This window comes from Chiloscyllium punctatum, chromosome 50 (assembly GCF_047496795.1).
Source record: "Chiloscyllium punctatum isolate Juve2018m chromosome 50, sChiPun1.3, whole genome shotgun sequence".
Lineage (NCBI taxonomy): Eukaryota > Metazoa > Chordata > Chondrichthyes > Orectolobiformes > Hemiscylliidae > Chiloscyllium > Chiloscyllium punctatum.
In genome coordinates this window covers 49,056,520-49,128,608 of record NC_092788.1, presented here as the reverse complement: position 1 = coordinate 49,128,608, position 72,089 = coordinate 49,056,520, and the positions used below count along the sequence as shown (strand labels likewise).

Here is a 72,089-nt window from a genome sequence, read left to right as displayed (position 1 = left end):
ATCACTTTTCCTTAAGATGTCAAGAACAAAACTTCATAGCCCCCAACAATTTTTAATTAAAGGAGATGGATGCTGATTCGGTTTTGGGAAGGCAGTATGGAAACATGTGAAATGTTGTGAACTGCAATCTCTTCAAGATCGCATGTTCCATACCTCCCCAGCTGAAATCTGCAGCGTCGTGTTGGGTTCAATCTCAACTCTAGCTGTGTGATGAGGCTGGCCTCCTGAGCTTTCAATCGTTCCTTTTAACGTTTCTTCTGTTATTTCTTCAGCTTGTTCACAACGGTCTAGTGCTTTTTAAGCTCGTCCCTCAGTGCACAGATACTGATCTCAATATCATTCTGGACTGTCGTAGTTTCTGTAGAAGATCCACCCAATGGATGTTAACAGGTCTCGTTACAAAACAAACTCAATTTGGGCAATAACATTCGTGGATAAGAGATATATGCAAACCTGCATGACACTTGGTCACACTTCTCACACCCTGTTCAGCAACTTTAATCAAACCTGCGATGCTACTCATAAAACCCTCGCACAATGAACACACTGACCTCTTGGCAGCCACAGTGTCACCATACACATCAACGAATCAGACCTGCAGTATCACCGTACACACCAGCCGATCACACAGCAGAAGTTTATGGGCAGTCAGCATCGGTAAGCATGGTGCTTACGGTCAGAAACATATTGAGGAAAAAAAGCCAAAATAAGAAGCTAGAGACTAAAATCTTGCAAAAGATATGCATTTGAAGGACAGGAGAGGAATGAAATTTAGAAAGGAATTCTGCAATGAGGCTACTATACATGGTCAGGATTTAGGCTAACTCTGGAAGAGGTGCACCAGTCAGAGAACTTAAAACCACAAGAGGTTGGAGGACGATGTTACACTAAAAGTCATAAAGTACGGCATGGATTTATGAAGAAAGACTTCCAAAAATGTGTAAATTAGATTGGAGAAGTTAGAAGTTTAGGAGGCAAAAGTCATTAAGTACAGGCTAATAGTTTTCACAAAAAGAGCTCTTTCCAGACTACAGCCAGCATACTTTTGGAAATGCTCACATTTATGGAATATAAGGAGAAACACCTGACCAAAAATCTGTTGATGAGAGTTATGGATGATCTGGCATGATACATGTACCTTTACAGAGACAGATTTATGGTCAGTAAATGCTGGGTTCACTCGAGGCTGGAATATGCTGCTGAGATATAAAAGGGTTTGGAGCAGCTGAGGATAGCAAATGGGAGGCTGGAGTGGCAAAGAGATGCAGCTGGGGAGACAAAAATAGTATGAATTGATCTTTCTTTGTTGAATACTTCAATTGCATTTATTTTTTCTGAAAATCTGGTCCCATTCTTTCTTCAATTTAGACAGTTGCAACATGACCGAAGTTACAGACCAATGAAATCAAACTAGCATCAGTATTAAGCTCTTACTGTTTCAACTCAAGAGCTTCCAAAAGAAACTGACATAACTAGATGTTCACAGACAATCTAGCACACGTATGCTGACTTACTCTGGGCTGTCGGCCTCAATGATGGTGACAACACAGTAATTAGCAAAACGAGAGGGAAAACCTTCTGTGACAGAACTCATGTCATCATCCCACCACGAATTCAATAAAATAAAACATCTGGAATTAAGAGTCTAATGAAAACAACGAATTCATTCTCGATTGTGAGAAAACGAACCCCATCTGCTTCACTAATGTTTTCCAGGAAAGGAAACTGACATCCTGACCGGATCTGCTCTCCACGTGACTCCAGTCCCACAGCATTGCGGTTGACTGATACTTAACTGCTCTGTGGACAATTCTGGAAAGGTAATAAATACTGGCCACCCAGCAATGCCCACATGCCACAATAAATTATAACAAAACATCCTTACTGAATCCGACAGCAAGCCTGAATCAGGAGCGATTATCACTTTCACACAAAGCAAAAGACTTGAGAATCACCATTCCTCAGTGTTGGGATATACTCTAGGCCATGCTACATTTTAAAAACAAATGCACGTTGCGTTTGAATTTCGAAGCACACCAAATTACTTGAGGAAACTTCTGTGAATCTTGGTTATAGTCCAACAGGTTTAACTGGAAGCACACTAGCTTTCGGAAGGACGCTTCTTCATCAGGTGATAGTGGAGGGCTCGATCGTAACACAGAGGTTATAGCACAAGTTTGCAGTGTTATGTAACTGAATTTATACATTGAGAAATTGATTGTCTTTTAAGACTTTCATCTGTTAGAATAGAATGATAGTTTCACTTCTTTCATGTGTAAATCACAAAACCTTTTTTTTAAGTTGCATTCTCGAGTTAGGCTGTTAACAATAGTGATAGCTAGACAATATGTTGAAGGTGTTGGTCCCCTGTGTTCTCTGTCTATGCCGTGGTGTTTAGATTGATTCTAATCTAAAAAGTGAGATAACAGAGTTTTACATAAATTCTTGCAATTTTTGAGCAAGATACAATGTAACTCTGCCAGTACAAATTCACCCCACAAAATATGTGTGCATGTCTGTCTGTGTGTGTGTCTGTCTGGGGTGGGGGTTGTGAGTGTGAGAAAGTCTGTGTGTGTGCGTGTGTGTAGTGAGTGCAGAGTGTCTTATGTCTGTGAGGGGGTGCAGCGTGAGTGTGGGAGTGTGTGTGTTTATAACGGTGTGTGTGGGTGTCTGTGTGCGCGTCTGTGTGTACTGTGTTCATGTGTATGTGAGAGTGTGTGTGTGTAGCAATATCTGTATGTGTGTGTGTAGTGCAATGATGATCACCTGTAATGTGACATGAACCCAAGGTCCCGGTTGAGGCCCTCCCTATGGGTACCGAACTGATCTATCAGCCTCTGCTCCACCACTTTTCGCTGCTGCCTGTGCCGAAGTCAACCTTGGAGGATGGTCACCCGAAGGTCCGAGGCTGAATGTCCTGGACCACTGAAGTGTTCCCCACTGATCAGAACTTTGGATCCAGACCTTCAAACTTCCCTAAGCGCCCTCATCCCACGAACTACTCATGTAGGTGACTTCTACTGCCTTCCAAAGGTACAGAAAACCAACACACCGGCACGTCCCATCGTGTAGGGCAATGGGACCCTATGTGAAAATCTCTCTGTCTATGTGGAAGGCATCTTGAAAACTATTGTACAGGAGATCTCCAGCTTCTGTTGTGACACTACGGATTTCTAACAGAAGCTCAGTACCCACGGACTAGTCGAACCGGGAACATTCCTCGTCACAATGGACATTTCCACACTCTACACCAGCAAACCCAACAATGATGGCATCGCGGCAACGGCCTCAGTTCTCAACACCTACAACTGCCAGTCTCCCAACACCATCCTACAACTCATTCGCTTTATCCTTAATCACAACGTATTCACCTTTGACAACCAGTTCTTCATCCAGACACATGGAACAGCCATGGGGACCAAATGTGCACCCCAATATGCCAACATTTTTATGCACAGGTTCGAACCAGACTTTTTCTCTATGCAGGATCTCCAACCAACATTCTACACTAGGTACATTGATGACATTTTCTTCCTCTGGACGCATGGCGAGGAGTCACTGATAAAACTACACATTGACATCAACAAGTTTCATCCCACCATCAGACTCATCATGGACTACTCTCGACTATCTGTCTCATTCTTGGACATATGCATCTCCATCAAGGATGGACACCTCAGCACCGCACTCTACCGCAAACCCACAGACAACCTCACAATGCTACACTACTCCAGCTTCCACCCAAAACATATTAAAACAGCCATTCCCTATGGACAAGCCCCACGCATACACCGGAACTTCTCAGACGAGGAGGAATGTGACGGACACCTGGAAGTACGCAAGGATGCCCTCACAAGAATGGGGTACGATGCTCAACTCATCGACCACCAGTTCAGACAAGGAACTGTAATGACCTCCTCAGGAGACAGACACGTGCTGCAACTGACAGGGTACCCTTCGTTGTTCAGTACTTCCAAGGAGCTGAAAAATTACGCCATGTTCTTCGTGATCTTCAACACATTATCAATAAGGATGAGCACCTCACCAAGACCTTCCCCATACCTCCTCTACTTGCCTTTAAACAACCGTCAAACCTCAAACAGATCATTATTCGTAGCAAACTGCCCGGCCCTCAGGACAACTCAATACAACCCTGTCATGGTGGACGCTGCAAGATGTATCAGATTGTGGACATTGATACCACTATTACACGTGGGAACACCTCCCACCTTGTACATGTCAGGTACTCATGTGACTCAACCAACATTTTCTATCTTATACGTTGCAGGCAAGGATGCCCGGTGACATGGTACATTGGGGAAACCGAGCAAAGGCTACGACAACGGATGAATGGGCACCGCACAACAATTAACAGACAGAAGGGTTCCATCCCAGTTGGGGAACACTTCAGTGTTCCAGGACATTCAGCCTCGGACCTTCGGGTGACTATCCTCCAAGGTGGACATCGGGACAGGCAGCAGAGGAAAGTGGCGGAACAGAGGCTGATATTTCAGTTCGGTACCCAAAGGGAGGGCCTCTACCAGGACCTTGGGTTCATGTCACATTACAGGTGATCACCATTGCACTACACACACACACACACACACACACACACAGATATTCCTACACACACACACTCTCACATACACATGGACACAGTACACACAGATGTGCACACAGACACCCACACACACCCTTGTAGACTCACACACTCCCACACTCACGCATGCACCCCCTCACAGATTTAAGACACTCTGCCCTCACTACACACTTGCACACACACACAGACTTTCTCACACTCACAACCCCTACCCCAGACAGACACACACATAGACAGATAAAGACCCACATGCACACATATTTTGTGGGGTGAATTTGTACTGGCAGAGCTATATTGTATCTTGCTCAAAAATTGCATGAATTTATGTAAAACTCTGTTATCTCACTTTTTAGATTAGAATCAATCTAAACACCATGGCATAGACAGAGAACACAGGTGACCAACACCTTCAACATACTGTCTAGCTATCACCATTGTTAACAGCTAACCAGAGAATGCAACTTATAAAAAAGGTTTTGTGATTTACAACTGAAAGAAATGAAACTATCACTGTATTCTAACAGATGAAAGGCTTAACAGACAATCAATTTCTCAAAGTATAATTTCAGTTACATCACACTGCAAACCTTTGCTATACATCGAGCCCTCCACTATCACCTGATGAAGGAGCGTCGCTCCGAGAGCTAGTGTGCTTCCAATTAAACCTGTTGGAGTATACCCTGGTGTTGTGTGATTTATAACTTTGTACACCTCAGTCCAACACCGGCATCTCCAAAACTGCAAATCTTCGTCATGTTTGAAACGTCCTTCTGACTGTGTCACAGAAACAGGCTGATCAGACCAGCTGCAGATGCTTGGTGGGATTTTAGAATAGTTCTGCCATGCGCACAGACTTTGGAGCAGATTAACTGTCCACCTGGCTTTGATGTACACTCAGGAACCTTTGAGGAAGGAGACTGAAAAACCAGAGAAGAGAGCAAACATTAATTCCAGTCTGACATTATTTTCCAAGTTTATGAAAAAGGAATTAGGAAGGATAAGAAAGGAGATTGATTTTAAACTTCCCCTGGGTGTCATGGTGGCTCAGTGGTTAGCACTGATACCTCACAGCTCTACGTATCTGGGTTCGGTTCCTCTCTTGAGCAATTGTGTGTGGAATTTGCACATTTCCCCTGTACCCATGTGTGTTTCCTATGGGTTCTCCAGTTTCCTCCTACAGTCCAAAGAAACCGGTTAGGTGGATGAGTGACACCACCTCTAGGCCATCCACAATTATGGGGGGCACGGGGTTTGAACAATCTCACTTCCTAAGTTCTTGAATTGTATTCGCTCCATAATAAAAAGCACAGCTTTTGATATAAAGCTTTTATTGCCCTATGAACCTGCTGTTACAAAGCAGCAGGACTGCTCCCACTCAAATTACATTTGCTGCTAGTACTTTAATTTAAAATGTAAACAAATACAATGACACACACATAAGATTATTAAAAGATTGGACACTCTGTAGGAAAGAAACATGTTTCCTCTAATGGGTGAGTGCCGAACCAGAGTACACAAGTTAAAAATACGGGGTAGACCATTTAGGACAATGATGAGGAGAAACGTCTCCACCCACAGAATGGTGGCTGTGTGGAATGCTGTGCCCAAGAGGGCAGTGGAGGCCCAGTCTCTGGATTCATTTAAGAAAGAGTTGGATAGAGCTCCCAAGGAGAGTGGAATCAAGGGTTAGGGAGATAAGACAGGGACAGGATACTGATTAAGAATGATCAGCCATGGTCATATTGAATGGTGATGCAGGCTCAAAGGGCAGAATGGCCAACTCCTGCACCTATTGTCTATTGTCACACACGCACCCGCCAACACAATTATATCTGTCACCTTTACACTATTTCTGCTTCTTCTCAAACCTCCTTACAGCTTGCTTAACTATTCCAAAACACTAATCATCTTTTTTATTTTACAATATTCTGATTTCAACGCCACATGCTTGGCACAGAACAAAATTATGAAATTAACACCGAAAAGAAAAGTGTCTGAGAATCAAGCCCTACCAGACACCACTACCTACGTGTACACTACTTACTCTGTAACTTCCACAGGTCCTCTTTCAAATTTCCACCCTTCCGTTTAAATCCAGTTTTCTATCCCTGCCTTAATCCCGTGCCAATTAATCTTATGGTTGATACCTTTTCACATAGTGTTTTTAAAAGAAGTGCATGTACACACCCATCATATCTGCACTCTTAAATTTGCGATTTTTCAAGCATAGTCATCACTGTTGAAATTTACTGTGACCATTTTATTTCGCAATCACCTGTTTCTTCCTGTTCTATCTTTAAAAACGTGCATTTCCAACAAATCTTTCATGTGATAAAACAAGCCAAATAGCTCCACAGAAATAGAATAAAACTTATTACTGAGCCTCATAGAGATCCAAGGGTAGATGTGAAATATTTCATACAGTTTGAGTGTATTGAAGGTGGAAAGCGACATAGACAGAAGCAAAGTTCGGGGAAGAAATTAAAGAGGTCACTGTCTTAGTAACAGAAGGCACTTCCACTAATGGAGCCATTAAAATTGAAATTCTCAAAGACTGTAATTAATGGAATACAAATCCCTGGCCTGCAATGTATAATCATGTACATTAACTTTACTAGTGCAGTGATTGGTTCTATCCTTCACAAACCGGCTTTCTGGAATAGAACAGGTAGTATAACAGAATCGTCAAGTCTCGAAGTAAGCAAGGCATTGACGAGGTTTCTGCAGTGAAAGAACGGAGCTGGGGCAGAGATCGACAATAAGAGATTTGGGAAAGTGTTGAAGCAGGCCTTTTGGCCTTTAGAGTCCACATCAACCCTCCGAAGAACAGCCAACACGGGGCCCCCTCCCCCAGCTATACACCTGCCTTTCCCATTGCTCATCGACCAAGCCCAGACATATTTCCCATGTCTTCACAAAATTCCTATACTTTCCCATATTTTATTTCCAATTCCTTTTCAGAACTCCCATTCTCTACCACTCCCGTTTTCAATTGCCTCTCAGAATTTCTATTTCATCCCACTCCCTTGTATCCCATTCCCACTCAGAATTCCCATTCCCTCTCACACCTATATTTTCCATTCAGCCTCAGATCTCCCATCCTGCCAACAGTTTTTTTTTTCCAATTCTCTCCGCCTCCTGTTTCACATTTTCTGTCAGAACATCCATTCTCGGCCACTCCTTTTTCAATTTCCGTCTCAGAAGCCTTATTCTTTCCCCTTCCCATGTTTTATTACCTCGAAAGAGTTCTTGTTCCCAAACAATTCCTAATATTCCTTGCTTGCCATCGATCGCTGTGGCGCAATAGTTTAGTCTGTTCGACTGCTCACGGGAAATGTAGTATTGTGAAACTCTGTAGAACCGAAAAACTTCCTTACTTTTGCCCCGACTGACTATACTCAATGAAATATTTCCAGATCATCAGTTGAGGATGTTTGCTGCAGGAAGTTACCTCAGAAACCCTATCAACTCGTAATGTATTGAGCGAATCGCAAAACAGAAAGCATTTAACACGAACACAAACAAAACTGGCAAACCAAATGCATTTTCAGACACAGCGAAGCATGAATGCCAGATGTGAGACAGTCCGGGGGCATGAGCAATAAACTAATCTCACAACTAACTGCAGGGCAATCCCAAACTACTCTTTCAAACATATTGGAGCCTTAGTGCACCACCAATTCCCAGAAAATGCTGAAAAGAAGAGAAAGAAATGACATAATAAGAATGGGCCATAAAAAGTTAATTTCACCAATCACAGTCTCGATTAGATTACCTTTCCCTTCCGATGTCTCCAGGACGGAAATGAAGGAAATGAGAGAAATGCAATAACATATGACGTCGCAATTCATTGGAATTATTTTCTCATTCGCCAGAAAACCAAATAACGACGAGTAGAGGCACTGTCGGACTTTGTTTCATAACAGCGATGAAATAACAGTCTCCATTCGGTTCCAGTAAAAACTCAACTTGCATGGAACGTAAAGCAGCAGTAGAGCTGTCTAAGTCTGTGATTTACCATGTGGGAGGTGAACACGTCATGACAACACGGGCACTGCTTCATTTGAGAGAGTCTGCACTCACCCACACTGTAGTTAAATCTCCGAGAAGCTGACCTGCAGTTTTGCTTTGACGACGGCATTTCAACACGCTGCAGCTGATGCGCAGAAATTGCAAAGGTGTTATTTATACCGACCCTACCTACCAACCATGGACTTGAATTCAGCTTCTTAGGCTGCTTGGCCACTCTACAACAGTGAAGCGTGAGGTTTCTGATCCGCAGGACACTAGTGCCATCTTCCCTGTGACATGTACCTGCTGGCTAAGATTCTGTTGTGTAGACGTGTCCCGCCTTTGCCAATATCACCGTTGTTTAACTCCCTACATTAAGATTATGAAAGGATTGGACACTCTGGAGGCAGGAAACATGTTTCCGCTGATGGGTGAGTGCCGAACCAGAGGAAACAGCTTAGAAATACGGGGTAGACCATTTAGGACAGAGATGAGTAGAAACTTCTTCATCCAGAGAGTGGTGGCTGTGTGGAATGCTCTGCCCCACAGGGCAGTGGAGGCCCAGTCTCTGGATTCATTTAAGAAAGAGTTGGATAGAGCTCTCAAGGATAGTGGAATCAAGGGTTATGGAGATAAGGCAGGAAAGGATACTGATTAAGAATGATCAGCCATGATCATAATGAATGGTGGTGCAGGCTAGAAGGGCTGAATGGCCTACTCCTGCACCTATTGTCTATTGTCTATTCTGTTGGTCGAACTGTGATTCCAGTCAGAATCACAAATGTGTCACAAACCACCTTAGGTGTGCTGGCTCTCCACAGAGGTAAATGTGTTTCTCTTTTGGTACCATTCTCCTGCTTTCTCCCTGTAACACTGCACACTTTTACTTTCAACATAAACATCGAATTAGTTTTTTAATAACTAGATTGAAACTGCATCTTTGTCAATGCCAGGCATTGGTTTACAGACCCTAACCACTCCGATATGAAACCATTTCTCCTCATGGACATTTTTCTTATTTTATTAATGACTTTAAATTTCTGCCGATTCGTTCTCGATCCTTTCAGGCGTAGGGAGCATTCCCCCTTCCTTATTCCCTCTGTCCAAAACACTCATCTCTTGGAAAGGTTTAACAAGGCCAGCGTTCGTCCTTCCGTTCTCCAAGGAGACCTGTCCCAACTTTCTAAATGACCTTTATTGTTGACATTCCTCATATACCACATCATTCCCATCTACCTCTTCAACGCTGTTTCCAATCATTTCACGTCCCCACTTCCTAAAGTTTCACACCAAGAACTTTGCAAACATCCAGATATTGGTTGTATTCAGAGTGGGATTGTGTTGGTGAGCATCCTGAAACACTTGTTTCACTTTCACCACATGTGGTACTGTGCCATGCCCACTACAATGACACTTCTGACCCCAAAACTCAACGGTATTTCAAGGGGTGCAACTTAATGATTTACAGCTTTTTATCAAATAGTTGATAGGACGAACGAGCAAAAGTGAAATTAAATAACCAAGGCTCGATGGTGACTTGAAGTCAGGTATTCTCACATGCCAGCATTAACATAAGCTACTAAGCGACGATCATGCCCGAGACATTTCCAACACCAAACCAGCTGAGAGTCGTTCAGGTCCAACTACATCACACTGTGCTCTCGAATTTCTACGCACCAAAGTGTCTCAAGAATATCGCCTTCTCATTCGGTGCTCTTGTTCAGTGGACAGTGCTGTTTATTCCTTACTGGAAATGTGCTGTTGGAAACGCGCAGCAGGTCAGGCAGCATCCAAGGACCAGGAGAATCGACGTTCCGGCATTATTCCTTCTGCTTGGACTAAGTTGTCTCCATCGGCAGAGTATTCGGCTATTTCCCTCCACCTGCAAGCATTGTGAGGAGAGGTAAGCGCAGATACACTCTAAAGCTCGCTCTCATCGGCAGAGCCAGTTACATGAAGTACTGGAAATCAGCCAGTTTGATTAGGAACTTCCTCCAAACATCATTTATCTTGACAGCAATAAAGATGTTGAGCTGGTGGGAAAGACAGAAGTGTACTGCGGATTCTCTGACCTGAGGTAAATTTTTGTGAGGGCATCTTTGTGCAGTCTGTTGGGTGTTCAGAATCCATCTTCACACAATATTCCTGCAGAAAGGTTTTTGTAACAGTGACATCGGTTTCTTTGCTCAATCGGGCAGCAGTGAATACTTGAGCCCCAACTGTCCCACATGAAGACAATCCGAGTGAAATCCTCACTCACTGAGTCATCCCCACGGCCGTGAGATGCGGGGCTGCAGACTGTCTAAGGCAGACGATAATGTTAACAATGAAACATTGTTTAACCATCAGCCACTTTGTCCCAGAGACAGGAAGAGTGGCAGCATCAACGTGTGGCGTTACTCACGGGTCGACAGAAGGTGTTCAGCCCATCGAGTCCATGGCGACTCTCTGTCGCTTGTGGTTATTCATAGTTCGTGATGTATGTCATAATAATGCGAGCTGTGTCTGTATCGTAATGCAGTCTCCAATAAGTTGACCAATTGTCACTCACGGCTTTTCATTTCACGGGGACGACACTGCTGTGTGAAACAATGTGGTGAATAACTGCAAGGCGTCATGCGCAGAGAGCACTCTGCAACTGATATATCTCACATTCTCCAGTTTCTTCCCAGCTCTGGCAAGTTATTTTGCGAATCAGGCCAGAGCAGACCGACAGTGAACAGGAGAAGAGCTTCCAGAACTTCACAAGTGTGTTTTCTCACTTGTGTAAATTTTCCGGGTGTATCAGTACGAAATATTCATTTCAGATACATTAAGTGAAAGGAAGCAGAAAGCGACACACCATGCAATACGTGTAATGGAGCTCTGTTGGAGAGAAACACTGGCGGGGCAGTACACACACTGAAAGTGGGAATGATCAACGAGCAGAAGATGTTTTCAATCCATTAATTTTAGGGCTATCAGCCGAATACTCTCTCCCCTACACCGCAACCCCCCCCCCCCCCCCCCCCCCGGGCCGCTCTGTTATCGCTGACCATAGAGGTTTCACATAGGCTTCAGCTTTTCGTCTGGCGTGTGGCATCAACCTCAGAGGATGATTTCAAAAGGTCTTCACTATTACTGCGTGATACTCTCTGGCGCAGATGTATTTTGGCTGTGTCAATATAACCTGTGAGTAACTTCTCACATTCTGTTGGTTTAACTGTGATTTTACTCAGAATCCCAAAACTTGCCACAGTGCAAAGTGAGGCCATGCAGCCCGCCTTCGCTGTGCTGGCATCAAACAATAAGGAAATGTAGCGTGTAGGTTTGCTCGCTGAGCTGTAGGTCTGATATCCAGACCTTTCATTACCTGGCTAGGTAACATCATCAGTGGATACCTCCAAGTGAAGCGAAGCTGTTGTCTCCTGCTTTCTTTTTATATGTTTGCCCTGGATTGCGTTCCTGGGGTTTGTGGTGATTTAATTTCCTGTTCCTTTTCTGAGTGGTTGATACATAGTATCTCGATCTATGCATTTGTTTATGGCGTTGCGGTTGGAGTGCCAGGCCTCGAGGAACTCTCTGCCATGTCTTTGCTTAGCCTGTCCCAGGATAGATGTGCTGTCCCTGTCGAAATTGTGTTTTTCTTTTCATTCGTGTGTAGGGCTGGAAGGGAGAGAGGGTCGTGTCTTTTTGTGGCCAGCTGGTGTTCATGTATCCTGGTGTTTAACTTTCTTCCTGTTTGTCCTACGTAGTGTTTGTGGTAGTCATTGTATTGAATTTTGTAGCTGACGTCAGTTTTGTCCATGGGTTGTACTGAGTCTTTTAACTTTGTTAGTTTTTGTTTGAGAGTGTTGGTGGGTTTCTGTGCGAGTAGGAAATGTCTGTGTGGTTCGACTGATTGACGTTATTTGATTGATTGATTGTCACATGAACCCGAGTACAGTAAAAACCTTTGCTTGCGATTGGTAAAGGCAGATCATAGGAATCAAAGGCATGCAGATCGCACCATGAGAAAAACAAAACTTTGAACAGATTAAGGCTTTCAGTTACTCCGCACAGGACGTGCACTCGGCAAAGTCCACGTTAACAGGATCATCATCATTTGAAGTTAGAGAATCCATTTCTCCGCCGAGTAACGGCCTACAAGAAACTGCTGCTGTGTATCTTTAAGCTTCGGTACCTTGATCTGACCTCGATCTCATCAAAATTATACTTTCTGAATCAAACATGGAACTGGATGCAAAACTCCAGGGCTGAAGTGTAACTTCTCGCACTTACATCACCCACCCGAGGCGATATCACACCCAAGTTCAACAAGCCAGAACCGCAACAGAAGCATGATCCATAAACAAGGTGAATTTGCTTGTTTAAAAAAAACAATTCTGTTGCTTCGGAGTGAAGGTAGCACTTGAGTTTTAATAACAGTTCCTTACCATTCTGAATTCCGATTCCCCGGAGGCAGTGCGAGCCACTTTACCCGCGAGTGGGCCCCCACCAGTGGCAACTGGATGAACTAATCTCTTCTTGGCAATCAGTGTCGTGGGAGAGCAATGTGAGTCCGCTCTTCAGCTTCCTATCAAACACGGGCTTGTGGAGCGCGGGAGGGGGCGAGTGGGAGTGAGAGTTATGGAAATTCTGGAAAGTGGAACAAAATGGAGATCACGCATTCACAGGACCTCGTATCCTTTTGGGAACCTTGAGCAAATAACGCCATCGGAGATAAATAGGAATGTGTAGAACTGCAGGGAAAGAGAGAATCTCTCTCAGTCATCGGGAAGAGTTTATGTGTCCTTCTCGAATTCACAGGAGGACTATGCTGTCTGAATCAGCATGGAATGTTACTGCAGAGAGTCCTGTCGCTCAGGCACATTGCACCTGATGTGTATAAGGTTTATCACGTTGCCCCCAGCTCAGAGAGTAGATTTCACAACTCACATCATCCCAGAGTGACAGGAAACAGAACAAGGCGATGCAGACCATCATCTTACCACCTGCTGGGGAGAAAATGGATGTAGTAGAGCAAACTGTCCCGACCAGTGCATGTTCCCAGCATTTACAATCTTGGTCTGTGTGACAACAAAAGGAGGAACCAGGAACTGATTGTCTTGCTTCTGAAAATAGGGGTGAAAATTTGCAGAGCATAGATACATCTACCTGCTGTTAGTGAAATGATGAACAGGAGCGTACAGTTCACAGAGTATGGTCAGCCCTCTGGGTTATGGGCTCAGCACGCTCCAACTGTGACCCTCTGCTCACAGGATTTGAGCACAAACAAAGAAATGACTAAGTGACAAAACCTGTTGAAACGGAGTCTGTGAGGAATTGAAAGAGATGGAATGAAAAGCCCCTTGATACAACATTATCTGTGTAGCGATTGTTTTCCAGACTGGAGGAGAGTGCGCAGTGCTGTTTCCAAGGATCAATATCAGGATAGATAGACTGAATCAGCGTCGAATGTTATTTTAGGGAGCCCTGTCGCCGAGACCCACTCTTCCGTTTGTACAAGGGTGCAAAAGCACGGACGTTTTGTGTAGAGGGGACAACTTCAAAATCGTTACTGAAGCAAAATGCACAAATGAGCGAAACAATAAAGCAACCACAGGAACTGGTGTGACGTGACGGGGTAAACCTCCTCTGCTAATGTAAACCAACAAGACAGAAATGATTCGCCCCGTGCTGTCTTCTGTTAAAATTCAACAGGCAAAGAACGAACACAATATTCACTACTTAAAGTTAAAAAAATAACAACTTGATTGTTTTTTATTGACAGAGAACAATCAACGTACAACTCATTTCTCTAAACCATATGCTCTATAATACCTTCCCCAACCACGACCCCAATAACGTTTACAAAAACATTCAAATTTAAAAACTTGCTAGCTGTCGAATCTTGTCTTTGTATCGTCCTCTGTATATTTTTTTCTCCAGGTCGGTGTTGATGCTTTTTTTCTATGCAATCTATTCCTCCAGATAGGCACCTCTTGGAGATGTTACTAACATCCTACATCTGTTGGTCTTTTAGCTGCTCTCTTTGCTATTCTTTGCCGATCTTGGGTAATTGTTCAAAATGTCCGATATTTGTCCCACACAACGTTGGATCGTTTCATTGGTTTTAACATTGTAAAAATAAGAAATTCAAACTTGATTGGGGCATAATTTAAACTGATTGTCCAAATTCGAATTTGTTTTTTGTATCCATGTAACACAGCTCTTAGTTGTTTCGAGCAAATGTTATGTTGTTGCCTTGTTCTGGACTCCTTGTGCTAGCCAGACCTTTCAGCACCATTAAACGTACGTTACACCCACAAGTTCGTAACACTGGCATTTGCCAAGACAGTCTATTTCTCTCAACATCACTCTCTAACAGTCTGATGTGCCTGAGATTTGAACAATCTCTGGTGTATGTTAATCAAAACTGCCCTATTCTCATAACCTCAGATTTAACATGCCCCCTTACTTATGTCTAACAATATTAATTGATGTCTCACTGTGTTACCTCAGCACACACTGAGAAGGAATAAAAATGAGAACAGCAGTCACCTGTGTGACTGTGATTTGACCCAATGTTGCTACAGACAACAATTCAGCTGTAAGTGAAATAACCCTCATCTTTCCTGTACCGTTAATGAGATTGCATTGCAAAGTGGTAAGTTTTAATGAGTTGAATTAGACCCAACATCATTTCTCAGAACGACATTTACCGGGATATAAAGACATGATGAAATACACGGGGTTTGGGGGGTTCAATTTGGTTAAGAAGGATATGGTCAGAGTTCCCTTGATACAATATCGTTAGAGACGACGGAAATATGATTTACTGGGAGATAAAGACACGAGAAAAGAAAAGAAAGGGGTTTAATGGGATAGTGGAATAGATGAAGATTCATGCAACATAAATCAGGAATGACTGAGTTGTGACCTAATGGAGGTTTTCTTGCGGATGTGAGGTTGGTAAGGGCAAATAAGAGGGAAATTACCTCGTTCAGGTGAGTGTATAACTAGAGGTTAGAGCTTCAAAACCAGCGAGGAACGACAAAGACGTTTGCAGCAGGTACTTTTTGTCCTGAGTTTTTGAAATCGGTGATGATTTTTCAGAAAGAAAAAAATGCATTTTAGAAGATGATTCCAGCATATTTGAAAGGCCACATGCAGACACACAAGGGGCGAATTTAACCGGGGCAGGGATTCTGGGCTGCCTGGATGGGGAGGCAAAAGTGACACACTCAGGAATTGTTTAGCGTTCATCGGAAAGAAATTGTATAATATCTGCAACTGAACATGTTAAGTATAAGAAGAGCTGGTGGTGTTGAAAGGTGCAGCAGCTGGTTCGACGTGAACTACTACAAATTGTTAATGTACTGAGCTGTTTGTTTTAGCTTTGCATTAAATGGAAGCCGGTTAGCTCAGTCCGCTGGCTAACTGGTTTATGGGATAGAGTGAGACTAACAACATGGGATTAAATGCCACACTGTCTCAGGTTGCCATAAGCATCATCATCTCCACCACTCATGTGATCTGTAAAACAATTGTGACTCTAGTGAGTAGGAATGGACCTGTCGATGTCAAGCAACATTATCTTTGCCATCTGTTGCCTTGAACATTTGGTCACAATGACCAGGAACGGGACTGAGTCCATTTAATATCCACTGATCTCCTGATGAAAAATCCAGCGACAAGACACGTTCTTATTCCTGTTGCAACCCTCTGTTCTGCACAGCAGCAAAAATATTTGTCATGTCTTTACCAGATTCACTGACAACATTCAGTCTACCCAAAGAGATGAATCTACTTCCTTTCGAACGGTTGAATGAGCTGTGTGAGTTTGCAGCAAACAGGATTATAGGAAACGAGTTTAAGACCTTTTCAAGAATGTAATCCAGTCAGAGATTTGAAAAAGGTCATCAAGCTAAAATGTCACCTCGGTTTCTTGATCCACAGATGGACAATCACCTGGGGAATATGTGCAGTTTTACAGTTAATAATTGATATCTTTCCCAAAGACAGAACAATCCCACAAATCAGAAACTGGAGTTTTAGAATAGATGCTAATTTATTCGACATTATTCTTCAACTACCCTTCAGTCTGATGTTCCAATAATTCCTGATCAACGTCAGTAAAACCAGCGTTAGATAAGGATTGAAATTACAACTGTGGCATTTTAACACACTGTTAAGGACCAAGCGCTGATCAGTTGCTCCACTGGAGCCCACCGGCGGCAAGCCGATAACGTGCCCTACTTGTACCTCTGGGACCTTCGACCCGCCTGTTCTAATTTTGCTGTGGTTCTGAAGTTAAAGTTTAGGCAGAGGTGGAGGAACTGACATGGACCTGTGACTTTTCGAGCATCAGGTTCAGAAATGGGACACAGAAAAATGACGCGCAAAATAGACTCGATTGAAAACTGGGTTTCTGTCTATCGCTGCGTTGTTTACAGACAATGTTATATTGTCGCTGTCACAGGGATTCTCATTCGGTCGGCTTCAATTTAGCACAGGATTCGATTCATCAACACTTCCCGAACTTCCTTCTGCAAGTCCTACGGACAACATGAAACATACTGCACTCATCATCAATCTTCATCATGGCTACATCCAAGGACATGATGCACAGTTTTCATCAATACTGAAGATATAAGAATGTCATGCAAGAGTAAATTGTATTTCAGTTTAAATTGTAAAATGATAAGAATCCAGAGTAAGATATTGAATTTCCCAAATTCATGATTATTACCGTGGCCAGAACTGTAGCCAGGCAAAGGGGAAATCTGTCCCTGAATCCCCAATATCCACACGGCCGTTTGCTCCATGTGCCCATTTGGAAACCTGTGTGAAGGAGCATGCAGTCTAACAGAGCGCCTGGGAGAATCCTCCACTGTCTGATCTAAAGCTACAACAGGAGCTGTGTATTCCAGCTGTGAGAACAGTGGGATAAAGGGGAAGACCTTGGTATTCCATGGTGTAGATTCACAGGGTCCTCATCATGTTATTGTTTAAAACCCTCTGTCAGAAACAGCACAGACACAGAGGAATAGGAGTGGGCCACTTCGCTCGCCAGTGCTACCCTGCCATTTCTTATCATCATGGCTGACCGAACACGTCAATGTCTTTTCCAAGCCCATCTACATCAACCTGTCGCCCAAAGGGAAAAAGACACTGAATAAACCGAAAAACTCTGCAGCTGTGGGAGGGAAATGTGTTTAGAAACAGTGAGCTTCTGCAGTGTGTATTGTGAATGTGAAGCCGATTCTGGGCTGATCATGTTTCAAGTGATATGATTCCCTCAAAACTCACCATCCAGAAAGTGAGGAATCTTCTCTGGTCATGGCAGGGAGGAGAAGTCCAGACGATGGGAACTGATGATGAATCAGCAGATCAATCATTCATTCAGCTTACATCTGAACTAAACTCCGATTCTGGTGGGACTCAAACCCACAAACTTTGAATCACAATCTTAACAATGCAGTCGAAGTCCAACACGTCTTTCATTGTGCCACAGAGCTGTACTAGCCTCCATTTTACTGCACCCAAAGTTACTGTGTTCAAGTCTTTCATCAAACATCTGTTTATCCTCGCCCCACTTTCCAGCACATGGTCCTTATCCGTGCATGCTCTAGCTACTCAAGTGTTCGGCTAAATACTCCTGAAGTGTTTTGGTGACCCTTAGCTTTACCACACGTTCAAACAGTGAGTTACAGACAAACAATACCCTCAGGATGTAAACATTCTTCCTAAATCTTCCCTGAACATCCTCTCTCTAGCTTTCTATCTATATCCCTGTTCATTAACCCTTTCCACAAGAAGTTTATTACTGTCGCACATATCTATCCCTTTATGTGCACGTTAATCAATTTCTCTCTCAGCTTTCTCCGCTCTCAGATGAAGAGCCCAAGTCTAGCTCATCTATCTTTGCATTGGCAAGAGTATAGTGCTTTCTAAGCACAACAAGTCAGGCAGCATCCGAGGCGCAAGAAAATCGATGTTTCGGGCATAACCCCTTCATCAGGAATGAGACTTTTGAGTCGGGGTTGAGGGAGGGGAATAGGGTTGGTTGTCAGGTAGCTGGGAAAGCGACAGGTGGATGAAGGTGAGGGAGAATGTGATAGTTCGGTGGGGGGAGATTGATGGCCGGCTCCAGAGAGCATCGCCTAGTTGGAGGCTTTGGACTGGGACAATGTAGGGGTAGGTGAAATGACGAAGCTGTTGAAATACACATTTACCCCCTGTAGTTGGAGAGTCCTAAGGTGGAATATGAGACGTTCTTCCTCCAGGCATCGGCAGATAATGGAATGGCAGTGGCTTGCGCTCAAAGCATCGATTTTCCTGCTCCTCAGATACTATCTGACGTGCTGTGCTTTTCCAGCACTACTGTCTCGACTCTGAGCTCCAGCACCTGCAGCTATCACTTTCGCTTCTCGAATGGTCGAGCTCAGATACCACCTTGGTAAATCTCCTCTGACCACCATCCTGTGCAAACACACTGTCCTGAAGGCTGGCGATCAGAACTGAATAAAGTTATCCAAAGGAAAGCAGAAATAACTGAACAAAACCAGCAGGTCTAGTGCATCTGGGGAGAAGTTTTCGAGCCAAACGATCCGCCTTTGCAATGACTGGTATGGGTAGGTGGGGACGGAACGTGAAAGAAGGTGGACATGGTCTAAAATGATTGAAGTCGATACTGGGTATTGAAGATTGCACGGGGTCTCAGCAGGAAATGACTTACCGCTCTTCCCACTTGCTCTGTGCTCTGCGGGAGCTCTGCAGCAGACCAAACTGAAATGGAGGCATGGGAACACAGTGGGATGTTGCAGTGACAGGAACCTGGAAGTTCAGGGTATTTTTTTGCTTGCAGACAGAATGTAGGTGTACCCACGTTTGTCACCAGTTCTGTTTTTCTCTCCCCAGTCTAGATGAGATCAGATTGTGAGCTGGAAATGCAGTTTACTACATTGAGTGATTAGCAGATAAATCATTGGAACCTTACACAATGAAGAGAGGCATCGTAAGCGAGCAGCATTACACATTCTGGGATTTCGTGGAATGGTGCCAGATTGGGAAATACTGGGGGGGGGGGGGGGGGATTCTGGATTAGTAGTGCTGGAAGAGCAGATCAGTTCAGGCAATATCCGAGGAGCAGGAAAATCGACGTTTCGGGCAAAAGCCCTTCATCAGGAATACAGGCACAGAGCCTGAAGGGTGGAGAGATAAGTGAGAGGAGGGTGGGGGTGAGGAGAGAGTAGCATAGAGTACAATGGGTGAGTGGGGGGGGGGGCGGGGATGAAGGTGATAGGTCGGGGGGTGGAGTGGATAGGTGGAAAAGAAAATAGGCAATTAGGACAAGACATGGGGACAGTGCTGAGCTGGAAGTTTGGAACTAGGGTGAGGTGGGGGAAGGGGAAATGAGGAAACTGTTGATGTCCACATTGATGCCCTGGGGTTCAAGTGTTCCGAGGCGGTAGATGAGGCATTCTTCCTCCAGGCGTCGGGTGGTGAGGGAGCAGTGGTGAAGGAGGCCCAGGACCTCCATGTCCTCGGCAGAGTGGGAGGGGGAGTTGAAATGTTGGGCCACGGGGCGGTGTGGTTGATTGGTGCGGGTGTCCTGGAGATGTTCCCTAAAGCGCTCTGCTCGGAGGCGCCCAGTCTCCCCAATGTAGAGGAGACCGCATCGGGAGCAACGGATAGAATAAATGATATTGGTGGATGTGCAGGTAAAACTTTGATGGATGTAGAAGGTTCCTTTAGGGCCTTGGATGGAGGTGAGGGAGAAGGTGTGGGCGCAGGTTTTGCAATTCCTGCGGTGGCAAGGGAAAGTGCCAGAATGGGAGGGCGGGTTTTAGGGGGGCGTGGACCTGACCAGGTAGTCACGGAGGGAACGGTCTTTGCTGAAGGGTGGGGAGGGAAATATATCCCTGGTGATGGGGTCTGTTTGGATGTGGCAGAAATGTCGGCAGATGATTTGGTTAATGTGAAGGTCAGTAGGGTAGAACTTGAGCACCGGGGGGCGGGGGGGCGGGGGTTATGTCCTTGGTACGGTTGGAGGGGTGGGGTCTGAGGGCAAAGGTGCGGGATGTGGACGAAATGGGTTGGAGGGCATCTTTAACCATGTAGGAAGGGAAATTGTGTTCTCTAAAGAAGGAATCCATCTGGTGTATTCTGTGGTGGAACTTGTCCTCCTGGGAGCAGATATGGGGGAGGAATTGGGAATACGGGATGGCATTTTTGCAGGAGGTAGTGTGGGAAGAGTTGTAATCCCGGTAGCTGTGGGAGTCGATGGGTTTGTAAAAAATGTCAGTGCCAAGTCGATCATCATTAATGGAGATGTAGTGGTCCAGGAAGGGGAGGGAGGTGTCAGAGATGGTCCAGGTAAATTTAAGGTCAGGTTGGAATGTGTTGGTGAAGTTGATGAATTGCTCAACCTCCTCACGGCAGCATGTGGTGGTGCCAATGCAGTTATCAATGTAGCGGAGGAAGAGGGGGGGAGTGGTGCCGGTGTAATTATGGAAGATTGACTGTTCTACGTAGCCAACGAGGAGACAGGCATAACTGGGGCTCATGCAGGTGCCCATGGCTACTCCTTTGGTCTAGAGGAAGTGGGAGGATTTGAATGAGAAATTGTTAAGGGTGAGGACCAGTTCGGCCAAACGAATGAGAGTGTCAGTGGAAGGGTACTGTTGGGGACGTCGGGACAGGAAGAAATGGAGGGCTTGGAAGCCCTCGTCATGGCAGATGGAGGTGTAGAGGGATTGGATATCCATGGTGAAGATGAGGCGTTGGGGGCCAGGGAAACAGAAGTCTTGGAGGAGGTGGAGGGCGTGGGTGGTGTCTTGAACATATGTGGCGAGATCCTGGACAGGGGGGATAGGACATTGTCAAGGTAGGTTGAGATGAGACAATGGGTCGGCTGGGGTGGTCAGGCTTGTTGATCTTGGGAAGGAGTTAGAATCGGGCAGTGCAGGGTTCCCGGACTATGAGGCTGGAAGCTGTGGTCGGCAGAGCTCCTGAGGTGATGAGGCTCTGTATGGTCTGGGAGATGATGGTTTGGTGATAGGGGTGGGGTCATGGTCGAGGGAGCGGAAGGGGGAGTTGCCTTCAAGTTGGCATCTGACTTCAGCATTGTAGCGGCCAGTGTGCCAAACTACCACTGCATCCCCTTTATCTGCTGGTTTGATGGTGAGGCTTGAATTGGAGCAGAGGGAGTGGAGCGCTGTGCGTCACGATGGTGAGAGTTTGGAGTGGGGGAGGGGTAGACAGGTTCAGGTAGTTAATGTCTCAGCGGCAGTTGGAAATGTAGACATCTAGGCCAGGGAATAGGCCAGCACGGGATATCCAGGTGGATGGAGTGTGTTGGAGGCTGGCAAAGGGGTCCTGGGAAGGTGGGCGGGAGTCCTGATTGTAAAAGTGAGCACAGAGGTGGTGGAAGAAGTGTTTGACATCACAGCCTGTATTAAATTCATTGATGTGGAGGGGGATAGACGTGAGGTGCTATTGTCTTGGAGATAATCCTGATAGACAGCCTCCATTCAAAACCATAAACCACAGAGTACTTTTTCCAGTGACACCGACATTTGTAATAATCATTCACAGACGGAATGCACACCTTTCCTTCCACAAGAAAAGGTCAATGATATTCAGCTGGCACAAGACTGAAGATTAGATGTAAGGTTTTGAGACAGCGGGAGATTAGCAAGTATGCCTGCTGACTGCATTGGCTGGAAATATGCAGAACATGCTGCCTGTTATGGTGATGTAAGTAGAGAAGATCAATGATTGATAAAAACAATGAAAACAGGTCTGAGGGAAATGAACTTGCTGAGTGTAGGGGACAGATGGGGCATGAGAATTTGGGATTCTGCTACAGAGAGCCAGCTTGGATTTGATGGGCCTCTTTTTGTGGTATAATGCATTTTATTTGGACTTGCTTGACTTGCTCTGGTCACTTGCCTTCATGGGGTTAAATTATCATTGAGGTAAATCTGCTCAGTGTTCCTTCTCAGACTAATGCAGGCTGTCCTTCCACAGCAGGAGATAATGTTTACTGCTTTATGCTAGCTTGTTGTTTTTTTTGGGGGGGGGGAGCGGTTAGGATACACCGAACTGAACACCTGCTCCAGGATGGTCTACCCAGGATTGTAAATATCTCAGAACATCTACAGCCACACCAATACCTGAAATGCTTTCTTACAGATTGTGGAAATGAATATTGGTTCCTTCCACCGTCATCAGGGCGATGATATCTATATCCTGGTGCAAGGAATTACTACGTAATGCCTGTTTGGAATCTGCAAATCCATCCCATTTCATAGAGGCGTGCCTTGAATGTCCCAATCCTGTGAAGGGCTGGGTCAAAGGATTCAGGCAAAACCACATCCAGCTCTGACAGTCATTCTGTTTATCAGTGTCATAAATTGTAGTGCTGGAAAAGCACAGCCACTCAGGCAGCATGTGAGGTGCAGGAGAATCGATGTTTCAGGCGTAAACCTTTCATCAGGAATGGGGGGGTGGGGGGGGGGGGGGGTTCACGGCCGCTAACAGATCATTGGAACCAAATTATCAAAAGGTTTTCAACAGGAAACAGCAGTATTCAGACTGGGCAGTAACACACCTACATGGTGTGTGTAACTGTCTGCCAGCATTTATCTGAAATGGCAAAACACCAGTGCAGCCACACCAGGGAGAGACTGTGGAAATGTGGGGAATGCCAGAAAGGAAATATTTACCTATCCCACCTGGAAACTGGACAAACCAGTCAGACTGGGGAGAAGCTATTCACCTGCTCTGTGTGTGGGGTAGAGGGATTCCCTCAGGCATCCATCCGGCTGAAACATCAGGGAATTTACTCATAACCACAGGAGACGGATATTCTTTCTCTTCCTCACACCAAGGAGTGAACAATAATTTTGGCAGTTTTAATGATAATAATGTTTTGTATATAGAGAACTAAGTTTTGGAAATGTTCACAACATTGTTGAACATGTACAGATTCACACTGGGTAGAGACTTTTATTTTCCTTTATTCATTCACAGGATGAGGATGTCACTGGCCCGGCAGCATTTACTGCCCATCCCTAATTGCCCAGAGGGTAGGTAAGAGTCAACCACATTACTGTGGGTCTGAGGTCACAATGTTGGCCAGACCAGGTAAGGATGGCAGCTTTCTTCCTGAAAGGGCATTGGTGAACCAAATGGGTTTTTCTGATAACCGATTAATGGTCACCATAAGATTCTGAAATTCCTGAGGTTATTCATTGAATTCAAATTCCCCCACCTGCTGCAGCAGGCTTTGGACCCAGTTCTCCAGAACTTTACCTGGGGCTTTCGATGAACTGTCTAGTGACAATACCACTCGGCCAATCCTTCCCTACATCGCTGTCTATCTGCACAGAGTGAACAGTGATTTTCTGGTTCATCAGGACTGATTAATCATGCATAAGTTTGCTGAATGATTACAGGAGTTTGAATGTTGATGGGCTATTAACATCCATCTCGGAACCGTGTATTCTCGGGTTTGTTTCTGATGATGATTGGAAACACTGTCAGTTTTGTTATCTTTTGTGAATAAAAACAGTTTGAATTAGCTTTCTATTAAATGCATGGCAATCAACTCGATCCCATAACTCTCAGGCAGATGAGTTTCTTTTGAAGGGCTCTTGACCTCCTCCATCCTCACCTCCAACAGTACAATAATCTCACAGACTCCCTTTGTGACTATGAATGAGACAATCTGATCAGCTGCTTCTTTCCCAACTCCTATGTCAAGTTGGCTCTTAATCTCCCCTTACTGCAGTTGTGATCCTGCATCATTGTACAGTGATGCTCTTTCATTTCATTTCTTGGCCTATCAGTGTTCATGATATTGCATGTAGCTTCTTGTATATAGGGCCTACGGTGTAAGGGTTTCATTCTTTACTTCCATCAATAGCAGTAGAATTGTACGCCAACAAAACTTACAGAATCACGGCCCAGCATATTCCCCCAATTTACCTCTTACCATCAAACCAGAGGATCAATCCTCAATCAACTGTGAGAATTCAGGAGGGCATGTCAGTTACAGCAGCATGAAAACCTAAAAATGAGCTGTTAACCTGATGAAGTTACCAAAGAGGACTACTTGTGTTCCAAACAGCATAAGCAGCAAGTGATAGACAGAGCAAAGTAATTCGGGAAACAACAGAATAGATCTAAGATCTCTATCCATCCACATCCAGTTGTGATTGAAGTCAAAGCACAGCTGGAGTTCTGAGGACAGTTCTCTCCAGGATATTAATCAACAAGAATGTCAGACTGGATTAGTTATCATAAAGCTCAAGTCCATTTGATATTCATACAATTACAATCAGTGTTCAATTCACCAGATGTAGCTGAAGGTAAAGATAATCTTAAAGTGATTGCAACATTGAATACACCTGAATAATTGTTCATCAAATTCAACCCTGTTGTGTTTAGATAGCAATAATTTTAAAGAGATTTTAAGAAGTAAGGTGACTTGAGTATAATGAAAGAAGTTGATTGGTGGGTAGCTGATAATTATGTTTAAATCTGAAGTTAATTTAGGATTAGTTAACAATAAACACATGGTAGGGAATCCCAGTCCCATGGAGTGCACATCCAGTTCCATGCGGGAAAACCAGGATACTTCTTGTGTCAGCGACAACCACAAGAACACGGAGGTGACACTGGAAATGTCAGGAACACTAGTCTGACCACGGCTAAAGTCCTGCACTCACTTCTAGTCCCCACATTCCAGGATTGTTGTGTTCTGACCAGAGAGGGTACAGACGAGATTGATCAGATTGTTACTCAGAATGGACAAATTCTGCTCTGACGAAAGATTGGATAGGCTGGGGGTGGGGAGTGTATCCAAGGAAGATGTGCTGAGATTTAATTGAAGTTATAAAATGCTGAGGAATCCAGGAAAAGTGGAGAGGAAGCAGCCATTCATTAACAGAGCTGTCAGGAACTGAAGGTTTTAGATTGAAGGTAATTCTCAGAAAAAAAGGGGAATGGAGAACTCATTTCCCTCAGAGATGGTGGGGAGCAGGAACTCACTGATGGGCTGATAGAGGCAGTAACATGCATCACATTAGAATAAAAGGATATGGATGTAACTGAAATGCTGGAACATGCAGGGCTATGGACTAAAGTCTGCAGAATGGGATCGATGCGATTTATTTGACATTTCTCCAGAATATTAAACTCCAGTCCAATTTGAGAAGTTAAAGCTCATCTGACCTGAATTCCAAATGTCACAATACAATTATCAGAAAGTTATAGCACAAATCGAGGCCACTTGGCCTATCCTGTATGCGTTGGCTATCAGAGAACTACCCCGGATTTACGGTGTTCTGTACTCACCAATGAGAGCAACAATTTCAGACTGTGAACTCTGCCCTCTATGTTGTTATAATCTATTTTCTCAATGCATTTCTTTGGCAGCTCCACACCTTGTTTCCTTGTTTCTTTCCCAGCTCTAACTCCATTCCCCGTGGCCTTGAGGGACTACCATTTCTGCTGTTCAATCTCTCCTGCCTTCCCCCATGTGACAGACTGTCTTTTTGTCCTTGTCTCACCCTCACTTTACTCACAACCTGTTACATTTCTGATGGTTCCCAGACCTCTGTAACTTACACTGCACCCCCTGGGTCAGTGGCTCGAGTTTTGAATTCTCTTCCTCTAGAGATAATTGGAAATCTTTCTGGTTGCAGTTCCCCCCCGATTGTATTTTGAAAAATACAGCAATTGCATCAGCCAAAAGTATTTGTGCGCCTTCATCCACAATTCCGAGCATTTGGATGTAATCTGTGACCCTCCCACAGATGTGCAGGTTTGCTCTATTAGCCATGCTAACATGGTCTGTAGTGTACAATTTAGGTGGGTTGGGTAAGCCATGGTTAATGTGGAGTTATGGGGGTATGGTTGGACAGTTGGTCGTTGCCGACTCGATGAACCGAATAGCCTGTTTTTGTGCCTAAGGGATTGTGTGACTCGAACTAGCATTGATTGTCGTCACGTTTTCCTCAAGCCAGGTTCATTCAGCTCAGGTACACACGCTGCCTTTGTGTTTCTGTGGGTTTGCACTCATTCCACTCATTCTGTTTTACAGCAATTTCACACTGTACATGAGGGTGAGAATGAATTTGTAAATACAAATACTCCAACCAAAACTCCTAACAGATCAGGACCTGTTTCTGCTGATGGCATCACTCACAAGGATCAGGAAAATAAAGTTTCAGTCACAAATTCTACAGGAACACAGAGGTTATAATCACAAGGAAAGGCTAAACAACGTAAAACAATTTTCCCAAGAAAAGAGAAGGTTGAGAGACAGCCTGGTACAAATAGGAAGCTTTGTGCCTGTGTTTTCAGAGATTTGAGGTTGAAATCATTGACTGGAAACATGTTATATCTTACCCCAGGTCATCAAAGGTGCTATCTAAATGTGTATTCTGCTTTATGTCTATCTAACCGAGTTAACAATCAGATGGATAGGTCAGTCTCTGAGTGGTTTCCCAAATCCCTGATTGAATCTGCCTCCCCCACAATCTCCGGTGCCTCACCACTCACTGGGTCACGGAGAAACTCTGCCGTTACTTTGCTGTCACAGCTTCTCGTACCTGCGTAATCCCCACTTCCCTTCATTAAATCCCAGCTGCCTCTAGTCCACCCACATGGGCATGTTAAAGAGCATGACAGGAGAATGGATTGCAACCAAGAGGTCAATAGCCAGAATAAGAGAGGAAGAAGGAAATAAACGGGCTTTGTGGATCCCAGGGAATACAGACTCCAGCATTAGTCCTTGTGGGCATTCCCGCAGTAATACGAGACAGCATTCCATGATGAGAGTTAAACCCGGGTGGCAGGAGAGGGAGCCACTGAACATTAACAGGTTTAGTTCAAACACAGGAGGTTTGTTCAGTCAGTAACAGTGTGTTAGACATGGAGGGGAAGGGAGCAGTGAGGGGAAATGGTACCACAAGCTGCCGATGGATAACTTTCATCAAAACAGGAAGAGGCCATTTAGCCCCTTAACCCTGCTCTGCCATTCATGATCATCACAGCTGATGTGTGTCCTGACGTACGATTTTCTAAACCCTCCAAATTCATCAATAAACTCCACTGCAACAGACAAGATGAGTACAGGAAAACTAAACATCTGAAAATGCTGGAAAATCAGAAACAAAAACAGAAATTGCTGGAAAGATTCAGCAGGCCTGACAGCATCTGTGGAGAGTGAACCTTTCGGGTCTGGTGACTGGTCAGGTGACCAGCTGCAGCTGAGCATTCTGCCTTTCCTGCAACACTCTCTGGAACAGGTTCTGGTCCGAGCAGAATGAGATTGGGCTCAATTATAATTAGGAATTCACTTACCGCTCCCAGTGGGACATTCACCGACACAGTCACACTGGGGAGAGGCCGTTCACCTGCCCCACGTATGGGAAAGGATTTACTCGATCTTGCAATCTGCTGAGGTACCAGAGAGGGCACAGTGGATTTAGATTCTTCACCTGCTCCATGTGTGACAAAGGATTCATTCAAATCTCTTACTAGCGGAGACATCAGAGCATTCCCACCGGGGAGAGTCCATTCACCTGCTCCGTGTGTAAGAAAGGATTCACTCAGTGACCTGCTGAAACGCCAGCAATTTCACTCTGGGGAAAGGTCATTCACTTGCTGCCAATGTGGGGAGAGATTCACTCAAATGCAGCACCTGCTGAGACCCCAGTGAGCCCACACAGGGCAGAGGCCAATCAGATGGTTAGTGTGTGAGAGGGGATTCAGTGATTCATCCTGACTCCCTGAGACCCCAGTGAGCCCACACAGGGGAGAGGCCATTCAGATGGTCAGGGTGTGAGAGGGGATTCAGTGATTCATCCTGACTCCCTGAGACCCCAGTGAGCCCACACAGGGGAGAGGCCATTCAGATGCTCAGTGTGTGAGAGGGGAATCAGTGATTCATCCTGACCCCCTGAGACCCCAGTGAGCCCCCACAGGGGAGAGGCCATTCAGATGGTCAGTGTGGGAGAGGGGATTCAGTGATTCATCGTGCTTCCCTGAGACCCCAGTGAGCCCACACAGGGGAGAGGCCATTCAGATGTTGTGTGTGTGAGAATGGAGTCAGTCACTCATCCTGCACCCTAACACTGGGTAGGAATTGTTTACCTCTCTGTGTGACAAGGGATTTGCACAGTCTTCAACACGACTGAGAGACTAGTAAGTGCACAAAGGGAAGTGGTCATCCACCTGCTGTGGGATAAAGTTCACACATCACTGCAGGGCTCTGATTCTGGAGTTACTGTTCATCAGAGTCAGGACTGGACCTTGTACATGATGACACTGTTGGAGTATTGATGTTGTTGTTAATCACATTAACTGGGCTGGAGGTGACTGAACTTACATTGCCGCTTTATGAACTTCAGGGTGTTTCTCTGGGCAGTAAGTCTCCAACAACAGCAATGTGACAATGAGCAATGATCATCTGTTTTTATTTAAATTATGATCGCTTCACAGCACCAGGTACAAGGTTGGAGTCCAGCTTTGGTCAACACACTGTGTGGAGTTCCCACATTCTCCCCAGGACAGTGTGGGTCCCCTCCAGGTGCTCTGGTTTCCTCCCACAGTCCAAAGTTGTGCAGGTTAGGTGGATCAGTCATGCTGAATTGTCCACAGTGTCCAGGATTGTGCAGACTAGGTGGATCAGCCATGGGAAATGCAGTGTTACAGGGATGGAGTGCTGTGGGCGTGATGTTCTTCGGATGATCGGTGGAGTCTGATGGGCCAATGCTCTCCTACCGCACTGTAGGGATTCTATTCTACGATTGAGGATAAAGGCGACGCAGCAGGGTGTCCTTGGAGAAGGAGCATGTGGTGTATATCAATGCTCTCGATTCCTTGAGATAGAGGTGGGCACAGCAGGGGATACAGTGCTTTATCTCCACCGCTGCCCCCTCACCTCCAACTCGACTTTGATTTAGTCGGTTCCCACTCTGTCACTTGTAATGGTTTGCTTTGCCCATAATGGGCTTTATTTCTAAATATTCAACTGATGACACTGGTGTGCTACTGCTGGTGATTATATGTTAACAAAAAGCAAAATAATGCAATAGTGATGTTGATGCTGGGAAGGTTGCTCAGCTGTGTGAGATAACATTTCTGGGTAAGAGAAATGGGGAATAAGAACGCTTCACAGCTCACAGAACGAGGACTGAAAAGCAGTTAAATCAAACCAAAGGCTCAGACAGGGAGGGAATACTTCACTGGAGTTTGAGTAACTGGAAAGTGGTGGTGTCCAGGAGTAGACAGGATTTTGTTCTCAAGTGAATTTGAAATTTTAAAAGCTGTTATATGCAGATAGTTTCGATTCTTTTCGATGTATTTATTGTGGAATAAACTTGTACATTTGCTTTAAAAAAACAAATTCAAAAACCTTGCTTTAAAGATAAATGTTAAATAAAATCCATCAAATCATCCCTCACTGAAAACTGTTGTGGAAGTGTTATCGCCTGGAGAATCCCTGCCCTGCCTACTTCTTCCTACCCAGGCTCCATGGCTATATACATACCTGGAAGATAGCAGCAGGAGAAGGCCATTCGGCCTTTCGATCCTGCTTCACCATTCAATGGGAAACAGCTGACCATCCCGCTCAGTTTCCTGTTCCTGTTGTATTCCAATCCCCTTTGATGACTTTACCTCGAAGAACTATATCTCAGTCCTCCTTGGACTTCACTGCCTTTTGTTCCAGTGACGTTGCTAAGTTACTGTGTGGGTGTAGGCAGGGGTAATGTGAGGGTGCTGCCTCCTGGAGAATGCACTCAGCGCCCCTCATCATCCTGCAGGAACATCAATTGGGTTTCAGCAACGAGAGATAGAAACCATTTCCAGGATATGGGCATCACTGGCTCAGCCAGCATTTATTCCCCATCTCTAGTTACCCTTGAGAAGATGGTCGTGAACTGTCATCTTGAACCATTCACAGTCCATTTGGCGCAGATAGACCGACAATGCTGTGAGGGGGAGTGTTGCAGGATTTTGGCCGAGTGATTCTCCATCTTTGGTTCTTCAAATGTTGTGTAACTTAATCACTATCTGCACGTGATTTTGAGATTTCAGTCTGCAAATCTTCACCATCTAGCACCCTGGATAAAAGGAATATGTACAGATTAGAAATTCAGAACAGACAATTCTAGTTTCTCTGGAATATCTTTTTACCATTTCTCCCCCCAAAGCTGTAACCCTCCAGCCCACTTACTCTCTCCCAACATTCTGACTCTGCTAACCCCTAATGTACACCCTCCCCATTCTCATGGAGTAACTGATAAACAGATCCATGCCACCACTTCCCGTCCCTGGTTAGACTCTGCACCCTTTCTGGGTTCACTTCCTTTCCCTTCAGTTGCTGCAAGTCAATAATGTAACAGCAGAATGAAACAAAAGGAAACAGAAAGGGAGGTGGCAGATCCTGGACAGAAGAGGAACCTTCAGTCTGGGAGAATGGGTCAGATCCTTCTGTGTTTCCCCTTGGTCGATTCCAAGCATTACAATGAGTTGGGGATGGAACTTGGTCCCACATGGGTGTGATGACACTTTAACGCACCAACAGATCAATACTACAAGCAGATGCATTCCTCCTCCAGCCAATCACAGTGTGAAATACTTTCCGCTATTAACCCCAAAGCACATGCTCCAAAATCGGCCCACAATGTGTACATGTGCAGTGCCGGGTTTCCCCTCACACGTGTAGTCCCTGTCTCAGGGATTGTGTGAGTTGTAGTCGACATGAAGCCACTGGAGCCCTATCTCTGGAAAGTGTGGGCTGGATGTTGTTGTGAAGAGAATCCCCATTCAGACACGCAGGACATATGGGCTGTCATTGGGTTTTGCTCAGACATCTGCTTCCATAACCTGATTTCTGACATAAGCAACATAGATTCGACCAATTTGGGGGTGGGGAGGTTAATGAGGCCAAGTAGATTTGTAGCAGAGGTGGCTCAGTGGATAGCACTGCTGCCTCAGAGCTTCAGGGACCTGGGTTTGGTTCCAGCCATAGGCGAATGTGTGGAGTTTACACGCTCTCCCCATGTCTGCGTGGGTTTCTTCTGGGTGCTCCAGTTTCCTCCCACAGTCCAAAGATGTGCAGGATAGGTGAATTGGCCATACTAAATTGCCATACATTTGCAGGTTAAGCCATTAGCCATTGCAAAAGCAGGGTTACAGGAAAGAGTGGGTCTGAATGGGATGCTCATCATAGGGTTGGTGTGGAATCGATGAACGAATACCCTGTTTCTGCACTATAGGGACTCTATTCTATTCTCATGAGGAAGAATGTACTTGTCTCAATGTGTTGTGAATCTGTGGAATCCCCTATTCAAAATGCGGTGGATGCCAGGGCAATGCGCAAATTTAATGAAGAGATACAGATGTTGAATTTGCAATGAGTTGAAGGGTGAGACAGAGCAGGCGGGAAAATCCAGCTGAGACCGAGGTGAGCTCAATCATTACCGTATTAAATGGTGGAGCTGGTTCGAAGGGCTGCATTGCCTCTCCTGTGCCCAATGCTTATCTTCTTACGGTAATGACTGCAAAACTGAATCCAAAACTCACCATCTTCACTAAAGGAGATTTTCGGAAAATGCAGGATAGTCAGGTGGATTAGCATTCCAAACTTAGATAGTGAGGACGTGTGTAGGAGATAATGATTTTGCAATTTTAAACTGAGGGGAGACAGTGATTTATGGTTTTAGACTGTGTAGTACATTCACGGCATTCAAAATTTTCTGTTGTGAATATCGATTCTATACTTTATTACAAAGCCAAGGTCTCTGACAATGAAAACCAAAACACCCAGGAAACATCGCCTCACCTCGTAATCTGATAAAAGACTTGTGAGAAGCCTGGTTGAATTTAGAACACCGATGGAAAGCGGGAAGATTAAGTCCAATCCCAAGATCCTGTGCTTAAACAAAGTAGACTACAACAGGATGAGGCAGTAATTTTTCAAAGTGCACAGCAAAATTATATATATCAGTGAAAAGGAAGGACTGTAGGAAAAGGAATAATCTGCCATTTGTGTCTAAGGAAATAAGGGAGTCTATCAAATTGAAATAGAAGGCATACAAATTGGCAAAGACCAAGGAGAAACTAGGAGATTAGAAAAACTTCAAAGGTCAACAAAAAGCTTGATGGGATTTTGACTGGGTATACAAATGGCTAGCTATCCCCAGGGCAAGAATAGCAGTTTACACTGCTCGAGGAAACCTATTGCATGGGGAACATATGGCCTATTTAATTGTTGAAGTACTTATCTGAAGAGTCTGTCAGCATAGAGATGCACCTGAAAGTTAAATATTACATCGTGCTTGGAAAGCTAGTGCTTCCTAATAAACCTGTTGGACGATAACCTAGTGTCGTGTGATTTTTAAATTTGTCCACCCCATTCCAAGACCCGCTCCTCCACATGAGAATCCTGACAGACAACCCCAACGAAACTGAAACACCTGTCAAGTACTTGACTGAGCCACGGAGGTGTTGGGGAGGGGTGTGTTGTTTAAACACAAAGTGCTGAATTGAACTAGACTTTTTGAACTGCCGTTGCCACAGAGATAATCCTGACAACCAGCCTCCTTTCAAAGCCACAAAGCACATTAACATGGACTTGGCTGTGTCTCAGTACGTTTTCCAGTCACACTGAGATTTGAAATATTCGCCCACGGACAGAATGTACACCTTTCCTTCCAGATGAAAAGGCCAATGATATTCAGATCGACACAGATCAAGTAAATATCAGATCAGAACATGAAGTTCAATTTGAATTTCTCATCTGCAAATCCACCCTTTCCGTACCCTACAACAGAAAAAAAACAAGTCACCATTTTTAATACAGGATGGAACTCTATAAGACAATGATAGTATTAAATTGTAGTTTCCTTGTTCCCCCAAAGCTTTAAATCTCAATCTCACAATTTCTCTCTCTTGTTAACTGAAATCCAAACCAATCTCGTCCCTCCTTTCCTCCACACCCAGTTCTCACAATCTCTCTCCTCGCCTTGAATTCAGTTTCCGAGTTGCTGTCTGCAGATGAAGAACCAAATCAATGAGTTTGACTTGGAGCCTCCAGGGTGTTGGTGAATCCTCCCCCCATCTCCCAGAACCCCCATTCTCTGATGAGAGCCATTCTGCACACACTGGCCAAATCATATCTGGTTGAACTAAAATTAACCAAATTAGAACTATAATTAGAGGCCCATCCTTGTCATTTTCCATAACAATCCTGACTATTCATAAGAGTTCTGACAACTTGCTGTAAAATGCTCCCCCATTGATACTTTGACCACTCGTCAGGACACCAGGCAAAGGGCTATTCCCCTGGGTCGTGTCCTCAGAAGAAAGAAGGAAGGGAGCTGCTAATGACAGATTAATCCCACACATCCACAGCCTCCCTCCCTGGCACTGACCTGCCCTGCACATACGCCACCAACTGGCCAGCACTGCGCCCGTGCACTGATCTCCTTTCCAATGGAACATGCTCTAGATCACACAGGAGCCTGGAGGATTGAGATCAGCTGCTGCCCAATAGAGTGGAGGGGGCTGGGCTTGAGGACGGGAAATAATGGGATTGTAAACAATGAATGAATGTGGAGGACACTGGGGGATGGACAGGTCAGTGAGGGACAGGAGCAGTGCAGCAGCAGGAGGGGATCCTGGACAAACTGAGCAATGGGAGAGTCTGACAGGATTGATACTACAGGGAGGTTCTGTTTGGAGACTCAGGCAGGGACAGGTGGGAGACAGTATTGCCTGGTGGCTTGGGCATGTTTACTAATCAGCCTCTTCAAAGCCGCTGTTACCAAACTCTGAACCCGATCCTCTTGGTCCAGAGGAAAGGACACTACCACCATTTCATAGTGGGTTGGTGGAAATAAAGGAAGATTTGCTCAACCTCACTCACATGGAAACTCCATGAGCTCCTCGTACTTACTGTCTACGGTGGGGATGGAGGAGACAGAGCAGGTGGGAGGGGGTAGGGATATAGGGACTGCCTTTCAAAAGGAACTCACCTGTGTTGGTGTTATTAACAAGACTCAATACACAGTCACAAACACAAAGCTGGTGTACGTGAACGTTATCCAGAATATTAACTCCTATAACTGGGCGACACAGACCCCAATGTACAGAGTTAAGTCCTGGATATCAATAAAAGCCTTGTGCGTGGGAAATCATGTCTCATGAACTGGACTGAGTTTACTGAAGAAGTAACAAAGCGGATTGATGAGGGCAGAGCGGTGAACATGATCTTCATGGACTTCAGTAAGGCATTCGACAAGGTTCCTCATGGGAGATTGGTTCGTAAGGTTAGATCTCATGGAATACTGGGAGAACTAGCCATTTGAATATAGAACTGGTTCAAAGGTCGAAGACAGAGTGTGGTGGTGGAGTGATGATTTTCAGGCTGGAGGCCTGTGACCAATGGAATGTCACAAAGATCGGTGCTGAATCCACTCCTGTTTGCCATTTATATCAATGTGAACATAAGAGGGATTGTTAGCATGTTTGCAGATGACACCAAAATTGGCAGTGCAGTGGACAGTGAAAAAGATTATCTCAGGGTACAATGGGATCTGGATCAGATGGGCGAATGGGCTGAGGCGTTCAGTTTACAAAAATGTGAGAAGCTGCATTTTAGGAAAGCAAACCTGAGCAGGACTTTTGCAGTTAATAGTAAGTTCCTGGGGTGTGTTGCGAAACAAAGAGACCTTGGAGTGCAGGTTCATAGTTCCTCGAAAGTAGAGTCACAGATGGATAGGTTAGTGAAGAAGGCAGTTGGTATGCTTTCCTTTATTGGTCAGAGAATGTAGTATAGGTGTCGGGATGTCATATTGTGGCTGTACAGGACATTGATTAGGCAACTTTTGAAATATTCCAGCAATTCTGGTCTCCTTCTTATCGGAAGGATGTTCTCAAACTTGAAAGGGGTCAGAAAAGAATTACAAGGATGTTGCCAGCGTTGGATAGGCTGTTTTCCCTGCAGCATCGGAGGCTGAGGGGTGACCTGATAGAGATTTATAAAAACAGCCGGTCATGGGTAGGGCAAATAGACAAGGTCCTTTCCCTGTGGCTGGGGTATACAGAACTAGGGAAGAGGGAGGGGAGAGTAGGCAGAGAGCGTGGGCTGAGGGTGGGGGGAAAGAGACGATGTGGGGATTGAGAGTGTCGCACAGGTGAGGACAGAGATGGGGGCAGGGGAGGACAGGCAGAGGCAGGGGAGAATCAGAGAACGGGGAGTGGAACAGAGGGGGAGGGAAACAGAGAGGGGGGAACAGAGAGTTATTTTATAGATCTACAACTCAACCCTGTTCCTGTTGTTTCCTCCTCACTTTCAATTCCTCTGAAGAGCTCAGAACTTCATAGCTCCTGGCAAGTCAAGTTTCAGGGAGACTGGGTGCAGAAGACTGCATTTGGGACGCTGACCTTTATTGGTCTGTGCACTCATTAATAAAGGGACCTGAGTTCGATTCCACTCTGTGTTGTGTTTGCACATTCTCCCTCTGTGTGTTTGCATGGGCATCCTCTGGGCGCTCTGGTTTCCTCAAAAAATCCAAAGACGTGCAGGTTAGGTGGATTAACTGTGGGTAATGCTGGGTCACATGGTTCAGGTGGGATGCTATTCCGATGGTTGGTAAGGTCTCATGGGCTGAATGGGCTGCTTCCACACTGTATGGATTCTCTCACTGAGTATAAGAGTTAGGAGGTCACGTTGTGGCTGTACAGGGCATTGGTGAGGCCAGTTTTAGAATACTACATTCAATTCTAGTCTCCCCGATTTCAGGAAGATAGGACTCAGCGCCATAATAACAAGTTCCTGGGAAGTGTTGACGAACAAATACACTGTGCAGAGTGGTTTGATAGTGCCTTGAAAGTGGGGCTGAATGTAGACAGGTCGGTGAAGGTGGTGTTTGATTAGATTAGATTAGATTAGGTTACTTACAGTGTGGAAACAGGCCCATCGGCCCAACAAGTCCACACCGCCCCGCCGAAGCGCAACCAACCCATACCCCTACATCTACCCCTAACCTAACACTACGGGCAATTTAGCATGGCCAATTCACCTGACCTGCACATCTTTGGACTGTGGGAGGAAACCGGAGCACCCGGAGGAAACACACGCAGACACGGGGAGAATGTACAAACTCCACACAGTCAGTGGTATGCTAGCTGTTATTGGGCAGTGCATTGAGTATAGGAGTTGGGAGATCATGGTTCGGTTGTAGAGTTTATAGGCTCAGCCACTTTTGGAATGCCCAGACTGCTTTACATTCTAATATCCCTGCTGTAGGAAAGATGTTGGGAAACCTGAAAAAGTCCAGAAAAGATTTACAAGGGTGCTGCCAGTATTGAAACATGTGACCCATAAGGAGGGGCTGGGGACATTTTGCCTGGAGTAGTGGACACTGTGGGATGGCATTATACAACGTCTTCAAAACTGCAATGTTTCCTGCAACTGTCACCATTTCAGATACTGCCAGGCCTGCTGAGGATCTCCAGCAATTTCTTTTTGTTTTTATTTCAGATTTCCAAGATTTTGCTGAGGCACTTAGAGTCATAGACATTTAAAAGGCTTCATATTTTGTTGACGCTCACCCCTGGGATGGCAGGACTGATGGATGAAGAGGACTCAATCCTCGTTTAATTCTCCTTTCCTTTGTCTTTCTGAGCTGTTGCCTGCATCACGAATACTCTATCTCCCGTTCCCTGACCTGAATCTGGCCCATCTAAGCCACTCTTTAGCTCCCAATCCCCTGCCAGACTAGTTACAATCTCACCAATGGAACTGGCAATCACCCAACCAAGAGATTTCTCCCAGCCCTGCCCAGGGGTAACCAATCAGGCTGGTACAAGTCTCACCTAGCCCAGAAACGGTCGCAGTGCCTGGAAAATCTAAACCCTTCTCTGGTACACCATTTCTCCAGCCACACATTCAGCTGATCTATCCTCTTGTTCCTGCTCTCACTAGCACATGGCACTGGGTGTAAGTCTGACATTATTACTTTTCATTTTAATATATCTCTGATTTTCCTTTATACATATTTCAGGCCCTCATCCTTTTGTTTCGCGATGTTGTTGGTATCTGTGTGTTCCACAACCATTGGTTATTTACCCTCCAGCTGCAGAACTCACTGTAGCCACTCCATGCTATTACAGATCCTAGCACCAGGGAGGTAACATGCCATCCTTGATTCATGCCTGTGGCCACAGAAATACCTGCCCTTACTCTGACCATTGATCCCATGTCACTATAGCCCTGCAACTGTCTTTCCTCCTGTTCGGTGCAGCAGAGCTATCTGTGGTGTCATGACCCTGGCTGTTGCTGATTTCCCCAAGAGACCACCCCACCCATTCACCCCCAACAGAATTCCAACCGGTATACAGTATCTGTTTGAGAAGGGGATGATCAATGGGGACTCCTGCATTCCCTTGCTGAGCCTTTAACTTGATGTGATGGTCACCCATTCCCTTTGTGCCTGTGTAACCCTCACCTGCAGTGTGACAAACTCACTAAACGTGCTGTCCATAATATTCTCAGTGTCATAGACGGTCCACAGTGAGTCCACTCACAGCTCCAGGTCTGAAAAGCAGTTTCCCAGTAGCGCAGATGGACACACTTCCTACACACATAGCCGTCAGGGACACTAGAAGCTTCCCTTATTTCCCACATTGTACAAGAGGAGCCCGCCACGGGTCTGAGGGTTCCTGTCTCAATGTCTCTCTAGATTCAGCTCGTTACTCCCATTAAGAGAATTTAAAAGAGCTTTCAACCTTCCTTCACTTCAAACATGTCCATTGTAATCAATAGCCCCAATCTTTACTTAAACTGATATATTATACTTTAAAAACTGTTAACAAATACTCCACAGTGTCGCTTACAAATTGGCTGTTCCCATTGGGACCATGCGAAAATCTGAATGGCTTGAACTAAAACTGAGTTTCAGCTTCACCTTCTCCCTGTCTCATCTCCCTTTGTTTTCACCCAACTCCAAAACATTCTCATTGAGCCAAGCAGCACTCAGCGTCAACATGGCCTTCAGCAATTTCTGGATGAACAGATAATTGTCAGCATCTGTAAAATTCCACCTGAAAAGTTACTGGAATTTGAGTCCATAAGAAATTTTAATGGGAATTTTACAGGGAATTGAAAGTAAGGAGATCACAGGTTAAAGTCATGAAGTGGTTGACTGGGTCTAAACATGACAGTTCCTGCAAAGAGGCGAGGTGTAGTTTGGATAAATCTATGTTCCCTCTCAGACCAATATCTCCTTCCTGGGCTGCAAGGCCCAGAACAGAGCACATACCCCAAGGGTGATCCAACCATGAATTTGTACATGTTTCTGCTATTTGCTTTACAAAAATATGAGAGTCTGGAATAGGGTGGTTCTGGAAAAGCACAGCAGTTCAGGCAGCATCCGAGAAGCAGTAAAATCGACGTTTCGGGCAAAAGCCCTTCATCGGGAATAGAGACAGGGTGCCTGCAGCGTGGAGAGATAAATGAGAGGAGGGTGGGGGTGGGGAGAACGTAGGAAAGAGTACAATAGGTGAGTGGGGTGATGATGAAGGTGATGGGTCAGAGAGGAGGGTGGAATGGATAGGTGGAAAGGAAGATAGGCAGGTAGGACAAGTCATGGGGACAATACTGAGCTGGAAGTTTGGAACTGGGGTGAGGTGGGGGAAGGGGAAATGAGGAAACTGGTGAAGTCTACGTTGATGCCCTGGGGTTGAAGTGTTCAAAGGCGGAAGATGAGGCGTTCTTCCTCGAGGCGTCGGGTGGTGAGGGAGCGGCAGTGAAGGAGGCCCAGGACCTCCATGTCCTTGCTGAGTGGGAGGGGAGTTGAAATGTTGGGCCACAGGACATTGTTTTTACCTAAAAATATGAGCTACTTTTCAACAGACAGAACAGACAAACCTTTCTCGTTCCACAGTTAAATGCCAATGATATTCAGATCTTGATGACTCCGCTGACTGTAGAAACATGCTTTTGAGATCCCGGTCTCAATTATTCTCAATTAATATCTCATAAAAAACAATTCACAAGACAAAGCTCACAGTCAGTGCAAGATGAAGATTAAAGACAAATATTTCCCTGGTGTGTGTCTGATGTGTAAATGCTCCTCTTCAAATCGCCCCGCCCCCACCCAGGATTAGGACATGTCCATGCGCCTCGCTGTACCTTGCCCCCAATAAAGGTGGTGGCCATAACCCAGGTCCTATCATTGCCTGAGGTTCGCAGACATTTTCCCATTTGCTGCAAACGTGGGAGCAGGAGTTTCTAATTCAGGACTAGCGACCTGTACAGAGTGTAATTAAACCCCTCCCAGTCTAAACTGATACATTTCATTCGGTTTCCGCTGCCACTTCCCGTTTCCCGTTTCCACCTCCTTCACACACCAAGGGTCATTCTGGTACCTGTGACCCTTCCTTAGATCCGATTGTAGGAATTCTAAATTTTCCCAGCTCCCATGTGGAAACAGGGCCATCAGCCAAACAAGCTCACACCCAGCCTCCGATGATTATCCCACCCAAACCCATTGCACGACCCTATTACTCTACATTTCCCCTGACTAATGCACCTAAACTATGCATCCCAGAACACTCCGGGAAATGTAGCTTGGCCAATTTACCGAACCTGCATATCTTTGGACTGCAGGAGATAGGGGATAAAGAGTAAATAATAGGTTGAGATGGAGTGCAAAGAGAGACAGAAACATTTGGAAATACAAAGGAGTGGAGAATGATCTTGCTGGGAGGGTGCATCGCTGTTAATGGAGGGGACAGGAACCTGTGTCTGGCAGCATCTCAGTGGACGTGGTGGAAATGGTGGCTGATGATCTACGTTCTGCTGCAAAAAAGACCCTGAGCTTCCAGTTGCCTGCTCTTTAACACATAAGACTGTTCCCTGGCCAACATCTCTGTCTCATGCTTACTGCAGTGTTCCAGTGAAACTTGATGCAAGCTGGCAGAACCCTCTAGAACATACCAAATTGCCTCCTCTTTCAAGCATTCACAATTTCCCCTCCCATGTGGTCAACAATGCCCTCCAGTGTATCTCCTCCACTTCCTGCACCTCTACTCTTGTACCCCACACCTCCAACCACAACAAGGATAGAACCCCCCAGTCCTCACCTTCCACCCAGATACAATACATCATCCTCTGCCAGTTCCACCACCTACAATCAGACCGCATCATCAGAGATATATTTCCCTTCCCACCCATTTCAGCATTCCACAAAGACCATTTCCTCTGCGACAATCCACCCTCCACTCCCAGCACCTTTGACAGCCAGTTCAAGAGGTGTAAAACCTGTGCCCACACATTCACCTCATGTCAATCCACGGCACCAAAGGATCCTCCCACATCCAGCAGAGATTTCCCTGCACGTCCAGACACCTCACCTATTTTATCCTTTGCTCTCGATGTTGTCTCCTCTACATTGGGGAGTCAGGACGCCACCTTGATTCAGAGAACATTTCTGGAACACATGCACCAAACAACTCCACCACCCTGTGGCCGACCACTTCAACGCCCTCTCCCACTCCACCAAGGAGATGCAGGTTCTGGGCTGCCTCCATTGCCAAATCCCAGCCGCTCGACGCCTGGAAGAATAACACCTTATCTTCCATCTTGTGACCCTTCAACCACACGGTATCAAGGTTTGCCCATCTCCCCTCCCCCCACCTTCTCTCAGATCCAACCCTCCAACTCGACACTGGTCTCTTGAACTGTCCCACCTGTCCATCTTCCTTCCCAATTATCCACCCCACCCTCTCCCCATTACCTCCCATCTACATCTACCTATTGCCTTCCGAGTTCCCATCCCACCAACCCCACACACCCCTCTTCTTTACCTTTCAGCCCTCTTACCTTTGGAGAGCTGATGAGTTAAGCAGCCTCCTTTCTGCATTAACAATTCTGTGAACATTTTATTCTGAGCCCTCTAAGGGAATATCAGGGCAGGGTTTGTAAAGAGGTCAGATTGAATGAGGGTCTCAGTGAACAAAAGTGAGACACAGATACAGAGAGGTTTTGGGATGGATTGAAACAAATGTTATCAATTTGCACGGTTGCCAACATTACAGAAGTTACAAAGGGGAGTGATCAAGAGAGTGGAATTAGAGCAGCAAATAAATCTTAAACATTTATGCAGCTAAAGGTGATGCTGGGTAAAGATATCACAGTTAGTACTTATTTCATTCCAGACACACCTGCCAGGGCACACATCCTTGCTGTGTCTACCATATTGATCTCTTTAAGATTTTTGTTCATTTGAAGTGTTTCATGTTTAGATAGTCCAGAGAAGACAGCTTCATTCTCCTCAATCTCTCCTGCCAAGGCAATGCTGCTGTTAGAATTCAAGTCACTATGGCGTGTTACTGGCTGCTTCAAGGACTGGAACTGGCAATTGAGACTGAAAGGTTACTGTATAAAATATCTCCAATTGTATTGCCAGATTGCCAGACACATGAGGGGTTTAAGAAAAAGAACTTAAATGATGGGCACTGAGTGTCAGAGTGCCTACTGTTGTGGGGACATTCTGTTCAGATACAATCTATTGGTAATTATTAGAATTGACTTATCCTGGCTCCAAAGAAGTGGGCAGAGCATTATAACGGTCATCGAAGATAGTAACAAATTTCCCATGGGTTACAAATCGTAAATGACAGAGTAGGCATGAGTTCTGCTGGTAAAGTGTATAAATTTATTCAAAATGGCTCCAATTTACTTTCAGAAACAAATGAGTGCAAAACACATTCCTGAGGTCTTTGCATTCGTCTAAATTTAGACATTCAGGAGAGCTGAAGGGAGAGCTGGTGTTGGCATTTGTAGTAATGATAGGGAAAAACTTGTTTCACAGACAGAGAGCGTTCACAGATGGAAAACTCAGCTTTAACATCACATCAACTGCAGAGTCGTCCAATTCTGCAGGTCCTGATCCTTATCAGTAATATAAAAAGGGGAAAGCAGCATTCCTAGCTCAGAGAAATCATTCCCATGTTCGGCAGCTGGTCGAATATTTAACCGGTCATGTGATCTGGGAAGACACCAATGTAACGGGACCAGGGCGAAGCTGTGTAAATGTGAAGAAATTTACTTACCCCTCCCAGTGGGACACTCACTGACACAGTCACACTGGGAGAGGCTGTTCACCTGCCTCACGTATGGGAAGGGATTTACTCGATCTTACAATCTGCTGAGGCACCAGAGCGGGCACAATGGATTTAGATCCTTCACCTGCTCCATGTGTGGGAAAGGATTCACTCAGTCCTCTGATCTGCTGAAACACCAGCGAGCTCACTCTGGAGAATGACCATTCACTTGCTCCCAATGTGGGGAAGAGATTCACTCAAATGCACCACCTGCTGAGACCCCAGTGAGCCCACACAGGGGAGAGGCCATTCAGATGGTCAGGGTGTGAGAAGGGATTCAGTGATTCATCCTGACTCCCTGAGACCCCAGTGAGCCCACACAGGGGAGAGGCCAATAAGATGGTCAGGGTGTGAGAGGGGATTCAGTGATTCATCCTGACTCCCTGAGACACCAGCGGGTTCACACTGGGTAGGAGCTGTTTCCCTCTCTGTGTGACAAGGGATTTGCTGAGACTCAACACGACTGAGACACCAGTGAGTGCACACAGGGAAGTGGTCATCCCCCTGCTCCGTGTGGTGTAGAGTTCACACATCACTGCAGGACTCTGATTCTGCAGTTACTGTCCATCAGAGTCAGGAGTGGAACTTGTAGAAGAAGGTGGTTAGCACACTTACCTTCATTGCTCAGACCACTGAGTACCGGAGTTGGGAATTTAGGTTGAGGCTGTACAGGATGTTGGGGAGGCCTCTTCTGGAATACTGTGTCCAGTTCTGGTTGTGCTGTTATAGGAAGGATATTATTAAATTGGAGCGGATTCAGAAGAGACTAACCGGGATGTTGCCATGAATGGAGGGATTGTGTCACAAGGAGAAACTGGATAGGCTGGGTTGCTTTTTCACTAGAGCGTAGGAGGTTGATGGATGAACTTAGAGGTTTATAAAACCATGAAGCGTGTAGACAAGGTGAATGGCCGGGGGTGGGGTGGGGGGGGGGAGTTTTTCAAGACCTGGGTGCATACAATTTGAAAATAGATGTGAAAGGTTTAAAAAGTAAATTGGGGATTTGTTTTTACTTTTACATGTGTGAAGTGAACTCCCAGAAAAAGAGGCAGCTGTGAATACAATTACAATGTTTAAAAGACATTTAGACAAGTACATAAATAGGAAATGTTTGGATGAATGTGGACCAAGCGGAGGGAGGGGCGATTAGATTAGTTGGGAATTATGGTCGACACGGAATGGTTTAACCACAGGGTCTGTCTCTGTTCTGTATCACTTTATGACTTTAACTCTCACTATCTTTGTGAATTCCTCCATGCTCACAACTCCCCAGATCACTGTCATCTCATCCAGGCTAAACTCTTCCTTATCTCTAGAAATCCTCTCTAGCCTCAGAACCATCGCTATCTCTGGTATCACAAACATCTCAATCTCTGTAACGTCCTCCAATCTCCTCCTGTCTCATCACCCTCACGATCTCTAATCTTGACAACCCCCACAAATCTCTCCTTCTCCACAGTAAACACTGATGCCACACGTTTAGTATCCCCCCCAAAACCCCATCTCCTGCATCTTCACACATAGGCTGCCTTGTTGATCTTTGAGGTGGCCTATTCTCTCTCTAGTGACCCATTTGCTCTTAATGTATTTCTAAAAACCCTTTCCCTATTCGCCAAAGCGGTCTCCTGTCCCCTTTTTGCATTACTGATTTTACTCTTAAGTATATACCACTTGCCTTTATACTCAAAGGATGTTTGTGATTTTTGGATTGGAATAAATGCGAAATATTACATCTTGATAAAACAAACGAAGGCTGGACTTAGACTGATTAAAAGTTGGGCCTCGGATAGTGATATGGAACAAAGAGACCGAGGGGTTCAGATCTTTGAACTATGTGTCACATGCAGACAGGGTGGTTCAGAAGCAGTTTAGCACATTTGCCTTCATTGCTCAGATCTTTGAATATAGGAGTTAGGACGTTATGTTGAGGTTGTACAGGATGTTGGGGAGGCCTCTTCTGGAATACTGTGTCTAGTTCTGGTTGTGCTGTTATAGGAAGGATGTTATTAAATTGGAGCAGGTTCAGAATAGATTTACCAGGATGGTGATGGGAATGGATGGTTTGAGTTATAAGCAGAGTCTGGATAGGCTGGGTCCTTTTTCACTGGAGCACAGGAGGCTGAGGGGTGACCTTATTAGAGGTTTATAAAATCTTGAAGAGTTTCGGTAATGCGAACAGCAGGTGCCCTTTCCAGGAGGGGGCACGATTCAAGATTGGGGACATACGTTTCTCACGTTAAAAAGTAAAGCTTAAAAAAGAAGTTCCGGATTTTATTTTTTGTTTCTGCACTGAGAGTGGTTCACATGTGGAATAAACTTGCAGAGGACATGGTAGATGTGAATGCAATTACAATTTCAGGGTGGCACAGTGGCTCAACGGTTAGCACTGATAACTCTCAGCGCCAGGGACACAGGCTCAATTCCTGTATTGGGTGACTGTCCATGTGGAGTTTGCATATTCTTCTCCATGACAGCGTGGGTTCCTCCAGGTGCTCCCGTTTCCTCCCACAATCCACAGATGTACGGGGAGGTGAACTGGCCGTGCTCAATTGCCCATAGTGTTCAGGGATGATTGGGTTGAGTGAATTAGTCAGGTGTAAATATAGAGCAAAAGGGTAGGGGAATGGAATTCTAATAGGGAAAAAAAAACATTTGGACCCGTATATCAATAGGGAATGCTCGGATGGACTTGGATCAAGTGGAGGCAGGTGTGATTAGTTCAGTTCGAATTTATGGTCGACACGGACTGGTTGGACCACAGGGTCTGTGTCGATGCTGTGTAACTTTATGACTCGTTATCTCTATAAATTCCTCTATGTTTGGAACTCTGCCTATCAGTGCCACCTCATCCAGCCTTTCAAATCCTCCTCATCTCTATAATTCCACTCCAGCCTCAATATCCAAAAACCTCTATCACAAAATATCTCTATCTCTGTAACATCCTCCATCCTCACAATCCTTTCCAACTTGCAACTCATCCAGCTTCATTATCCTCCCCATGTCTAATCCCCTCCAGTCTCTAAAAGCTCTGCTATATGTGCCTTTCGTTATTTCCAGCTTTCAGGATGCCCAATGTTTATTTCTCACTTGATAATGGCCCTTTACAATTCCTGCGCTGAGCTTCTGAATTTCCTCTTAAACCTCTGCGTCTCACTTTCCTCCCAAGAAAATCGACCAATCACATGTCATCTATTCTAGTATTACCTTTTCTGACCTGATGTCCAAAGGAGCCTGTCATATTCTTATAATATACATCTCAGCGGTAAACAGAACAGAAAAACGCTCTGGTGGTCCATCGAGTCTGTGAGAAAGAAAACTACCACCGAACTATCCTCATCTATTTTCCAGTACTTGTGGAAAAGTGTCATCTATCATGGCATAGCAAGTGCACACTAAATACATCTCAAATGTTTTGGGGATTTGTGTCTCCCACCCTCACAGACAGTGAGGTTTAGTGCAACTGTTGCTCAATGATGACATCACCCACAGGAACACAGAGCAGCTGGGTCTGTGCAAACCAGAGATCGCCCACACATTGGAAAGGATGGCAGGGTCCCTGAGAGGGGGCACAGGAGAGTTACCAGGATGGTTCAAGGAATGGGGGATTTTAGTTGCAGGGACATGGGTGTTGTTCATACATATCAAGAATATCCATCTATAATAGATGGACTCTCATTCTCAACCTCTCCCCTTGCTTGGGCTGTGGTAACCTTCAGGTTAAACCACCACCAGACATCTCTCCCTAATAAGAGAGCAGCCCTATGGTCTGGTAGGACAATACTGACTTTACCTTTTAGACAGTGATGCCACTGTGCATCGGGGGTGGAGAGAGGGAATGCTGAAGGTGGTGGATGGGGCACCACTCAGGCACAGTGCTTTGTCCTGGAGGATGTTCGCTTTCTTTAATACTGTTGAGGGCTGCACTGATGCAGGCAAGTGGAGAATGTTCCAACACGATCCTGATGTGTGCCTTACAGAGAGCAAACAAACACTGGGGAATCAGGGGTTTGTGGAAACTGAGATTGTTCTCCTTGTAGCAAAGGAAATTGAGGGGAGCTGAGAGGCAAGTGCTTACAAAACATATACATCAGGATGTTAAACCTTACACTCATCAATTCATCATAAATGGATTACTGGACATATATTGAAGATTTCGGGGAGATCGATTGACAGGGTGGTTTGATTCAAAGGAGAATTTTTATGCAGAAAATGGAATTGAGCTGGAACAAAATACTCACACACAGTGCAAATATCCAGGTCCTGATGAATGGAGTAATTCAATCAGAGTTTGGCGTTACAATTACTGAGATTCCTATCTGAATATCCACCTGTAGTATCCTGTAATACAAGTTTATAAAATCTGTCACTGTCAGGTCAGGTTAGAAACTCACACCATCCCCTCCTCCTGGGCCAGGATGACTGTACACATCACCCCTTGTGGAGACCAGCAGTCAGTTCAGGGGGAAATCTGTGTGGGTTTCTATGTGTTTCCACCTTGGGACTTCATGTGACTGAACAGGGCAGATCTTTGACACATGGAAGAGAATGTTCCAAGAGTCAGTGAGATACGGACAGCAGGATTTTCTTCCTTTTCTTTCCTTCCGTGCTGCCGCTGTGCCTCATCAATAAGACATGGGGGGTGAAAGTCTCATGCAGCTTGATGGGCAAGTTCTGACCAATGGGCAGCAAGATCCTCCCAATCATTCCAAAGAGTCTCTCTGAAAAGACAGCAACTCAGCATGCTTCCCACTGGCCGGTGCTCCCTGGAAAGGTTGAGAAGAATGAGGGGGGAATCTCCGAGAAAATTCAGACCAGTTTACTTCCAAAAGGATTATAAACTGTTTACAGAGAGGGATTCGTTGGAGACGTGGACACCAAGTTGGCAAATGGAGCATAACTTGGGATAATGTGAAGTTGTTCATTTTGAAGGAGTTAATAAAAGAACAATGGACTATTTAAATGGTAGAAACTGTAGAAAACTGCAACACAAAAGAGACCAGGAGGTAATCGTGCAGGAAACACAGAAAGCCAGCACACAGTTACAACAGGTCATCAGGAAGGGAGATGAAACGTTGTTCCTTGTTTGAAGGGATTTGCAGTATAAGAGTTTGGAGTATATACCTGAGAGCAACTTTATAAAGTGAGACTACATATGGAGTAATGAGAGACGTTTTGGACCCTTTATATAAGGAAAGACATCACTTCATCGGAGGCATTTAGAGAAGATTGACTGGGATGATCCCTGGTTTGCAGGGACTCTCTTTTACGAAAAGGCTGAAGAAGTTGGGACTCGACTCATTGGATTTGGGGGAGAATGAGAGGGGATCTTATTGAAACACATTGGCTTATTAAGGGGTATGACAGGGTAAATACTGACAGGATGTGTCCCATCATGAGGGAACCTGGAACCAGACTCTGGGTCAGTTGCAGAATCAAGGGTTCTGTTTTAGATTTGTCAACTTTAATGCAACACAGACATGGGTAAGGGGTTTCAATAGCAATGGAGCTGGGGTGAGGTGGAGAAAAACAACATTTTAGAGATTGGAGTTCCTGGTGTTTGCGATTGTGTAGATGTCTGATCAGAAGATCACCTTGGGGTCAGAATATGAGAGTAATATTATGAAGAGTGTAGTTCTGCCTCAGGCATTTCCCAGTGAGAGGGAGGGGCTCAGCAGTAAGGGAAGGGAATTTGTAATAGCAACTGAAGGCAATGGGTTTAACCATTGCAGTGTTTCATTGGAGAAAATTGCAGCCAATCGAGTTGTAGGCGTGTGGTAAGCAGTTTGATGAATGAGTAACAGTGGAGCAATGGAGAGGGATGATAGGGAGAGAGAGCTGGGCATTGTCAGTGTACATGGGAAACCAATACGATGTCACCTCCTGGCAGTATGTAGGTGAGATACAGGAGGGGACAAAGATAGATCCTGGATGGACACCACATATGAGGAATTCAGAAAGGAAAGGGAGAGTGGAGATGGAGCAGGATTTTCCAACAACCTTGAGGTCAAATATTCGTTTTTAGCAGAATTGGAGAGAAGGTCATAACCAGAAAAGACAGACAGAACAACGAACAATATTTGTGAATGGGTGAGGGGGAGTGATGAGGAGAAACCAGACTCCAAAACTGCTATTTCTACATCAGTGACATCACCCAACTCCACCCTAGTCTCAGCTCATTTACTGAAATACTCGTCCATCCCTGTGTTATCTCCAGACTTCATTATCCAAACACACTCCTGGCCAGCCTCCCACATTCAACTTACATATAATCTCAAGAGTATCTAAAACCCTACTGCCCAAGTGCTCACTTGTACCAAAACTTGTTGATTCATCAAAAGGCTCCTATTAACAAGCAACAATTTAAAATTCTCACCCTTGATGTAATTCCTGGCTGTAAACATCCCTGTCTCCCTGCACCACACAACCTGAGAGACCTCGACAACTCAATTTCTTTCAGACTCCCAAAGATGCATTTATTCATTGCTTCACCAGTCTGGCTGTTTCGACAGGGTCATGGGAACACAGTCTGGAATTCGCACCCTAACCCTCTCAGACTTGCTTTCCTCAAAACCTGCTTATTTGACAATATTTTTGATCACCTGACCTAATATCCCCATCTGTGGCCTTATGTCAGAAATTCTCAATTTCTGTGAAATTATAAAAATGATAAAAATACAAACTATTGCTGATTTGCATACACATTGTCAACTCTTCACTGTCGCTGAGTGAATAATCTGTAACATCTCTTACCCAAGAACATTGTGGGAGCACCTTCACCACACGAACTGCAGCTGTACAAGGAAGTCAAACATCACCCTCTCCACAGGCAATGGGACTCTGGCATTAATCACTGGTGGCTGTGGACAGAGAAACAGTTGATATTTCAGGGAGTGCTAAATGCATTACAGGAAGTAAGAATGTTGCAGAATTTGATGGTCAGAAATGGAAGGAAAATGCACTCTTTTGTTGAAAAAAAAAAGATTTATTCACTGGCAAAGATACTGTGGAAAATTTAGTCCGTTTAGAGAGCAGCACATTGTCAGGGGTTGGGCAGTAGAGGAAAATTAACTTACAAAAGGTCTGTGAAAGTAACAGTAAAACACTAAACAAGCCAAACAGCCTGTGTCCAAAGACTTTAACTCCCCTTCCTGCTCCACCAAGAACATGCAGGTCCTGGGCCTCCTCCACCGCCAAATGCCAGGCATCTGATGCCTGGACGAAGAACGCCTCATCTTCTGTGTTCGGATCCTCCAACCAGATGGGATCAATGTGGATTTCACCAGTTTCCTCATTTCCACTCCCCCTACCTTATCCCAGATCCAGCCTTCCAACTCAGCACCGCCCTCTTGACCCGTCCTACATGTCCATCTTCCTTCCCACTGATCGGTTGCTGCCTGACCTGCTGTGTTTTTCCAGCATCACACTTTTTGACATTGAAAACATCCTGACTCTGACACTGCGTAAATCCTGCCCTCTCACTTCCTGCCAGGGAAGGCTGCGCATGCGTCCCCCTGCAGCTTGCCCCTTACAAAGTCGACGGCTACACACGTGTCCCGTGGATCACTGCCCCCAAGAAGGATGGCGTGATCACTCACAATTTCACCATTTTCCGGTTTGCCACAAACACGGGCCTGGGATTTTCAAATTTGTGTTTTCCGATGTGCACTAAGTTCTGTAAAACGTCTCAGCCCATTCCATTAAAATTTCCTTCTCTTCCTGGTCAATAGGTCATTCCATAACCGTGCCCTGCACCTTCACACATTTCCAATGGCTTGGTCCCAACAACACTGTGCTGCCAGTGAAGCTTATCACGTGGTTGAGTATAGCCACGCCCCTCATTCACTCAGATTTGTTGGAGGACCAACTGGCACTGCCTGGTCTTCCAGTCCCGTCTCCATCATCTTATTCGTCCTGCACTGAGATCAATCACCAGAGGCCCATTATGGGCTGGAGCATGCTCAGTGCTTCCTGCTTTTGCTGCTGTTCATCAGGTATAAGAGAGAGAGGGCTCATTCCTGTTTCTCCTGATGTCAGACAATAACAACAACTACCTGCATTGTATGGAGCCTTTCACATTGACAAATCCCGAAAAGTGTTTCACGAATGCTGGAAACGTTGATTAAAGAGAAAAACTTTAAGATACATCTTTGAGGAGTTCAGAGGGTGTTAGGAAGGATATTGAAGAAGTTTTATTTTTTATGATTAGATTACTTAGACAAACCGCCTAAAGAGCAACCCACTCAGACCCATTCCCCAACATCTAACACTGTGGCAATTTAGCATGGCCAATTCACCTAACCCGCACGTTTTTGGAATGTGGGAGGAAACCGGAGCACCCGGAGGAAACCCACGCAGATACGGGGAGAATGAGCAAACTCCGCACAGACAGTTGCCTGAGGCGGGGATAGAACCCGGGTCTCTGGCACTGTGAGGCAGCAGTGCTAACCACTGTGCCACTATGCCGCCCATCTGCAGCTCTGTCCTCTGCAGCTCCAATCATACAGTGATGTCTGTGGGAAACAGCTTACAACGGAGACAGTTAGTGGCAAACCATAGTTTAGCAACCTCATGTCCTAGCCCCCCCCCTACCCACACCCCAGTCCTTGTTCTCACAGCCTGCCATTACACACTACCTATGGTTAGCCACTAACAGTCTCCATTAACAGCTAGTTGCCCTCCCCCAGCCAGATCGTTGTCCACTCCTTTATCCAACCCTTCTTCTCACTCTATCCCCACCTATCCTTTACTCCTTACATCGTCCCCTAAACCCTACCTGCTGCATATAAACTGATCTTTTTTTCTCAGTATCTGTTCTGAGGAAGGGACACTGGGTCTGAAACTTTAACTCTGATTTCTCTTCACAGATACTGCCAGACCTGCTGAACTTTTCCAGAACCTCCTGGTTGTTGTTTCTGATTTACATCTTCCTCAGTTCTTTTGGTTTTAATTTCCCAGGAGTTTGTAATTCAGGTCCAACAGCCTCTGTCCCAGTCTCTGCTGTCTCTCCCAACCCCAAACAGTGACACTGCACCTGCACAGCTCATGGACAGGTGTTGTCTTGCTGGCCACACCCCTCATTCATTCCCATTGGTTGCAGGACCACACAGCCTCTCCTCCCATTGGTCTGGAGCTGCCGTCAATCAGCGAGGCCCCATTGTGATGAGAGTGGAGGGCTAATCCCTCTCTCTGCCCTGGGATGAGCTTCATCATTCACAGTGAATGGGGCTGTATCACAGAGCACAGGGCCTGGGGGCTATTCAGCCCATTGGGGCTGTACTCACTCCCTCTGGAGATGCTGCAAATCTGTCCCAAGTCCCCTTCTATTTGCCCACAGTCCCCCAAATCTTTCCTTAAAAATTAAAATTCCAATTCTGTTTCAGAATACCTGCTGAATCTGTGTCGTTCAGACTGTTCCAAATGCTCAGAACTTACTGAATACAATAATGTTCATATTTTCACTTTGTATTATTTGCCAATTACTTGACAGTAGTTACTAAACGTTATGACAGTGTTAACAATTCCTCTCTCTAGACAAATTCAAGACCTTGGAACCAAATCTGCACCTGGTCAAAATCACTGCTGCACCTTCTCAGCTCCAAGGACAATTTACTGTGCTGCAGCTTGCTTTCCACAAAAGAGGAACGCATCTTAGTTTATTAACGTCATAGACATATACAGCACAGAATCAGAACTTCGGTCCAATTCATCCATGCCAACTAGGAATCCTAAACTACTGGAGTCCCATTTGCCAGCTATCCATCAAAACCCTTCCTGTTCACGTACCCAATCGGATGCCTTTTAAATGTTGTGATTTTTCAGCCTCCACTACTTCATCTGGCAGCTCATTCCATACACACACCACACTCAGCTTGAAAACGTTGCCCTTAGAGCAACGATTTAAAAGTAATCTATCAACCATGTGCTCTAGTTTTGGACCCACCTAACCTCAGGAAAAAGAACCCCAGCTGCTCACCTTATCTATGCCCCTCGTGATTTTATAAATCTCCATGAAGTCACCTCTCAGTCTTGGACTCACCAGGGAAATTAACCCCAGCCTATTCAGCCTCTCCCTGTAGCCCAAGTCCTCCAAACCTGGCAACGTTTTTCTAAATCTTATCCGAACCTTTTCACGTTTCACAACATCCTTCCCAGAACAGGGAAATTCAAACTGAAAATAGAATACGAGAAGTGGCTTAATCAATGTCTTTTAAATGTTGTAATTGTACTAGCCTCCACCCCATCCCTTGGCAGCTCACTCCAAACATGCACTGCCCTTAAACTGTCCAACTCTGGCAAAGTCCTTGCAAACATTTCCTGAAAAGTTTCAAGTTTCACAACATCATTCCTGGAACAGGGAGATTGGAACTGAAAACAGAATTCCAGAAGAGCCTTAATCAATGTCCTGTACAACTACAACATGACAGAGACCATAACAAACGCTGCATTCACTCCCTTGCCCATCTGTGACTCTACTTTCAAGGAACTATGAACCTGCACTCCAAGGTCTCTTTGTTCAGCAAGACTCTCCAGGACCTTACCAGTAAGTGTATAAGTCCTGCCCTGATTTGCCTTTCCAAAATCCAACAGCTAACATTTATCTAAATTGAACTCTATCTGCCATTCCTTGCTCCACTGGCCCATCTGATCAAGATCCTGTTGTATTCTGAACTAACCTTCTTCGCTGTCCACTACACCTCCAATTTTGGTGTCTTGTGTAAAGCTACTAACCATACTTCATATTCACATCCAAGTCATTTATTTAAGGATCCAATATCGATCCTTGTAGCACACTGCTGCTCACAGTCCTCCAGTCCACAAAGCAAATCTCCATCATCACCCTCTGTCTCCTACCATCAAGCCAGTTTCGTACCCAAATGGCTTGTTCTCCCTTCATTCCATGTTATGTAACCTTGCTAACCAATCTGATTTGTGGAACCTTGTTGAATGTCCATATAAACAACGTTCACAGCCTGGTTTAATCAATTTTCTTTGTCACTTCAAAACATTCAGTCAAGTTAGTGAGACACGATTGTGCACGAACAAAGCCACATTGACAACAGGAGAAAGGAGGACTGCAGATGCTGGAGATCAGAGCTGAAAACGTGTTGCTGGAAAAGTGAAGCAGGTCAGGCAGCATCCAAGGAACAGGAGAATTGACGTTTTGAGAAGGGCTGATGCCCGAAACGTCGATTCTCCTGTTCTTTGGATGCTGCCTGACCTGCTGCGCTTTTCCAGCAACACATTTTCAGCTCCACATTGACAACAGTCAATGATTATTCCTTACTTTTCCAAATAGATGGATATCCTGTCCCTCAGAATCCCTTCCAACAACTTGCCTGCCACTGACTTCAGGCTCACTGTTTTCTTGTTCCATGGCCTCTCCTTACCACCTTTTTAAAATAATGGCACCTCACCTGTAACTATCAATGATACAAATACCTCAGGAGAGGCCCAACAGTCACTTCCCTAGATTTCCAGAAAGTTCCGGGATACATCTGATCAGGTCCCAGGGCTTTATCCAACTTGATGCGATTCAAGACATCCAGTAACACCTCCACTGTAACATGGATACTTTTCAAGTTCTCTCTGTTTATTTCTACAACCTCTCGAGCTTCCATATCTTTCTCCAGTAAAAAGGACGTGAAATATTTGCATATCTTCCCCACACCCCGGTGGTTCCATAAGCAGCCTCGTTAATCTTTAAGGGGTCCTATTCTATGGTCCAGTTCATCTTTTGTCTGTGATATATTTGTTTAATCTCTTTGGATTCTACTTAAACCATTTCCTGAAGCTATTTCATGTCAAACAGCATCAGCAGCAAGCAACAGAGCTAAACGATCCCACAACCAATAGATCAGATCGGAGCTCTGCAGTTCTGCCACTACCAGTTGTGAATGGTGATGGACAATTAAACAACTCACTGGAGGAAGCATCACAGATATCCCCACCCTTACTGATGGAGGGGCCTCACACACCCATGCACCAGATAAGATGATAGCATTTGCTGCAATCTTCAGCCGGAAGTGCAAAGTGGGATGATCCATCTTAACCAGTGGTTTCTAACATCACAGATGTGAGTTTTAAGCCAGTTTGATTCAGTTTGAATAACATCAAGAAATGGTTAAGTAGTGCAAAGGCTACGTGCCCTGCCAATATTCAGGCAATAATACTGATGGTTTGTGCTCCAGAACTTGCCACCCACCAAACCAAGTACCGCTCCAGCACTGGCATCTACCGACAATGTGGAACATTGCCCAGGGATGTTCAACACAAAAACACAGGGCAACCCAACCCAGGCAATTTCCATCTATCAGTCCACACTCGATCAGCAGTAAAGTGATGGAAGATGTCATCAACAGGGCTACCAAGCAGCAGCTGCTTAGCAACAGCCAGCTGAGCGACACTCATTTTAGGCTCCACCAGGGCCACTCAGCTCCCAATTGTGTTACCGTCCTGATTCACAACCTGACAACTAACTGAATCCCAGAGGCGAGGTGAGGGTGACAGACTAGTCCCACTCCAAGATCACTATTTCTAGCTGATTCTACCCTTGTCTCAGCTCATATACTCTCATCCACCTTGTGTTATCTCCAGACTTCAGTATCCAAACACACTCCTGGCCAGCTTCCCACATTCAATCTCCCTGAAATCTTAAGAAAAACTAAATCTCTGCTGCCCAAGTGCTCCCTCGTACCAAAACTTGTTGATGCATCAAAAGGTTCCTATTCATAATCAACAACATAAAGCCACAGAGATGTACAGCATGGAAACAGACCCTTCAATCCAACCCATCCATGCTGACCAGATATTCCAATCCAATCTCGTCTCACCTGCCAGCATCCGGCCCACATCCATCAATTTAAAATTCTCACCCTTGTTTTAATTCCTGGTTGTGATCATCCCTAGCTCGCTGCATCACACATCCTTGAAGAACTCGACAACCCATTCTGTTTGAGACTCCCAATGATCTGTTAATTCATTACCTCACCTGCGTGGCTACTTTTACAGTTGTCAAAGCAACATTTTCTGAAATTCGCAGCCAAAACCTCACAGGTCTGCTTTCCCCCTTTAAGACATTCCTCAAAGCCTGCTGATTTGGCAATGCTTTTGGTCACCTGACCTAATATCATCAGTCTCTGACCTTATGTCTAAAGTTCCCAATAATATTTTGGTGAAATTATAAGCATGATGATAAAACTACAAACTGTTCTTGATTTGGACATTACCTTCAAATCATCACTATTGCTGTAATGAATACTCTGTAATGTCTCTTACCCAACCACATTGTGGGAGCACCTTCACCTCACAAACTGCAGCTGTACAAGAAAGTCAAACATCACCCTCTCCACAGGCAACAGGGCTTTGGCATTAATCACTGGTTTCTGTGGAAGGAGAAACACAGTTGATGTGTCAGGAAGTGCAAAACAGATTACAGGGAATGAAAATGGTGCAGAATTTGATAGCCAGAAATGGAAGGAAAATACACTTGCTTATTGGAAAAATAATTCTTGACTGTTAAAGATTTTTCAGAAAAAAATTAATAAGCAGCACATGGTCGGGGCTGGGCGGCAGTGAAAAATTAACTTCCAAAAATGCCTGTAAAAGTAATCGTAAAATACTAAACAGATCACAAATACACCCATTGTCAATATCTAGCTTGCTCAGAATCGAACAAAGTGCTCATAAGGGAGCCCAGGGATGAAGCAGAGTTGTATAAGCTGTTATGATCCCACAGTCATAGAGATGTATAGCACCGACACAGACCCTTCGGTTTAACTCATCCATGCCAACCAGGTATCCGTACCTAATCTATTCCCATTTGCCAACACTTGCCCCATATCCCTGTAAACGCTTCCTAATCAGATCATGTGTCTATTTAGATGCCTTTAACATGTTTTAATTGTACTAGCCTCCACCACTTTCTCTGGCAGCTCATTCCACCCACTGCATGAAAGTGTTTTCCTTTAGGCCCCTTTGAATTTTTGCCCCGTTCACCCTAAGGCAATGTCCTCTACTTTTGGACACCACTACTCCAGGGAAAACACCTTGTTCATTTACCCTGTTCATACTCCTCATGATTGTATAAACCTCCATAACATCACCGCTCAGCCTATGGCACTCCAGGGAAAACAGCCCCAGCCTTTTATGCCTCATCCTGTAGCTCAAATCCTCCAACCCTAACAACATCCTTGTAAGTCTTTTATGAAACCTTTCAAGTTTCACAGCACCCTTCTGATAGGAGGCAGGCCAGAACTGCACACAATATTCCAAAAGTGGCCTAACGAATGTCCTGTACAGCAACATGACCTCCCACATCCTATATTCAATGCTCTAGCCAATAAAGGAAAATACACTGAACACCTTCTTCATCATCCTATCTACCTGCAACTTGACTTGCAAGGACTATGAATCTGCAGTCCAAGGTCTCTTTGTTCTGCAAACGTTTCCAGGGCCTTGCCATTCAGTGTATAAGTCCTGGGCTAAAAAACGTGTTTCTGGAAAAGCACAGCAGGTCAGGCAGCATCCAAAGATCAGGAGAATCGACATTTCGGACATGAGCCCTTCTTCAGGAATCCTGAAGAAGGGCTCATGCCCGAAATGTCGATTCTCTTGATCTTTGGATGCTGCTTGACCTGCTGTGATTTTCCAGAAACACGTTTTTCTGATCTCTGATCTCCAGCATCTGCAGTCTTCACTTTCCCCTAGTGTATAAGTCCTGCCCTGACTTGCTTTTCCAAAATACAGCATCTCACATTTATCTAAATTAATCCGTATCTGATCAATACCTCACTGTAACCTGAGGTAACCTTCTTCACTATGCACAACACCTCCAATTTTGAATGACCTGCAAACTCAGTTACGATAGCAAGCCATTTAAATGAATGACGAAACAAATCCAGAAATAAACATCCATTTCTCTGAGTTTGAATGTGCTCTGTGTAAATCCTGCCCAATGACTCTGTACCAGAGAAAGGCTGCACATGCGCCTGGCTGCACCTTGCCCCCTACAAAGATGGCGGCTGCGCACGTGTCCAGTGAATCGTTGCCCCGAATAAAGATGGCGGTGCTCACTCAGGCCTGCAGCCGCGCTGAGGCAATTTCCCGTTGACTACAAACACGGGACTGGGACGTTCAAATTTGTGTTTTCCGACGAGCACAATTTATTTGTAAAACCTCTCCGCTCATAGCAACACAGTTTTTCTCCCGTTTCCCCCGGTTTATTTATTTCTTTCCTTACCGTATCCTTTCGCTCCATAACTTCCTGAGTATTCATTACAGCGACTCGCCGCTGTGGGCGAGGGTGATCACGTGGTTTGTCTAGTTCTGCCCCTAGTTCACTTTGATTGGTTGGAGGACCAACCTTCCGCCGGGTCCTCCAGTTCCGCCCACCGTCCTTTCATTGGTCCGGTGCTGACATCAATCACCCTCGGGTCCCTTTGTTGGCTCGAGCATGCACTGTGCGTCCTGCTTTCGCTGATATGTTGGATAATGTGATTGGAGAGTTCACTGAGGGGAAGGATCCCTTTGTGTGAGCTCTGCAGTAGATTTCCTTTATTCATGGAGGGAATTGCCTTCCTACTCATGACTGCATAGCTGTGATTGATGAATCAATGCCAAATGATCCAGTACATAAACACACCATTTTCACAACATCTGAGATCTTCAGCACATTGTATCACACTCTTCTTTGGAGATAAAAAAAGCATGAAATGGAGCCTCAAGGAATCAGAACAGGAATAGGGCATTCATTCCCTTCGACTTGTTCCCCCATTCTATCAGATCATGGCTGGGCCAACCCAGACCTCAACATCTCTTTTATGCTTGATCCGCATATCCCTCAACTGCTCAATATTTCAAAAATCTATCTGGCCTCTTTTAGAATAATTTGAGACAGAATCATAAATTCCCTACTGTGTGGAAACAGGCCCTTCAGCCCAACAAGTCACACTGACCCTCTGATGACTAACCCAACCAGATCCATTCCCCTTCCACATTTAACTTTCACAATTTTTTGGGCTAGAAAATTCTAGCCATTCACTGAGAGAAAAAAAATTCTTTACATTTTTTACAAAATGAATGTTCCCTTATGTAATGTTTAGTTTGAGACTTCATTGGTGCTAGAAGATCGAGTCAACATCTACCCTGTCAAGCTCCTCAGAACCTTGTTTCCATAAGATCACCCCTTATATTATGTGGGTGGCACAGTGGTTAGCACTGATATCTCACAATGCCAAAGACCTGGGTTTAATTCCTGCCTCAGGTGACTCTCTGTGTGGAGTTTGCACGTTGTCTACGTGGGTTTCCTCCGGGTGCTCCGGTATCCTCCCACAATCCAAAAAAAGTGCAGGTTAGGTGAATTGGCAATGCTAAATTGCCTGTAGTGTTAGGTGAAGGGGTGAATGTTGGGGAATGGATCTGGGTGGGTTGTGCTTCGTCAGATCGGTGTGGACTTGTTGGGCCAAAGTGCCTGTTTCCACACTGTATGTAATCTGTTTGTCGAGATTCTATTGAATAATGACCTAACCTGTTTAGCTATTCTTGATAGGTCAACCTTTTCATCCTTGAAGCGGCTAGCTGAATTTTTTTTGAATTGTCTCCAATACTGGTTTATCCCTTATTAAATATGGGAGCTAACATTGTGTACAGTACTCCAAGTGAGGTCTCAGCAACAGCCAGTGTGGTTAACCAATCCTCACTCCATGCAAATAGGTTACCCCTGACACAGTGAGCTCCTGTATTATGCAATTAACTTTTCTATAGCACCTTATCATATGCATTTTTTAAAACCCAAATACAGAACATCATTGGATTGCCCTTTATCAGCCCTGCTTGTTATCTCCTAAATGAACTGTTGCAAATTTGTCATAGTGTCTCTTTCACAAAACCCAGTCTACAATGTTAAATGATAAGCTTTTCTAAATGTCCTGCTATTTATTACTTTAATATTCGACTCTGCCATATTACAAACACAGACATTAAACTAACTAATCTATAGTTTCCTGATTTCTGTCTCCCTTCCCTTCTTGAACAGGTGCATCAATCCACTGGATTTTTCCTGTATCCCCTGATTCTGGAATATTCCAATTGATGCCTTGAATATCTCTGCAGTCAGTTGCCCTAAAAGTGTTTGATCCAGGCCATTAGGTCCTGTCTGCCTTTAGTCCTATTAGTTGGTCAATACTTTGTCCCTTGTGACAAAACTGTTATAACATTTTTCTACTCATGATTAACTTGCTTATTTGCTACCTTTAGGATGATAACGGTATCCTCCTTCATGAAGATCAATGTAAAATATCGGTTTAAATTATCTGCTGTTTCCTTGTACCCATGATCAATTCCACAGTCAGAACCTCCAAGGGTTCGATGCTGACGTTAGATACTCAATTTTTATATACCTGTACAACTCTTGTCATTCATTTTTGTTTCTTGTCAATTTAATTACATGATCAGTTTTCTCCCTTTTTAGTCATCCGCGGCTATGTCATTCTTTTCCTTGTGGGTACTGCTCTTGACTGCCTTTGTTACCCACGGGCGGTTCACCTTTCTCTTCGCGTTCTCCTTTTTGCTTCAAATTAACTTTTGCTAAGAATTATGTAAAACAAAACTCATCATATTACAGTGACTGAGCATGTGATTTTTTTTAAACATTGGATGCCTTAATGTTCTCATTGGGTTTTGCTGTTTCAAAGAAGATCTGAGATCAGCTGCAAAGGAAGTGACAGCTGATTCGCTGTTAATTTCCAAAATTAATTTGAATACTTGCAAAAAGAAATTGTTTGTATTACTGTGAGAGCAGGGATCTAGCCAAATACCTATTTTAAAAAGGTAGCACAGTTGTGATGGGTTGAAGAGGGGCCTCCGATTTCAAAAGCACAATGTGATCCAAGTTGTCTTCTAATCTGTGCTGTACTAATTCTTTCTGATTGAGATGACTGGGTTGGCATGTGCGCAGGTTGTAGCAGGATCTCTGACTGCCACAAACCGATCTGGGGGAACAGCTCCTGTGTCAGTGACAGTGCTGTTGGACTAATAGAGGCAACAACATTCAGACTTCACGAAGCAACTGCGAACCAGGGCTGCAAACCCACAATTCAAAGAACTGCAGGTTAGGTGAATTGGTTATGCTAAATTGCCATAGTGTCCAGCGATGCACAGTTTCAGCGCATTAATCAGGGGTAAACATTGAGGAATAGGTTTGGTTGGGATACTCTTTGCAGGGTTGGTGTGGATTTGTTGGGCTGAAGGGCGTGTTTCCACAACGTAGGGATTCCTTGCTATGAGTAATTTTGGGGATCTAACAGAATCCTGGAATTCAGAGGGTTCACTGTTAGTTAAAATAGTATTGTGCACTCAGCTTATGCTACCTTGTGAAGCAGTTTGAGGTCGACTGCTCTGTGCAATTCCACAGAACAGATGCTCTGGAACCAATCATGGAACAGCTATTTTAGACCTGATAATATGATTGATTAATGAGCTCAATGTAAAAGACCCTTTTGGTAAGATGCAATACAGCATGATAGAATCGAGCTTTAGGGTGAGGAATTTGACTCTTCAACTAGTATCTAAACTTAAAGGCAGTGACAAGGGGATGAGGTAGTAGTTCGCTAAACTGGAATGGGACTCTAGTTAGAATGTCAAAGCAGAAGAATATATTCAGTTATTTTATTATTCTCAACAATATATATTAACTTGTAAAAGAAATGCACGATGAACAGCGGTGCATAGCTGAGGGAATTATGAGTGACATCAAATTGAAAGAAAAGATGTACAAAACTGCAAAGATGATGGTAGACAAGAAAGTTTAAAAATTTCAAACTATCGAAGGATGAACAAAACAACAGATGGAAGATATTTTGTCCCTTGTCAGAGAGACTGTTGTAACATCTTTGCTCCCCTTAATACCTTGCTTATTTCCCAGCATTAGGATGGTAACAGCATCTTCCGGATTAGTAAAATAATTGGGCAAATTAACCCACCAGTCACTCAGCCTAAAACACAGTGCTCTTGTGATTCTGTGGTAGTGTCTCCAACTTTGAGCCAGAAGGCCTGGAACTGTCCCACCTCCAGAGGTGTCATAATGCATTGAAATAGTTTGATTGGGAAAGCAATACTGAGACAAACTTCAGTAATTTAATGGACAATCTTGATGGTCTCTGAAAAATCCAAACTTGACTGATTTGTATCCTCACCTGAGGCCTGATCTCAATTAATCTGCCTCATTTAAATGGAATTGCCTTTTCTTGTGTTGAATATAATTGAAGTTTGCCCTGTCTGCATGCCCCCTTGTGCAAAACATGTTGCAATCTGTCAAAGAATAAGATTGAAAACTCAGATCAGCTGATAACCTGTTCAAGGGCTTAAACCAGTGGCCTTTTCCACTGGGACAGTAGGCGCTACAAAATTGTTCCCATTTCCCATTAAACTGAGACAGGTGGTGGTGAGCTTCCTGGAATGTCTTTCACTGAAACATTTTTGAATTAAAATAAATTACTTTGGTTGCGGTGCAATTGAATTTAGAGATTTAGTGGGGAGTATCGACTGTCATTTCTTCATTTCATCGCAGAAGGAATGAGAGCAGCCCAACGCCAGCCGAAACTGCCAGATATTAAAATGCGTAACTCCACCTCATTAGCCAGTCTGACTGAGTCATCCAGACTCAAACATCATGACTGGAGGTGGGTTTTTGTGTTCACTGTGGATGCTTTTACAGAGTTCAAAATTAATGCAGAACATATTTCTTGAGAACTGAAAACAACAAATAATGAATATCACAGGAGGGAGCTGATGGCCGAGTGGTATTACTGCGAGGTAAAAACATTGACTGCAGATGCTGAAAACCAAATACTAGATTAGTGGTGCTGGAAGAGCACAGCAGTTCAGGCAGCATCCAACGAGCAGCGAAATCGACATTTCGGACAAATGCTCTTCATCGGGAATAAAGGCAGTGAACCTGAAGCGTGGAGAGATAAACTAGAGGAGGGTGGGGGTGGGGAGAGAGTAGCACAGAGTACAATGGGTGAGTGGGAGAGGAGATGAAGGTGATAGGTCAAGGAGGAGGGGATGGAGTGGTTAGGTGGAAAAGAAGATAGGCAGGTAGGACAAGTCCGGGCAAGTCAAGGGGACAGTTACTGAGCTAGAAGTTTAGAACTAAGGTGAGGTGGGGGAAGGGGAAATGAGGAAACTGTTGAAGTTCACATTGATGCCCTGGGGTTGAAGTGTTCCGAGGCGGAAGATGAGGCGTTCTTCCTCCAGGCGTCTGGTGGTGAGGGAGCGGTGGTGAAGGAGGCCCAGGACCTCAATGTCCTCAGCAGAGTGGGAGAGGGAGTTGAAATGTTGGGCCACGGGGCGGTTTGGTTGATTGGTGCGGGTGTCCTGGAGATGTTCCCTAAACTGCTCTGCTAGGAGGCGCCCAGTCTCCCCAATGTAGAGGAGACCGCATCGGGAGCAACGGATACAATAAATGATATTAGTGGATGTGCAAGTAAAACTTTCATGGATGTGGAAGGCTCCTTTAAGGCCTTGGATGGAGGTGAGGGAGGAGGTGTGGGCGCAGGTTTTACAGTTCCTGCGGTAGCAGGGGTAAGTGCCAGGATTGGAGGGTGGGTTGATTGGGGGCGTGGACCTGACGAGGTAGTTGCAGAGGGAACGGTTTTTGCGGAAAGGGGTGGAGAGGGAAATATATCCCTGGTAGTGGGGTCTGTTTGGAGGTGGCAGAAATGTCGGTGGCTGATTTGGTTTATGCGTAGGTTGTTAGGGTGGAAGGTGAGCACCAGGGGCGTTCTGTCCTTGTTACGGTTGGAGGGGTGGGGTCTGAGGGCGGAGGTGCGGGATGTGGATGCGATGCATTGGAGGGCATCTTTAACCACGTGGGAAGGGAAATTGCGGTCTCTAAAGAAGGAGGCCATCTGGTGTGTTCTGTGGTGGAACTGGTCCTCCTGGGAACAGATTCGGCGGAGGCGGAGGAATTGGGAATAAGGGATGGCATTTTTGCAAGAGGTAGGGTGGGAAGAGGTGTAATCCAGGTAGCTGTGGGAGTCGGTGGGTTTGTAAAAAATGTCAGTGTCAAGTCGGTCATCATTAATGGAGATGGAGAGGTCCAGGAAGGGGAGAGAGGTGTCAGAGATGGTCCAGGTAACTTTAATTTCAGGGTGGAATGTGTTGGTGAAGTTGATGAATTGCTCAACCTCCTCGCGGGAGCACAAGGTGGCGCCAATGCAGTCATCAATGTAACGGAGGAAGAGGTGGGGAGTGGTGCCGGTGTAATTACGGAAGATCAACTGCTCTACGTAGCCAACAAAGAGACAGGCATAGTTGGAACCCATACGTGTGCCCATGGCTACCTCTTTGGTCTGGAGGAAGTGGGAGGATTCAAAGGAGAAATTGTTAAGGATGAGGACCAATTCAGCCAAACGAATGAGAGTATCGGTTGAAGGTTACTGTTGGGGACGTCTGGAGAGGAACAAACAGAGGGCTTGGAGGCCCAAGTCATGGCGGATGGAGGTGCACAGGGATTGGATATCCATGGTTAAGATAAGGCGTTGGGGGCCAGGAAAACGGAAGTCTTTGAGATGGTGTAGGGCGTGGGTGGTGTCTCGAACGTATGTGAGGAGTTCCTGGACTGGAGGGATAGGATAGTGTCGAGGTAGGTAGAGATGAGTTCAGTGGGGCAGGAGCATGCTGAGACAATGAGTCGGCCAGGGTGGTCAGGCTTGTGGATCTTGGGAAGGAGGTAGAACCGGGCAGTGCAGAGTTCCCGGACTATGAAGTTGGAAGCTGTGGGTGTGATATGTCCTGAGGTGATGAGGTTCTGTATGGTCTGGGAGTGGGGACACTGCTGGGCAAGGAACAGCTATATTCGAGGCTTCAATCCCACTATCTTGTGAGGACATTTCTTTCCCCTCTGATGTATGGTCCTCACTGAGACAACCCAGGTGGTCCCAGGTATCAATCTTGACCCATGCTGTATTAGTGATCCCTGTAATATCCTCCATTCCCGATCATCTTTCCTCTGTTTGGAATCTCTTCTAGTCCCCACAATGCTCTCTATCTCTGTCAGGTTCTCCAATCCCTAACAACATAATCCCTATACATCTCCAGTAGAAACTAAATTCCTTCATCCTGGTTAACCCCGAGAGTCCTGTTTATCCCTGTAAGCCCCTCCTACCAATACTGCCCTCCATGTAAATGTATTTGCCTTTAACCTCTCCATCCTTTCCTATCTGGGTAAACGTCTCCAGCTCCTCCAAGTCTTCCTTGTCTGTGAAAAATTATTCACTCCATTGAGCTCTCCCGATCTGTGTAATCCCTTCCAGATCTAAATACCTCCCTGTCTTTGAAACTATGTCAGGCTCCGACCTGAGAATCTCACTATCCGTGTAATCTCCCAAGGAACCCCTGACTTCAGGAACCCCTCCACCTGATAATATTCTCCACGTCTGTAGAAATCTTCCAGTTCAACCGTCCCTATCATGGAACTTTGTCTCTATAATCCTAATGATGATGATAAACTCTTCCTCTCTAAAGCGCACTCAATCTCTGTAAATTCTGCTGGTCCCTGCTCCCCTCCTTGTGCATGTAATCTGCTTCAGTCACTACATATCTTTATATCTTTAACGTCCTCCCCATGTGACTACACTATTTATTCCGTTACCTTCATGAGCTTCCGTAATTCTCACCGACTCTCACCATGTCCCATCCCTATATCCCTCCGTTTTTCTGAAAAGTCCTCCTGATTCATAAAACCCTCCCTAAATTTGTCTCCTGTTCCAGCCTCCACATCTCTCCCTGGAGCAGTCAAAGCTGCTCCAATAACCTCAAAGCCTCCTGGTGTTTCTAACTCCCTTTAGTTGTGAAACTCTCCCCATGTCTGTAATATATCCTGCAGTGTCAAAAGCTCTCCCTATATTTGTATGGTCCTCCAATCCCTACAATTGCCCCTGTTTTTGTAACATTATCCTGCACCTTGAAACCTCCTGATTGCCGAACCTTCTTCAGGCTCTGCACTTTCTCTATTTCTGCTACTTTCTCCTGCTCTTAGAACACTCTCTCTCTGTATGATCCCCTGCAGTCTCTGTAGCCATCCGTATCTCAAACCACAAGCTGCCTCCACAACCTTCCCCACACCTTTTCCTGCTTCCAGTCCCTTCAGCACCTTCTATAACTGCAAACTGCCCGTTTGCCAAGGCTACTCCAGTTCCTACAATGTCTGTCAGAATCTGATGCCCACACTCTCTCTAATCTGCAAGTCTCTCTGTAATCTGTTAATATCTGCAGCCACCACTACTGTCCGTAACTTTCTTCGGTCTTCCAGTCCCATTAAGCTTCCCATTCTTGCATTAACTAAAGCCTGTGTATCTTAGTACTGCCTAAAAACGTGCATGTCTATGTAAACTGTTCCAACCCCTCACTATCTCCATAAACACCTGCTACCCCTAAATCCATCTCTATTTGTATTCCCTCTTCTCGTCCTGTCAAAACCCCCAATCTATGGAGCCCATTTGTTCTTCCCTTGTTGGGTAATCTCTTGAAGTTCCAGGTGATTTTCCAATTTTAGCAGTTTCCCCAATCTTTATGACTCTCCAATTCCGATCAGACTCACTTTCAATGCCAGTTTATCTAGTATCAAAACCTACCTATAATCTGCTTATTCTTCTCCAATTCTTAGAAATTAATCTCTTTACATTTCACCCTAGTTCTCCCCCAACCCTCCCAACCACAGGAACCTCTTTCAGTTTGAGCAACCCTCCCCATCTGTGTCATTGTCTCTAACCCAGTAACCTGGCATTCTCCATTGCCTTCCTATCTATGAGCCTTCAGAACCTAGAAGCCTTCGAATATCTGTAAACATCTTCCGTCACTACAACCTTCCATACCTCTCTTAGGACTCTTCTCTTGGAAACACCCCCTGTCTGTCCCTCTCAGTCTGCCTGCCTCACCCTACACCCATCCCAATCCCTATCTCCAGAATTAAATCCAGCTCCCTCTATCTCTGTAAATTCCTCAAATCCCCAAACACCTTTGTCCCGCTGACATTCTTGATCAGATGTACTCTGTTTAACTCTAACATCCTTGTGTCCCTGTAAGCCTCCCTATCTCTGTAACCTTTATCCATCTGTTCAAACTCCCACTACTGAGGAATGACTCCCTGTATTCGCCATAAGGGAGAAGGAAAGACAGTGAACAAATATGATGGAACTGTCATTCCGGAGATGTAGCTGCAGAATCACCATCGCTGGAAAGGGAATATTGAAGGGTTGTTGGGATCTATACAAAAAGGCAACAAGTTGTGAAGAAAGGATGAGGTTAATGCATTAATGAGACAGTCATATGGATCTGAAGATCAAATGTTGGAGTCTGTTTGGGTGGAGCAAGCAGCAACAACCGTTAGCAGGAATTATTTTATGGGCACCAGAAAATGATGGTAATGTCAAGATGGTTATGATCAGGACACTGAATATACTTGGAGCAAGGGCAGTATAGTTACTGTGGGTGACGGTGGTCTCCATCCCGACTGGATAACTAATGAATATCAGGGCTATAATGGATGGAATCCTGGATTGATTACGAGATGGTTTTCTCTAACATCATATCAAGGAGCCATCAACAAAATTGTCTATTGTAGATCAAATACTGTGTAATAATAAATATCTAAAAATCCTAATCTAAAGGTGTTTTTTTGAGCAGAGACCCACAATGTTGTAATGTAGATGCTCAGTTTGAGCTAGGACCATGAGAAGTAGGAGTGAAATTAGACCATTTGGCCCATTGAGGATGCTCTGCCTTTCAATCTGATCATGGCTGACCTGATACTCTTCAACTCTACTTTCCTGCCTTTTCCCCAAGCCCTTGTTTCCCTGATTCATTAACATCTGAACATCTCTGCTGTAAATATTCTTAATGACCCAGCCTCGACAGCCCCCTCCAGTCAGGAATTCCCACAGAGTCACTACCCTCTGAGTGAAGACATTCCTCCTCATCTCCATCTTAAATAGGTAAGCCCTTGATGGGATTTTATGGTCTCTGGTTCCAGATTCTCACACAACTGAAACGAAGGGAAATGACAAAGATAATTATTGGAGGTGAAATGAAAATTGGTGGAGATGGGGTTAACGAACAAGAATGTCCAAGGTTGCAGAGCTTTACAGATCAGTTGGAAAGATGTGCAGAGAAATGGCAAATTGAGTTTAATCTGGACAAGTGTGAGGTGATGTCAGATTCAAGCGGAAATTAAGGACACTGAGGGAAGTTGATAAATAGAAAGATCTTGGTGCAAGACATTAACTCCCTGAAAATGACAACAGAAGTGTTTCAGACAGGAAAGAAAACAAATAGAACACTGGCCTTCATCGGTCACAACATTGGGTATAGTGGTTGGCATCTGATGTTGTAATTGTATTAAACTTCTGCTTGGCCACATTTGCAGTACTGTGTGCTGTTCTCATCTCCACACAATAGGAATTATGGGGAGACTTTGGAGAGGATACAAAAGGTGTTTATCAGCACGTTGCCTGTGTTAGGGTTTTCATGGTGTGTTAGGTGTAAGAGGAAATTAAACAAAGTTGGATTGTTTTGCGAGAGTATCAGAGGCTGACAGGAGACCAGGTACAGAGGACGTTTAAACGAGATGTGTATGACAAGTTTTTTTTAATATAGAGAGTGGAGGTTACCGAGGGATGTCGTAGCAACAGAATGTGAATAAAGTTTCAAAGTGGCATTTAGACAGAAACATGAACAAGGATACGGGATATGGACCATGTGCAGGCAGATGGTATGTGTTAGAATAGCGTCTTGCACAGCACAGCCATGGTAGGCCGAAGGGCCTGTTGCTGTGCTCTACTGTTCTATTTTCTAACTTCACAGCATCTGCCCGATCAGAGACCCTCAGAATCTTGGATGGTTCATTCCATTTCTCTCTCATTATCTAAACTTCAATGGGTTCAACCTCAATCTACTTCACCTATTCTCACTAGAAAATCCCTCCATTCCCAGGATCAGCCGAGTGACCCTTCTCTGACCTGCCTCCAATGCGACAGTATCTTTCCTTCGGGCACTCAAACTGTTCATAATATTCTAGGTATTGTCTGACTTGAACCATGCCTAATTTTAGCTAGATCTGCCTATTTTTAGACTCCATTCCCTTTGTAATAAATGCCAGCATTTGATTTGACTTCTCTATTACCTGCTGACCTTGGAAGCTAACCTTTTTAGATTGATGAACAAGAACTCCCATAACCCTTTCTCCTGCCAGTCTGAAACCAAATAGTGTTAGCCTGACATTAAGTCGGGAGCATATTAAAATTGTTCGAAAGGATATTTTAAAATAAAATAACTGGCCACTTAGAAACACATTTTATAAAAAAGACTTTGTTTTTGAGCCTGTTGGATTTAATTGGTTTGTGTGAATATAAATGGCTGAATTGAATGGGTATAGAAGGGGTGTAGTGGTACAGGGGAAATGGTGTCTTTGAATTATCAGAAGCCTTTACACAAATTTCAATAAGGGCTAATGAGTAACTTGGTAGAGAATAGGGCCTCTGAAATATGAATAAGTTCGCCTATGTGTGGAACCAGAGGAGGTGGGTGAGATATTAGACAAAATAGTGTTGTCAGTATTTACTGTGGCGAAAGACATGGAAGTTAGGGAAAATGGGGAAGTAAATAGTGATGTCTTAGAAAGAATCCTCAACAGAGAAGAGAAAGTGCTGGAATCTTAAAACAAATAAAGTTAGATCAATCGTCAGTAGCTCATTAGGTGCATCCTAGAATATTGTGGAAATCTAGGGAAGAAATTGCACTGCCCCTAATAGAAATATTTATATTATCAACAGATGCAGTGCGGTGCCGGAAGACTGGAGGGAGGATAATGCCGTTCCATCACTTAAGAGCTGCAGGGAAAAGCCAGGAAATTACAGCCCAGTGAGCCCAGTGGTAGGGAAGTTGTTGGAGGAGATTATGAGAAAACGGTACCACATATATTAACAAAGGCAAGGGCTGATTAGAGATAGTCAGCATGGCTTTGTGAGTGGAAAACCGTGTTTCACAAATCGGATTCACTCTTTGAGGAGGTAGACAAGAGATCGATGAAGGCAGACCAGTGAACATTGTCCACAATGACAGCAAAGCATTTAACATTGTTCGAAGGGATTTCGAACATCTTGTCAAGAGGAAGAAGGAAGCTTATTTTAGGTTGAGGAAGCAAGGGTCAGAAAGCTTTTTCGAGGGTAACATAGAGCAGAACGATGGCTCAGTGGTTAGCACTGCTACCTCATAGCACCACGGACTCCATTTTGATTCCAGCCTCAGGCGACTGTCTGTGTGGAGTTTGCACATTCTTCACGTGTCTGCGTGGGTTTCCTCCAGGTGCTCCGGTTTCCCCCCACATCCCAAGGATGTGCATGTCAGGTGACTCAGCCAAGATAAATTACCCATAGTATTCAGGGATGTGTAGGTGTGGCGCATTAGTCAGGGCAATTGGGGAGTAATAGGGTGGGGGAATGAGTCTGGGTGGGATACTGTTTGTAGGGTTGATATGGAGGTGTTGGACCAAATGGCCTGTTTCTATACTGTAGGGATTCTCGAAAGTACCAGGAAGGAACTTAGGAGTGGTCTTAGGACAGCTAGAAGGAGACATGAAAAATCATTGTTGGGAAGGATTAAGGAAAACCGTAAGGCAGTCTCCACTTAAGTGAGGAACAAGAGGATGGCCAGAGTGAGAGTAGGGCCTGTCAGGGATAATGGAGGGAACTAGTGCCTGAAGTCGGAGGAGGTTGGGAAGGACCTCAATGAATCCTATGCCTCAGTATTCACTGCTGAGAGGGACATTTGTGAGGACAGCCTGAAACAGGCTGATATACGTGAACAGATTGATGTTAAGAATGAGGATATGCTGAGAATTTTGTAAAAGATAAGGATAGATAAGTCCGCTGAACCAGATTGGATGTGCCCAAAGTTACTGCACGAAGCGAGGGAAGTGATTGTTGCACTTTGGCGATGACCTTTGCACCCTCACTGTTCACTAGAGTCGGACCAGATGATTAGAGAGTTGCAAATTTTATTCCCTTGTTGAGGAAATGGAATCCTGGGAATTACAGACCTGTCAGTCTTATGTCTGTGGTGTGCAGATTATTGGAGAGGACTCCGAGACAGGATTTATAATTCCTTGGCAAACCATAGTTTCATTACAGATAGTCAGCATGGCTTTGTAAGGGGCTGATCATGCCGTATAAATCTTATTGAAACTTTTGAGAATGTGACAAAATACCTTTTAGGCTCAATTCAGAAAGTACAGAGACATGGGTTGCCGGGAAACCTCTCTTTCTGGACATGGAATTAATGGCCCCCAGAAGACAGAGGGTGATTACAGATGAAAAGCATTCATCCTCGAGCTCAGTGACCAGTGTTGTTCTGCAGGGAGAGGTGCGAGGACCTCTGCTCTTTGTGAGTTTATGAATGACTTGGATGTGTGAGTGGAAGAGTGAGTTAGTAAGTTTGCCAATGACACAAGCGTTGGTGGAGTGGTGAATAGTGTGGAGGACTGTTGTTGTTTGCAACGGGGCAATGACAGGATGCAGAGCTGGGCTGACAAGTGGCAGATGGAAGTCAATCTGGAAAAGTGTGAAGTCATTCATTTTGAAAGATTGAATTTGAATACAGAATGCAATGTTAAAGGCAGGATCTTTGACATTGTGGAGGAACAGAAGGATCTTGGGTAACAGGTCCAGAGATCCCTCAAAGTTTGCCACCCAAGATGATAGGCTTGTTAAGAAGGAATATATTGTGTTGGATTTCATTAGCTGGGGGATCGAGTTTTAAAGCTGCGAGGTTATGCTGTAGCTCTATAGAGCCCTGTCTGGACCCCACTGGTAATATTGTGTTCAGTTCTGGTCTCTTCATTACAGGATGGATGTGGAAGCTTTAGAGAGGGTAAAGAGGAGATTTACCAGGATGCTGCCTGTACTGGAGGGCATGTCTTATGAAGAAAGGTTGAGGGAGCTAAGGCTTTTCTCATTGGAGTGAAGACGTGTGAGGATGACTTGGCAGAAGTGAACCAGATGATGAGAGGCACAGAAAGAGTGAATAGTGAGAGACATTTTTTTTACCCTGACATAAATAGCTATTACAAGGGGGTGTAATTTTAAGGTGATTAGCGAGTATTTAAGGGGAGATTTCAGAGGTAGGTTCGTTACATACAGAGTGGTGGGCGAGTGGAATGCACTGCCAGAGGTGGCAGTAAAGTTAGACGCATTAGGGACATTAAATATATTTCTGGATAGGCACATGGATAATAAAATGAAGGGTGTGTAGGTTAGTTTGA

General features: G+C 44.9%; 1 long non-coding RNA gene across 1 annotated transcript; it reads right to left on the bottom strand.

The window, feature by feature from the left end:
* Nucleotides 1–29,945: 29,945 nt before the first annotated feature.
* On the bottom strand, nucleotides 29,946–58,069 carry LOC140470090 (uncharacterized). The gene is made up of 6 exons (XR_011956363.1): nucleotides 58,014–58,069; nucleotides 49,526–49,632; nucleotides 47,014–47,113; nucleotides 43,391–43,495; nucleotides 32,445–33,425; nucleotides 29,946–30,720 (listed from the first exon to the last, which is right to left on the bottom strand). It is a non-coding gene; the product is annotated as an uncharacterized lncRNA (long non-coding RNA).
* Between the last annotated feature and the right edge of the window lie 14,020 nt (nucleotides 58,070–72,089).